The sequence below is a fragment of the Phaethon aethereus genome (assembly GCF_964289735.1).
Source record: "Phaethon aethereus genome assembly, chromosome: 5".
NCBI lineage: Eukaryota > Metazoa > Chordata > Aves > Phaethontiformes > Phaethontidae > Phaethon > Phaethon aethereus.
In genome coordinates, this window is record NC_138579.1 from 5,550,636 (window position 1) to 5,622,074 (window position 71,439).

The window sequence follows — 71,439 nt, forward strand, 5'->3', positions numbered from 1 at the left end:
TGGGAGACAGGATATCCCCACCCTCCAATCTGGACTTCTGACACATCTTGTCTGGAGTGCAGGACTAACACAGTGGCGGTTCAAGGCGGCCACCCTCGAGTCCACAGACCGTCCTGCTCGGTTCCTCTTGCTCTGTTATGGCCTTTTTTAACACTGAGGGGCTGTCTGAATGGTGTCTCTTTGCCTCCAGCCTCTAGGCTGTTTCGGGGTGCCTTACTGGCAGCCTCGTGAGGTGTGATTTTGGCCAGGACAGGGGAAGGAAGTGCCAAGTGAAGGGATGGGTTACGCAAGGCTTACGGCATTTAGCGGACAGCTTCCTTCCCCAGAAGTGCTGCGGAGCTGGGTCCTTCCTGCGAAGATGAAAGATGCGACCTTGCAGAAGCCTCCATCCTGCCCTTGATGTCTCCCAGAAAATAACAGGAGCAACTTCCTGAAGTCAGAACCTGATGGGTTTTATCCATGTGTACAAAAATTAAATTAATTTTAAAGGTTTTTCTTGCAGTTTTCCTGGTGTTCTTTCCAGTTGGTCAGCTGCCGTGGACAAAGAGCAGCCTAGATAAGCCGATAGCTATATTCATGAATAACTTGTGGATATTATGCTGCTTTCTGCAAAAGCTGTGTTTGGGAAGGTCAAGTTGTACGGCATTATCTCATATTTATGAGTGAAAAAATCCACAAGGTTCCTAAAATCAGAAAAAAGGCTGTAATTATCTCATATATTGCAGAAGAATTATCAGTGCTGATTAAGCTGTCGTTCGTTAGCTCATCATGCTTATCAAGTCGCCAACCAGCAACACCTTTGACCCCAGCAGTAATGATAGTGCAGAACATTTGGACCACCTTGGGTCATGATGCACCCATTTTGTCTTTTTTCCTGCTAATATCATGTGTAAATATATGCACAGCTGACCCTGCTAGAGAGTCCCTCGTTCCCTGCAAGAGGCTTCGGTTCCTCTGCTTTTCCTTACACAGTGTAAGTTCCGCCAGATTTGTGGAAAGCAAGAGATTGTGTTTGCGCCTAAATCTTTTTGTAGGATTTTCTTTAAAGGCCTTAATGCCATCGAAAAACAGCAAGAGGCAAATCCTGCTTTTGGTTACACCGAATGGGGAGTAAATCAGCCGAAGGCAGTGAGGGATGCTGCATTTATCCCCACAAAGGCAGAAACAGAGCTCAGTCCCTAGCACTTAGCTATTTTCTGCACCAGCAGTTCTGGCCTTTGAAAAATTAGATGCATTTTTCTCATTCTGACTTGTGAGGAGCACAAAAATACCAGGCCACAGAAAGCAGAAGAGGAGAAGTCTGAGGTTTCTAAATTATAAGCAGTGGCAACATCAGGCCCATTAACATAAAAGCAGACTTTGTAGTGACTACTGGCCACATAACACTGTAGTCACTTGTCCTGGGCTCTTAGATGCAAGACAGAGGAGGAGGCTGTAGAAGCTGCTCCCTTTCAGTTAATGTAACATGAAAGTTTTGAAGGTCTGAAGAACTGCCCTATGTACATATTCTTTTTCTCCACCCTTGAAACAACAGTTTTAGGAAGCAGCATTATATTCTGCAAAGACTTTTGTCTCTTGTATTATGTTAAGTATTTTTTTCATGTGATTGTCAACAGCTGTTTGGTGTTAAAAAGATGCTCAGGGCAAGATCACTCAAATCCAAGATTAGGCAGTGCCAGATTGGAAGTTTTCTGTCTTAATGGCACCAGTCCAACTGTCCCACTTCCCTCCATGGAAGGCCTCATTCACATGACAACTTACTGGGATGCTGCCTTCGGTCCCCCGTTCATTTGCACAGTCTGCAGCCCCTCATCTCAGCCACCTTAGAGACTCCAGCATCTTCTGGCGCTCTTTTTGGTTATGAAAATGATCCCTGATTTATTTCCAAATCACCATCCATCCTAGGCATCAAGTGAGGCATGACCTGTGGAAAAAAAAACAAAACAAAACAAAATCCAGCCATAGGCATTTGGGTAAAGGCTGTTGTAACACTCATTCCCTAGAGGGGTGTCCTGAAGTTCTGTGCTGGTCTTTTCTAACTCTTGAGAGTTTGACATACAGAAACTGGTGTGTCCCTCTGCTTCAGCCTCAGCAGGAAAAGCTCTGACAGCACCTGTGAAGGACATCTAAGTTGTATTTGAATCTAGGCCCATACCCCAGATCACTTTACGGCCATCCTATAAGGTTACCAGCTGATGTTCAGATGCGAGCTTGAAGCAAGTTTTGTGGCACGCCAGGAAAGGAGGCCTGGGTTCAGGTTGTCTTTTAACATGTGCTCAGTTGTGCACACTCTTGTGATGTAGAAAGCTTGGGCAGCATGTTCTTCTCTCATCTGGTCTTCTGCTGTGGGCCATGGTCTCCTCATGATGATATCCCAAAGCTGCAGTCCAGCATATAAATTGAATTTGGGGTTCTTCCTACAACACCTTCCACAAGGCAACTAGCTTTAACATGGAGTGCACATGCAATGCTCTGGCCACATGGGCACTGAGCAACTGGCAATGTGAATGGGCAAGTCAGGTCTGGGTATACGCCAGGATTTAATCTGGATTTAATGTAATCCATTTAATCTGTTTCCTAGCCTGGCCTTCTACAGGAAATGGAGATGGAGCCAACATATCTTGATTCTGTTTTTGTGCTACCTGACCTCTAAGGGGAACAACTGCAGGACCTGTACAGACCTTGAAACAAGTGGATGGAGCACGTTCAGGAGCTTTGCTTGGAAGAGCATGCACAGAGGGCAGAGGTCTGTGTGAGCTGTGGGGATGCTGCTGCCACCCACCGATATGTAGCTGCTGAGCTCGCACATACTCATCTCAGCCACCAGCATACCAAAGGAAACATAGGTGATGTCAGCCAAAAGCCTGTTTTTTGAAGCTACGGACAGTCTCACTGTCCCAGAATGAATTTTATGGGAGACACATACTTAAATGGTTCAGCCATTACTGAGAACATGAGGAGAATTATTGTCTTTTGCTCCTGTATAACAAAAATACCACCTCTAGGAATGCTGTCCACTGCAGCAAGGACTAAGAGGGCCAAGACAGAGATCTGTCCCTAGTCAGCCTAGAAAAAGCAAACCAGTCCACTCAGCCTAACAAACTCAAAATCCTGCCTATGGGCTAACCCTCCAGCCCTCTCTCCTCCAAAATTTGGATTTATTACATTAGAGCTCTCCAGGTAACACAAACTCTCCCAGAAATGGCATGTTCTGCATGCTGACACGCCTCTAACAGACCTCACATCAGCAGGGCTGCTTGTACATGGGGAAAATGAGCATCCCTTGCAAGTCCTTTCTCTTGAAGGTTTAGCAGCATTGTTTCCCCAGAATTCAAAGCTGCAGCAGCTCTAACTTGCAATTTTAGGAGCAGGCAGGGTTATATGCCTCCAGAGACTGGTTATAAGCACAGTCCTGGCTCTGCCTATATATAAGGCTTTTCATTGCCTTCCTCCTAGGAGGCACATGCTCGGCAATGGGACACAAACCTCTTCTTTGTGGAGCAGTCTATTTATGAAAAGAAGGGAATTCTTGGTTGAAGTGCATCTTAGATCACCTTCTCTCCTGCTGTTCTACACTACCTGCTGTTGTTCAGCATCTTCACAAGTTAATTTTGGCCATTTATCAACACATCACAGTCTGGGCCAGTAACCTCATCTCCACAGAATATTTTGGAGGAGAAAAGGTTCCCACTATAACCTTACCATAATGAGACTAATATAACGACCTTATGGGAGAACACAGATTTTTCAACTGACTCTGGAGCTCCATCAGTTTCCAACTAGACTAAAAGACAGCCTGTGGTAGCCTAACCACTGGTAGCAGCATCAGGGATTTGTTCAATCCAAGAACACAATGAAGATATGGCAGGCTCAGGTAAGAAGGCACTGTTAAACCCAGGTAAAGAGAATTATTATGGAGGGTGCAATTCTTGTCCTGCTTGACACTCATCCTTTTCTCAAATTCCCTGAGCATGACCCTCAGCTGATACAATCTGATCACAGCTTAATAAATAGGAATGAAACGGAGAGGACTGGCTGTAACCAGTAACTGGATGCTGCCTTTGGCACTGTCTCCCACAGCATTCTCCTAGAGAAGCTGGCAGCTCATGGCTTAGACAGGTGTACTCTTTGCTGGGTAAAAAAATGGCTGGATGGCCGAGCCCAGAGAGTTGTGGTGAATGGAGCTAAATCCAGTTGGTGGCTGGTCACAAGCGGTGTTCCCTAGGGCTCAGTTTTGGGGATGGTCTTGTTTAATATCAATGATCTGGATGAGGGGATCAAGTGCTCCCTCAGTAAGTTTGCAGATGACACCAAGTTGGGTGGGAGTGTCGATCTGCTGGAGGGTAGAAGGGCTCTGCAGAGGGATCTGGACAGGCTGGATCGATGGGCAGAGGTCAACTGTATGAGGTTCAACAAGGCCAAGTGCCGGGTCCTGCACTTGGGTCACAACAACCCCATGCAATGCTACAGTCTTGGGGAGGAGTGGCTGGAGAGCTGCCTGGTGGAAAAGGACCTGGGGGTGCTGGTTGACAGCTGGCTGAACATGAGCTGGCAGTGTGCCCAGGTGGCCAAGAAGGCCAAGAGCGTCCTGGCCTGGATCAGCAATAGTGTGGCCAGCAGGAGCAGGGCAGGGATCGTGCCCCTGTACTCGGCACTGGTGAGGCCGCACCTCGAATCCTGCGTTCAGTTTTGGGCCCCTCACTACAAGGACATTGAGTTGCTGGAGCGTGTCCAGAGAAGAGCAGAGAAGCTGGTGAGGGGTCTGGAGAACAAGATGAGGAGTGGCTGAGGGAACTGGGATTGTTCACTCTGGAGAAGAGGAGGCTGAGAGGAGACCTTATTGCTCTCTACAACTACCTGAAAGGGGGTAGTGGTGAGGTGGGTGTTGGTCTCTTCTCCCAAGTAACTGGTGATGGAACGAGAGCAAATGGCCTCAAGTTGTGCCAGGGGAGGTTTAGATTGGATATTAGGAAAAATTTCTTTACTGAGAGGGTGGTCAAGCATTGGAACAGGCTGCCCAGGGAAGTGGTGGAGTCACCATCACTGGAGGTGTTCAAAAAACATGTGGACGTGACGCTTGAGGTCATGGTTTAGTGGGCATGGTGGTGTTGGGTTGATGGTTGGACTTGATGATCTTAGAGGTCTTTTCCAACCTTAATGATTCTGTGATTCTATAACGTGAAAAATTCCTGCCTAAATGAGTTACCTGATGAGTTTTACTGGAACTGTGAACACAGGTGAAGAAAGGAGAGTTTGAACCACTGGAGATCCCTGAAGCACTGTCTGCTTTTGCAGGTCTTCAACTACATGCTGTGTTTGGGGACTTTGTGGGCCAGGCTTTGAGTTTAGCCACCAAGGCACAAGATGGCAATTGATGACCTACGTCTGTAATTAAAGAAGGATGAAAAGCATTTAAATATGTTTGGTGGTGGTAAAAGGTGTTCCCTTCTTGCAAATACTAATCACAAAGTAATTCATCGGTCTGGGGATGAAGGGAACAGGGCCCTCATGTGGTGCATCAGCTGCACTGGTGAGAAGACGGTCTCTAACATGTTTTTGGAGTCACTGCAGATCAGACACCAGATCTGAGTCTGCCAGTAAGGCATGCAGATAAAAAAATAATATTAGTTTAAGGAAATCAGGTGGGAAAACATAGAGCTGTTTGTCAGAGTTCTGGGAAAACCAGCTGAGACAAATGGGATCTGTGACTGCTCAGGGTGTCAGAAAATCAGCCGGAAGGCCTCTAAGACTGGTGGAGGCAGGGACTGGAGGTCTTCTGCAAGACAATAAAGTTTGTCTTACAAAGTTGCAAAATTATGGGAAACAAGACTTGCACAGGGAAATTAGTTCAGTCTTTTTTTATTTGGGGAAGAAAATGAAACTGATTTCTGAAATAATGAACAAGTTGTCCTTTGAGTGGTGGAACCAAGTCTGTTGCCCCATGGATCTGAGCCCCCAGATTCTCCCAGCCCTCCAACCACAACCACCGCTGGCTCCCCTTCCCCGCACCAGACGACAGCCGGCAAAATGCTAGCGGCCAGGCTGGGCGGATAGCCTGGCCAGCAGCCGCAGCTACAGACACATTCCTCGGTCCTTAGATGGCCAGGGCGAATACAGGGAGCCACCTCTGCGGCGTATCCAGGCACACAGATCCCCACAGCTCTGGGTGACCAGCCACATCCAAACCTGTCCTCAGTGGCCCACCCTGGGCCATGTTCTCAGCCCGGCTGGGTACAGCCAGAGGCTGCTCACTTCAGCAATACTGAACATGTGCACTTGCAGGATGGGGCAGCGAGAGCCCCATGACCAGGGCCAGAGGGATGTTTGCTGGACCAAGTGTGCTTTTATTCCGTTATTCCACTTGGAAGTTCTAGCTACTGCAGTCATGTTGCTGTAAATGTGGGAAACGAGCCTGGTCTTCCCCCCCAGAAAAAAAACCCACAAAGTCATAAAATGCAGCTTATTCAAGCCACTTAAGAACAAATAAAACTAGCGTAATTTTCCTTTTTGTGCTTTGCAGGCAGACATATATAGTCAGTGGAAATACTGCCAAACTTCTTGTTTAAATATGGAAGTGGTGCTTATTTGTATTGTTAATGGTCCCCACGAGGACCTGTTTTCCTTACACGGGGATATTGTTTATGATGAAGGCCGGGCTGGCTACTTTGCCATTAAAACTCTGCGCCAGCCCAGTGCTGACAATATTGAAGCTTTGCTAAATGTGTATACATGTAAGTTCATTAAATGGATGCTGACTGTTGTTACACAAGTACAGCAGTTGAGTGCTTTCTGTATTAAGCTTATCACCTGATGGGCAAAAGAAAAGGTTTAACTAAAGCTTAGGACTAATTGAAGAGTATTTCACTATTTTCTTATGTAAAACTGGTTCTGGTCTATTGTTTTTATTTATTTGCAATAACTGTGCTCATTCAAGTTTGTAATGACACTGCCATGGGTGAACAGAATTTGCTTTAAGTATTATTCTCCCTTTTCTTATCTCCTGCCTCCTCTAAACTGTGTTTCTCAGGAGAAAATCTGCAACAGAGCCTGGTAAAAAGACAACTCTCCAAGTACACAGACATTTTGGGGAGATACGTTCTCAAGTTGCATTTTTAAATTACTTTAGAAGTTCCTGTTTCTTTTTCTCTGCCTGCCTTGGGTATTTCCTGTCGGGTGGAGCACAGAGCCCGAAGCAGGAGATAGGAGAGAATAAGCCTCTCGTTGAAAGGTGGGAGGCGTCTCATCATCAAGACACTGCACAAACCATGAACACTTTCTTTGCTCAGTTGCCACTAGAGTATGCTCTCGTGCTACAAGTTCCAGGGATTATTTTTTTTTTAATAAATCAATATGTGTAGCACAAGGCTATCTTTCAAATGCTTTCCACTTGCCCTAGTGTGGTTTTTTTTCTAAGCAGTACTTGTTTTTTTTTTTTTTCTTGTTGAGCCCATCCTCAAGGCTTTGAGAAAGCCCGGAAGGTTGCTGTGCATTGATCTGTGGTGAGATGAATCTAAACCTGGGTTTGGACAACTCTCAACTTCCAAAGCACAAATGAAAACAGTTAAAAAATATCTGCCTGGCTCTGACAAAACCAAAACAAGAGGGTCTGCATGTCCTTCTTGTCTTGGTCAGCCCCCTGGGTCATGCCTGGCAAAGAAGGGGGAATCAAATCTCCGGAATTAATACATTTCTGCTTACAGAAGAAAAATGTAAATGCACTCTCCAAAGCATTTGTGCCGACATAAAGTGTGTCTGTAATCCTAGCCTTTGAAATGGTAGCAGTTATTCAGTAAGATAAAGGCTGTTGTGAGCCGGCCCTACCATATTACAGCAAAGTACTTTGTCACCGGCACCCTAAAAGTTCCAGTTTCTGCATGACAAAGATATAAAACAACTTGCAAGACAATTAAAGAATAGTTTGTCCTTACCATATTATTACCAGCCATTCTTCCACATTTCGATATTCGCCTTTGAATTGCTACCCCCCCATCAATATAATTGTAATCAGCCACAGTTAACATTTGTCTTTAGATGCCTTTTCCAAGTTAAATACAAAGAAAGAAAAATACCGCAAAGAAAAAAGCCACACTTCGGATAAAGAGCCTCGCCACCAGCCTGCTTTCACACACAGACTGCACACTTTGCTGCTAAAATTACATTTTAGCAGCCCCAACGGGTGCAGGAACAATGACCCCTCTCATTACCATAGTGACAATGGCTGGCGGAGGATTGCAACATATCTTTTTCTTCTCCCCGATGAACCTCAGCCAATAACGGCAGAAACCTGCCAACGAGTTGAGTATATCGAAGCTCACTTGGTCACCACAGAGCCAAGCGGTTGCCTTCTGGATGGAAGGCAGCCATGCGGGCCCAGCCGTTATTCAGCTGGTGTTTATACCCTCAAATACGAGTTCCTTCAAGCAACCTAACTTCTGAGCAAGTCGCAACTTCAGCTTCTTTTGCTGTTTCTGTAGACACCAGCTGGAGTGTGTAAAAAGAACTTCACTAAATCCCTTAATACCTTTCTTGATTTTGGCTTGTGCCCTTCCAGAGTTTTTGTGGCGGATCTTTCAAAAGGGTCCTTCAGCACCAGCTTCTTCAGTTCCCAGAACATGATGTGCAGTTTTTCAGTCATATCAACCCTTAATCCTGCTCTTTTTTTTTTTTTAAATAAATGCAAACCTAATTTTCTAATGTCTCCACTTAGATCTAATCCATAAGGCTGTTTATTACCCTGGTTACCCTCTTCTACACCTTTTTCATTTGTATTCAGAAGCCTCCCTTTAATCTGTCTCAATTCTCCGGGTATGGCCTCACCGCTCTTTTGTACAATCCCGTAATGATTTCCGTGGATGTGTTTTAGTCTTCTATCGATAGGTCTCATTTGCCTTCCTTAACTACTCCCGCTGCGGCAATCGCTGCTTTTAATATTCTATACGCTGACACCTCCAATCCCTTTCTCTACCAGCATCTCGTCTAACCTCATTCAGGGCATACATCTTTATTATCTGCATACTGTCACGCTTGTATGTGGAGCTGTGAGACACACCTGGCGTGGCGAGGCGGGCCGCGGCCTGCACGCTCGGGCTGGGCCTCACACCCCACCCAGCACCTGCCCTGCTGGCAGCAGCTCCGGCAGCACGAGTGGAGCCGCTCGCCTGGGCCTGCGGTGGCCGAGAGCGGGCAGCAGGCACTGAGCCAGGCTGGGCGCAGGGTATTTAACATACATCTAAAAGCTGGTGTTTCAGGAGGCCTCGGGCCTGGCCCAGGCCCAGCCCACGGCCCACAGGCACCAAGGCACCGTCACCTCCCTTCGCGGCAAACCCCGCCGTGCTCCCTCCTCAACGTGCCCGGACCGAGACAGACAGGGCCGGGGTCCTGCTCGCCCACGAACACCCCCGGGTATCGGGGGGCGGCGGGGCCAGGTCCCGCTGAGGGCACGACGCCACGCAGGCGGAGAAGGCCGTGGCCCGGTGTCGCCCCCTCCCCGCCGCCCCGCGGTGGTTTCGCCCCGCCCCCCCCCGCGCGGTGGTCCCGCCCTGTCGTACGGCCGCGCTCACCGAGGGGCGCGCTCCTCCGCCCCGCCCTCTCCGGCTGCACCAACTCCTCTCGGCGGTGGGGGGGAGAGGAAGAGCGCGAGAGAGCGCTCTGAATCGCCCCACTGGACCCGCGACCCTACCTGTTCCCTATCCGAGCGTCACTGATAACGGGCGCTCCCGGGAGACGGCTCGGGGGGAGCGGGGAGGCGGGAGAGGCGGATCTGCTCCCCCCGCGGGGCGGTGGAGTGGCACGGCCCGTCCGCCCCGCGCGGCCGAACGCGGAAGACGCGGGCGCGGCGGGGCACATGGGTGCGGGGGCCGGGGCCGGTACCGGCACTGGGGCGGGCGGTGCCGCCGGGGCGCTGGGCGCTGCCGTGGCGGCTCTCTACGCGGTCACGCTGCCGCCCGCCCTGCCCGGCGGGGATGCGGGTAACGTACCCAGCGCCGCCAGCCCGCCCGCGAGCCGGGGAGGGGCGGCGGGGCACCCCGTGGGGTCGGGCGTGGGGCCACTCCACCGGGGGGTGGCTCCATTGGGACCCTCGCCTCGTAGGGGCTGGTACATCGCGGTCACCTGTCGCGGGGGGGATGAGCCCTTAGGGGCTGGTGCTTCGCAGTGACCATATAGGGATGCTCATCCTATAGGGGCTGCGGCGTCACTGTCACCCCATAGGGGTGCTCACTCCATAGGGGCTGGTGCATTGCTGTCACCCCATAGGGTTGCTATCACCCCATGGAGTTTCTGCCCCATAGGGGCTGGTGCATCACTGTCACCCCGTAGCGTTGCTCACTCCATAGGGGCTGGTGCGTTGCAGTCACTCTCTGGGGTGCTCACCCCATTGGGGTTGGTGCATTTGAACCTCCCCATAGGGGCACTTACCCCACAGGCTGTTGCATCACAGACACCCTATATTGGAGTGCACACCCCTCGGGGCTGGGGCATTGCTGCCCCCCATGGGGTGCTCGCCCCACCTCAGGGGGCTCGTGGTCACCCTTTGGGGCTGGAGCTCTCTGGCCACCCCATGTCTGATCCTCTCCCCCGCCTGCGTGCGTTGCAGCGAGTGGTTTGCCTCTGTCTGAGCCGTTCAGCAAAGGGTTTAGTCAGGAACCCTGGGGACGGCTGGTGGCATCGGAAGCCAGATGTGCCATCCTGCCAGATGTGCTGTCACTTCCTGGCCTGTGCAGCCGCAGCCAGTGCAGCAGTGAAATCTCTGGGTCTGCCCGTCTGGAAGTGCCACAGTGACAAACTATCCGATGTTTTGTGTTTTGTGCTGCCGATCCTACCGGACGGGTCAAAATTCTCCGGTTTGGTCCTTCTGTGGTTTTGCTGGTTTAATCTGGTCTTGCTTAAAAAATGTCTTCCTTCTGTAGCATGTGATTTGGGTATAGCAGGGCGTGGATTTTCTAGGTGATGCTTTGAATTTTTTTTTTTTATGGAGTAGATACCCAGCATACTTTCCTTCTTTCGTATGCTACAAGAGTGTTGCGTGGGTCTGTTTAACTTTGTGCTTCTTGGCCATCGCTGGCCATCCAAGCAGCGCATAAAATTCCATATAAATAAATGGGCTTTTAGTGGGTGCATATGTTTTACAGCTTCAGTATGTGTGGAGAGAGATACACATGTTTTAACTGCAGTTCTTTAAAATTTGCTGTTAGTTTTTGTTTAGAGGTATATGAAAGACAATGCTACTTGGTAAAAGCAGAATGGTTTTGCGTACCCGGTTTAAGGCAGAGTGTGTTCAGCGTAGCTCTTCAAACACAAACGTGAAGTTGAGCAGTGATTCAAGTGAGGGTTATTTGATTTAAAGATAGCAGGATGGAGCTGTGTTTTCATTACACCAAGTTCGTCCTGCTTAGCTGGCTCTCAGAGCACGGATTTTGGCTTGTAGAAGGATGCTGGTGCAACCTTGTGTTGTCCATTTTCCCTGTTCCCGGGGTTGGATCAGAGGGACCCTGTTGTCAGAGCTGTATTAAAAGAATTTCTTCTTTTTAAATCACTTCTCCATAGTGCTTGCATCCCACGCCCCGGACGAGGTGCGCAAGCGTGCCCTGGTTAGGCTGGCCAGTGTGTATCCTGATGGCTTTGGCTTCTGCTCCTGAATTTGTAAAAGGGCTGGCTTTGCTCCTTCTGGTTGTATCACTTAATAATGATGATTGATAATCATTGATAATTATTGATCAATAATCACTGATCGATGATCAGTGATATTAATAATAATATCACTTAATGATGATGAACACTTAATGTGATGATCGATATATTTACAGTTATTTACATTTATTAAATATTTACATATGTAAATATGTGATTTATATATATGATATATTTACAGTTCTTACCATTTTGTCTTTTAAAGTACTCCCTGATGGGAAATGCGTGTCCACGAACGCGCAGAGTGCCTGTGCTCCGCGCTGTTTGCGCTGCGCCAAGCCTCGGGAACCTGGTTTTTAATTGTAGTTGAGCTTGGGTTTTGCCTCCGGCATGCAAATAGCCATCAGCACCCTTTACAAAGTGGGGTGCCGGTTCTCCCCATGGGGTGGTGCATCGATGCTGGGATTCGTTCCTTGCTGGATGTGAATTATCCCGGCTGATAGAGCGAGCGACCAAGCCGCACAGGTGTGGGTTCACCCCACTTTCCCTGCCTTATCGTAGTTATTTTATCCCGTTTTGGAGGCAGGAGGATGATTGCTCTTCGCCCTAATTTCCGAAGACGTCCTGGTTCTTCCGAGCACAGCAGCTGCATGTACAGAAACGCACGCATATATAGAAACGCGCGCGTATACGTGCAGCGTGCGTCGCTCCTCCGCTAACAACTTTTGTCAGAGGCGTCGAGGACACCAGCTGGGTGCGTGCTGCAAACAGGGGTGCAGCAGAGAGGTGTCCCAGGAGTGGCCAAACTGGGAGGCTGGGGGCTTTAACAGGCTCCCACCAACCCACGTTAGAGGGAATTATGTTAGAAATCTCTCGGCACGGTGTCCCCCGGCTGGCCCCGTGACCTCACTCCCTGTCTCTTGTTATTTTGGGTTTTTTGCGTTTTCTTCTAGACCTCCTGCACCGGTTGTATGTGTTTACTGGAGATGAACGGAGGTGGGCTCGTCCCCGCTGTCCTCTTGTGCCAGTCCCAGCCAGCAGCCACCCCAGCACGGTGTGTTAAGGATTTTTTGGGTTATTCCCCTGGTTTCTCGTGGCTCGAGCAGCCCGTGGGGTGCTTCAGCCCTACGCCTGGCCGGAGTCCCCGGGAAAGTCTCTGCATGGCCCCGCTCGAGGCGATTAACGTGCCCGTGCCCGAGCAGGGAGCTCAAACTTGTGCCATCAAAAGCACCGAAGCTACTTGTGTGAGTAAAGAGCTGCTTAAGGATTTGCTGTATCTGCTCTCAGGCAGGGAGCCTATTATTTTATGTATTTTTTAATGCTATCTATATATTTTTAATTGTTCTTGAAGTTTGCAGTAATCCGAAAATGTAAAAGGCAATAGGTATTTTCACTGGCAGCTTTCTTGTGTTACTTAGTGTTATAATAAAGAAATGAGAGAATGCATTCTAATTCAGAAACATCCACAGATATTAAAACAGCTTAAACTCAAGTTAAAAAAAAAACAAACCACCAAAAAAAAAACCCCAAACCCCTTCTCTCTGATGTTTCAGACGCCAACTCTCAACCTTGCTGGGGATAAATCAATTTTCAGGCAGCGTTGGGCCCGTTGCCTGAACACCTTTACTAGGGAATCAAGCCGGACAGTCAGAAATGTATTTACACCAAGATTATGCAGGAATAAACTCTTCAATTTGAGCCGGCGTCTGAAGATGCTGCAGGTCGTTTTCTCTCATGAGAAATAAATTGAAGCCAAGTTTGTGGATGCTGTAGTCTTCCTCTGTGTGTTTTGCTGCTTAATAATAGTGCCCTGCACTTATATAGCCCATAGAGGCTGTGGGTGGGAGGTGGAGAATTAACCTTCTCTGAAGTGTTAGGTGTTATGTGCTCCTTTTGAATTCCCAGTGGAATTCAACAGGCCTTCAGCCTGGGAGCTTATTTTTACAGGTTTTCTTAGTTTGGGGTTTTTTTTCTCAATTTTTATGAGGCAAGGTTGTGCTGTTGGCTTTCAAAGCTTGGCAATGTCATCCACCCATATTTTACTTTTTTTTTTTTTTTTTGCAGCTTTCTGGTTGTTTTGTGTCTGTATTGCTTTGGGGTTATTCTTGCCCATGGTATGAACCAACATCATGGCAACGTTCATGAACTTAACCTTAACCTTTAGCCATTTTAGGTGCAGGTATTGCTGTATCCCAGAAGGACTTTAATGAAGGTGAAGCCGTGCCTGGCTCGGGAGCAGCATCCCCGGCGATGCGATGGGCATCCACCGTTAGCCGCTGCGCAGAGCGGCACGTGCCGGCATGCTGGGGACCTCCTGCCATGCCAAACTTATGATTTCCTTCATTAGCATCACCTTTTGCTGTGTACAGGGGGATTAGTTGCTTCCTAGTCCTGGAAACATCGGAATTACTGGAAATGAAAAGGGTCAGCTTGGGATGGATGGTTTTCCCGTCGCATCTGTTTTTTCCAGGTTCTCTTGCAGTAGGTTAAAACTTTCCTAAAATAGAGTAGCAATAAAAATAGCCGGTGTCTGCAAGCACGGTAAAATCCATATCTGAGAGGCTTTTGTGCAGAAAGCCGCAGGGCTGTCCCCTGGGCATCGCGCGGGGCGATAGCTGTAATTTTACAGCAGTGAGGGACATCGATAGCGGGATGACTTGCATCTTCCTTTTAAAATATATTGTTTAGTGTATGTCAAGATTTAAAGGTGCCATTTGTACAGTCTTCATCCTTTGCGTTGGGTGATAAGGAAGTAATAGCCTGCAGAAATTTAAAGTATTGCTAATTTAGGATTTAAAGCCAACGGTGCCCTTCGTTTCACATCTTGACCATCTAACGGTGGGATAAAGCTACCGTGACCTTGGCCCTTGCAAAATTAGCAGGACCAGTAAGACCAGGCTGTGCAAAATTGGATCATGAAATTTGACAAAAAGAGGGAAAACCAGCTGTAATTTTCAATTTTTTCGCCCCTTGGTTGTGCCCTTTATCCCTAGATGTGTTGTGCTTATTGGATATATTTAATATACGCCGTTCAGGAGCGTTGCAAAATGCTTCAGTGTCAAGTGCTCTAAAAATGTCGAATATTATTAACTATTATGCTAACGTGGATCTTTTTGTTGGCAGTTATTTGTCCTGCTGTAAAATACAAACGAAATGCAAAATCTAAATGGTGTTTCTAACGGGAGCGGCTGCTGGATGCAGCATCCGCTGACAGCTAAAAGAGTTACTTGCGAAGCAGATGCTGCAAGAACTGCTTTAGCATCAAGGGAGAGCAGCATTCCCGAATACGTGGATGCAGATTTGCACGACCAGTCATTATATTTTCCTTCTTTAAAACTCTAAGGCTGTGAGGTCTTTTAATGAGAAACAACTGGGTTGTTTAAGAGACAGCTTAAGTGTCGCAAACTGTAGTGCTTGAAAGTTACTGAGTCACTTGGTTTTAAATTAAAAATACACAGGCACAAATGTCTGCATTTTTAATATCTCGGGCCGTTCTTTGCCCCAGCCTACCTATACGTTTGCTTATCTGTTCATAAAAGTCTCGCGAAAACACACAAAAGATATTTTGTGCAATGACATCAGAGGGAGAAAATATTTTTAGAAAATTTCATGCTGTTAAATCTCTACAGATTTACAGTTTTATCCAGTCAAATTAATGCAAAACCCCAATGCAAGCATTTGGATTTTGAAAACTTTGGAGGAGTGTCATTTCCTAATAGTAATTATTGGTTTTACATTATTTTTTCACAGGGGAGCTGATCACAGCCGCATATGAGCTTGGAGTAAGTATTAGTTTTATTGTTTAATCAATGCTCTCATTAACAGTTTTAGGAATTAAGGAAGTTTAATTAAGCATGGAGTAAAGTAGATTAATTTATTTTCAAACCACAGTTTTTACTAACTTATAAGTACAGCACGCGACAATTTACTTCAAGTTTTAAATCCAATTAAACTAAATTATAAAGCAAAGGCTTTACTGTATATACAGTAGCTGGCTTATTATCAACCCAAATTTTGTATAAGCTGGGGAGAATAAAATAAATCGGGTTAACAATTTTAATAAGTTTTATTATTTAATAAACTTTATTATGGTGCATGATCCCTTTAGGCAAGACCTTAGGACTGTCAGCGCGGTGGTAATCCGATAGCAGTGTGGTCTTTCAACTTGCTAACCAATAAAATAGTTGAGAAGCTGCTTTTTTTTAAAAAAAAAAAAAAAAAAAAACAGCCTTTTGAATGACCCTAATATACTGTGAACCCAAACAAGGAGCCCTTTAAGGCACGCTAATGAAACGTGGCACCTCCTTTTCTCACCGCCTCGTTCTTACGGGCGAGGCGTGGAGCCAAATCGACTCAGGAAAAAATATTCGCGGAGTTAAAATTGGTACAAAAGGACGGGACGGGGAGAGGCGCCGCCCGGAGACCCCCCGGCTCCTGCCGCCGGCCCCCGGCGTGCCGCTCTCCTTTGGATTTCATTGCGTTTCGCCCCTTTTCAGCCCCGTATCGATCTGTCCGTAGGTCGCCCACCCTCCCGGCTACCCCCTGTTCACGCTGCTGGCCACACTGGCGACGGGGCTGCTGCCCGTCGGCTCCCCCGCCTACCGAGTCAATCTCCTCTGCGGCTTGTTGGGAGCAGCTGCCGCCTCTTTGCTTTTTTACACCGTTTTCAGGTAAAGTCGCCGGGGGTGTTTGCTCGTCGGCGTGATGCTGGCAGGGCGCTTCCCCGTCGGCTCGGGACGTTTCCGAAAGCTCCCTCTGTTCCCCTCTGGCCTTCGGAGTAGCGTTTCCCCCCTCCCTTTCCAGCTGTAATTAGTTCCTCTGATTAACCTAACAGCGGTTTAATCTGAATTTGACCTTCTTTCCTGCACAAAAGGTCCCTCTTTTTTTCTTTTTTCTTTCTGTTAAATAATAATAATAGTAATAATAAAACGTGCGCCCTTTCCCTTACACAGACGTGACAGGTTGTTCAGGCTCATTATCACAAATCACCGCTCGGTTTAACTAACCGGAACTAATGAAGTTTGTCGTTCTCGAAAGATGCAGATGGTCTGTTTAAATTAACAGGATGAGCTTCACCTATCGGGAAACCGTGAACTTGGTTTAATTGCAGCTCCCGGCGGAGGCGGATGGGCAGTTGCCTGCCGGCGGTACCCAAGGACCGGGGCGAGCATCGGTGCCGGCCGCCTTCCCCCGGCATAGGTGCTGCCGTCTGCGGCGGGGGGACGCTGGCCGGAGCCCATCCGTTTTCTCCGGACCTCTAACCTCGGGGAGAAAGGGAACAATCGGGATGCGCACGTGGTCGGGGATTTTGTTAACCCCGCTCGTCTTTGATGTGCAAGTTCTGGCTGCTCTTAACCTCAGCCTGACCCATATTTGAGAGGATTATCGCAACCCGTACAAACAATTTCTGATGTTCTTTTGCAGGGAAAATAGGGCACGTTTCTGGGCTGCAAACGCTGAAACCTGAAATGATATCCGGGCGCTTCGGGACGAGACGGGGTGCTTCCTTACCGAGATTATTTTGCCAAAAGCCCTTTTCTCCCACCCGTTTCCAGAGCCGCGTCGCCCCTCGGGGAAACCTTCCCAGGGAGCGAGAGCAACCTAGAAAGAAAAGCGGGAATAAAGGGGGGGGGCAGATCCTGCACAGCCCGAGAGCCCTGAGCTCTCTTAAACTTCAGTCCCCGGGGTCCGTCTGTCCGGGTGCACCTTCCTCTGCTGAAGAGGAGTTGCTTTTTGCACATCACTTTTCCCATAGCAGTGCATCCGCTCTAAAGCACACCTACTGGAATCGCTTAAGTAATTCCTAAATATTTCTATAGGCATTTGAAACGATTGCTGTTACCGTCAGGTAATACGTGTAATTAAGTCGGCGTTATTTAATTGAATATCCTGTATTTTACAGCCAATTTGGGGAGCTGGAAGTGGCACTGCCCTCCCGTGCACAGTGCCGGGCGCAGCGTCAGACCACGACTCGGTTTGATTATATTAAAAACTCCTGCAAGGACTTGCCAAAGGTTTTGAATATTGAGTTCAGATTTTTGTTTTTAATTATGGTTATTCCCGTTATTACAGCTGCTGTGAAGACCTGCCCCGCTTTTTAGTTTTAACACCAACGTGACGGTTCCTTCCGTGCACATTTTGTGCATTTGAAACGATGCGATCGTCGCGTTAGAGAAATAAGAATACAGGAGAGGAATGACAGGTTAAATTTGGGAATTATTTTTCTAGAGGTTTGATTTTTTTTGTTGTTGTTGTTTAATTGGATTTGGAAAATGTTGCTTCTGTCAAATTTAGAACTTGCACAAAAGAATGGAAAACCTGGAACTGAGAGATGATAGAAACTATTAGGACTTCGAGAAAATTATTTCATAGATATGAGGCACTGACAGGATCACTCTAGCAGCGATTGATTTATTTTTTTTTTTTTAATTGTAAGGTGTTGTGGGTCAGTTTTATTTCCAAATTACAATGTTATATTTTTCCTTTTAAGCAGCTTAAGATTGATTTATTTTTTACAACATTCATTTCACAAAAAAAGTGGTTTTTTTCTTTCTATTGCCATCTACTTTTAAAAAAAATACATCTTTCAGGAAGCGTTTGCTGGCTCCGTCTGCGTGAAAGCCATAACTATTTCAGGGCGGCGTGTTTTGGTTTTACCGGGCTTGTCCGTACTCACAAAGGGTCTAAACTCGTCCATCAAATCCCCCTCCATTTTTGTGTTTTAATTAAGATTTAGCTGATGGGGTGACCTCTGCGAGGTACCAGAGGAAAAATAAGCACCTGCTCCTCTCGCCGCACGAAATGTGGATGTTAATATGAAAATATGTAGATGTTAGGAGTACAAATAATTGATGAAGTACACATCCTTTGGGAGCAACACGGTTCAAGTGGCAAATCTCTCTCCTCAAACAATAGCCACCCTTCAGCGGGGAGGAAGCCATCTCTATGGTAATGGGGCTGACGCTGCCCTATTGATCGAGTGGAAGAAGACATTATACAATGTCAGTTGGGTTGTTACAATTTCATTTGTCGTCTGACCTGAACTTAACCTCTAAAACCTTTCTTTTCTCCTCACCAGCCGGGCAGGGTTGCTGTTTACCCTCGTGGGATTTTTCTGTGCCTCCCGGCATCCCCGTACAGTAAATCTCTCCCTTTTTTTCCCTCATTGATTCTTTTTGTTTAAGGGGCATTTCCCAAGTTTATTCCTTGGCAGGTCGGGACGGTTTCTTCTACTGCTTGAGGAAAGGGTCGCGGTTCCCTCCGCGGCTTGGCGGTGTTTGGGGCAGGATTATGATCGAATTTATTCCCTAAACAGATTTCTCCTCTGCCAGGTGATGGCTGGTGGGATGCTCTGTGCAAGCACTGCCAGGGTCGGTAGCAACCCCAACATCTGGTTTGTATATATATATTATATTATATTATATTATATTATATTATATTATATTATATTATATTATATTATATTATATTATTCATTTTAAATTTTTTTTAAGCCTGGATAGTGCTCCTTGAAACAAAGTTAATGTCGCACCGCGTTGATGCAAAAAGCCCCTTTGTCAGTAATCCCGACCATCGCCGAATGAGCAGTTTACTCCTTTGAATTAGTTCTCAAATATGGCTTTCCCCCCCCGCCCTGCACAGTCTTAATAAATTGCTTGTAATTATCATGAAATGGCATTTACAAAGAGTTTTCTCGGACTGCTTGTAGCTGAGGCAAATAATTCATCTTTGCTTTGAAAGAAGGGGGAGCTGCTTTATGTTTTTAGGACGCAGCAAGTGCGGCTTTAGGATTGTTTCCTTAAACAATTATTTATCTGGTTTACTGTGGGAGGCAAAGCATAGCAAGTTTACAAAGTAAACCAATTATCTTCTTATAATATGATTGCCAAAGTGTCATTTTGTGCACAGATGATGCATTCTTTCCATTCTCTGTTGCAAAGAGAAATGGGATGCTTTCCCCTGCTTTAAGTGCATTTTTTTTTGAGTGTATACCTTTCATAGCTTGTTTCTTTTGCTGTATCTAAATATACAAAGCCAATTTCTTGCAGGGGCAGTGGCAGAGTAGAAGGTGTCGTTGTGTAAGTATGTGTGGTAAGTTTTTGCTGGCTTTATTCTGTCTGAATTGGACATGGGTTTTTGAAAAGGGGGAAAATGTTGCATTAAATTAAGCAGTTTATGTCTCTTCGAGTTTTGTGTTCTGGGTATCATGTTAAGTTTTGGACTAATATATATCTGTTTTTATATATGTGTATATATATCCTCTGCTTCCAAGTGACACACTGTGGATGTATATGAAAACTAGAGCCAAGTCTTCTCCCACTGTCAACAAGAAGGAGTGGTAGGCATGTTGTATGATGAAGTCATCAAAATGATCTGATCATTTTGAAATCATCACGGTGTTTTGGAAATGGCACTTGACCATCCCTGATGGTTCTGAGGTTTCTTGCCCAGTGATGCGTGTCCTGGAGCTCTCGTGGGAAGGACCCTGGGAAGGACCAGGCACGTTAGAGCATCAGGAGGATGGGTCACCTTCGTAGTCCTCCCCAGAGGAACCTCGTGGCTGCTGCTCACTTAAAACTAACAGGTGCTGGGAAAAGTTGTCTGCTGCCTGCGACGGGTGGGGAGGTACTCCGTGTCCGTGGGGTACGCAGGTTTGCTGGAGCAGGAGTTGTCCCCAGACACTTTGAGTCCTTTTTTTAGAGAATAGTTTGGGTTGGAAGGGACCTTTAAAGGCCATCTAGTCCAACCCCCTGCAGTGAGCATCTTCAACTAGAGCAGGTTGCTCAGAGCCCCGTCCAGCCTGACCTGGGATGTTTCCAGGGATGGGGCATCTACCACCTCTCTGGGCGTCCTGGGCCAGGGGTTCACCACCCTCAGTGTGAAAAATTTCTTCCGTAGACCTAGTTGAAATCTGCCCTCTTTTAGTTTAAAACCATCACCCCTTGTCCTATCGCTACAGGCCCTGCTGAAATGTCTGTCCCCATCTTTCCTATAGGCCCCTTTAAGTCCTGTCAGGCTGCAACAAGGTCTCCCCGGAGCCTTCTCTGCTCCAGGCTGAGCCCCCCCAGCTCTCCCAGCCTGTCCTCCCAGCAGAGCTGTTCCAGCCCTCGGAGCATTGCTGGGGTCTCCTCTGGCCCCATTCCAGCAGGTCCATGTCTCTCCTGTGCCGAGGACTCCAGAGCCGGACGCAGCACTGCAGGGGGGACTCCCCAGAGCGGGGCAGAGGGGCAGGATCCCCTCCCTCGCCCCGCTGGCCACGCGGCTTTGGGGGCAGCCCGGGACACGGTTGGCTTCTGGGCTGCGAGCGCACGTTGCCGGCTCGTGCCGAGCGCAGTTTGGGGAAGACGGAGGGGTGAGAGCGGAGTGCTCCTGCCGGCTGTGCTGGTGCCCCCTTGACCATCCCGGGAAATTAAAATATTGGGCTTTGGGGAAGGAGGAATCTGCTTGCAGGGCGTATTTGGATTTTTCCAGGTTACGGATGGTCATAGATTATGACCGTTGTAGCACAGTGCAAAGGTCCTGGCCTTTTCAAAAGCAGCTGTGCTTAGTAACAAGTAGTTACCAAGTTTTAGGAGGGAGAGAAGAAAGCAAGGTGTTAATGTATTAATTTCCTTTTAGAAGAGTATCTACTGTGACCTCTGGCCAATTGATCATATATATTTTGTATTTTCCCCCCCCTTTCGTCGCCATAATAAACTGGCAGCGAGTTCAGTCTGTTTGAAGACATTACCAAATCTGTTCATTTGCATTTTGCTCTAAAGTAGGGACATTAGGCTGCAATAACTCTGCTTCGTTTTGAAGGAGGGGTGGAAAGCAGGGCAAAAAACTCTTTTTTTTAAAAAAAAAAAAAAAAAAAAAAAAGACTGGAGAGTCTTTTCTGACAGCTAGTCAGAGTTAGAATTAGTTCAAGGAAATGTTAATAATGCACTGCCTGGCTTAATCCCTTTGATATCACCAGGTATCCTCCTGTTCATGGGTTAATTGCTTTAAAAGCGGAGGCAATATTCTGAGCGGTGGGCCGCTTCACCTTTTCACAGCTGTTACCATTGAGTGACAACTAAATCCCATGTGTAAGATGAGGAAGAGCTCAATCTCCAATTGGGAGAAAATTTATGTAAACCGCAATCCCTTCAGAATGTGCGGAAGTCACAGACTTTCTTGATTTACTCTGCTTTTCCCAGAAAGCTCCATTGTTCCCTTCCCTAAGTCCCATCAACCCTTTGTAGCAGAATATCACAGCGGCGGCAGATAGCTTGAAATATATAAATGCTATCATAGCTCTGATTAATAGCGGCGCTTATGAGTCAAGTCTGATAACGGAGCAGCTCTCCACTCAATTTCAGATACCGCTAATGGAATCTGTCTCCTGCAATTGTAATGTGAGAAGGGCTAATTTGCCATGGAGCTTGGAGCTGTCACCAGCCGGGGATTGGGGGGTCAGATGGGAGCTGCCAGGTTTTTGCCCTGCAGCTTGTATCTCTCGCTTTGAATAGCGCAGCCCCCCGCCTGCCAGGGAGCTGATAGGCCGCCGGGGGGTTTATGCCATCCGTACAATAGCGAAGGGCTGCACGGGCTGACTCGGTAATTGTGAAGCCGGCTCATTTTTATTTTATTTTATATTTCAGGGTTTTGTTTTTTTTTTCCCCCTTTTTATTTTATTTTTTTTCTCCCCGCAGCTGCATAATTTCTAATAAGGGGTTTTAACAAATGTCGGATTAGGAAAAGTTTCTGCAATTACAAAAAAAAAAAAACAAACCCCAAACCCCAAACTTATAAAACATTTAAATAGCTGAAGTCGGTTCCTACTGAGAGTTGGGGTTTTTTGGCCGCTGGAAGTAGGCACCGGATATTATGCGTGCCCGGGATAACAGCGTACCTATTTTCTAAGGATCGTGAATCAAATAATGCGTTGAACTAATATCCCCTTTCTGCTTGCAAAGGCGCCGGGAGAGAAGTTCTCGTTTGCAATGGCTGGAAGCACAGTTTTTAGAACTCGCTGTTTAGAAGGGTGTGAGTACGGGACGGTATTTATTAAAGCAGTGCAGCTGTATGTGCATTTTGTCAAGCTCTTGTGAGTTGTGCTACTCGCGGAACTGCGCTGGGGTAGCGTGGCACGGACGCGTTGCGTTTAATTACCAAACTTTCTTGGGACGGGGCTGCTGCAGGCAGGCTCCGCGCCGGTGTGGAGCGCGCGAGGTTTGAGGCGGGGAAGTCCCGTTCCTGGCTGGCAGCGGGGCTCTTCCCGTCCCGGGACTCCGGACCCACCAAGGTCCCTGCCACCATCCTGGGGTAGCCCACTGCAGGGGCGGCTTGGTCCTCCCGGCGAGAGGAGCTGAGGTGGCATGGCCCCCGGACCCAAGATGCCTCGTGCACATGCTGGTGATGTTCACGGGCCTGTATTTACCAAGGGGTGGGCAGGGACTCAGTATTACCCTACGGAGGTGATGTCCTTGCTGGACGCGTCCATGGTAGCATCCGTGCTGGACACATCCAGTGCAGGAGGATGTATGCAGGAGGGAGCAAGGACCGGCTCCCCTTAGCCAAAATCCTCGCTAGCTCAGTACTGCTTATCCAGGCTGGAGCATCACCTTTTCAGCTTGTGGTGTTTCGGTAAAAGAATTTTTAAAAAGGGTAAATAAGTGGTGGCAGTCCCTAGCTGGAGGGGAGGCAGTATCGAGCAGAAGTGGCACTGAATGCCTGTGGTGGGTGGTGAGGGTGCTGCGTGCTCGCCTCCACCCCGAGACGTCGCGGCTCCGCGGGAACGCTCGTCGCGTGGTGCTAAGGTCCCATTTGATGCGCATGACAGCAGTTGGTTATAACCAAAGTGCCCGCTTTGGGGTTTTGTTTTTGGTTTTTTTTTTTTTTTTTTTGGTGGCCCTGGCCGTTTGCTTGGTTTCATTGCGACCGTGAAGACTCAACGGGGCTTGGCGAGCCGAGCCGCGCTCTCCTACCTCCTCTTCCGGCGCCGGGAGCGGAGGCTGCGGGCAGGGCTTAAGTGGCTATTCAGCTCCAGGTCCTTGAGGAAGAATAAAATCTGGTTTGCTATTCCCTGTAGTACCTGCACTGGCTCTTCAGCGCTGAGAGCGAGGGAAACCGCCTTTTGTCCGTTGAGTGTTTGTGACTGAGAGGCAGGCAAACCCAGAGGGACTGAGGTTTTTGGGGATAATTATTATTACTTAGGTCCTAAACTTGTGTTTGGGTTTTTATTTGTGTTTTATTTTTAAATAGTTCTTCTATTTCGGCACCGATGCACTAACTTTACTAACTTAAAATATGTCTGTGGAAAGCCTGGTTGTTCGCTCTTCGAAGTGCCATTCTTTTTTAGTCTACATCAAAATAAAAAAGTGGGTTTTTAATAAATCAAACAAGTGAAACCTCTTAGGTTAGGTTTGAAATGTTAAATCTTTAATGCACTAGTTGCTTATGCCGTGAAATAAAAATACTTTGAAGGGATAGGTCCTTGCTACTGCAAAACCAAGTCAAAGCGTTGCAGAGGCCAAAGTTGCTGGTGATGTACCTGGAGCCTATGCAGATGCAGGGAGAGACTGAAATTAAAAAAAAAAAAAAAAAATTAAAAATCCATTAATTAGTTTATTAGGGGAGATTTTAAAAAGTGGGAGAGTTTTTCTTATTCCACTGAATTAAAAAAAAAGATGCAAGACTGAGATCTGCTACCTGTAAAGGTTTGAAGGGAACAGGAGGCAGAAATAATCAGCTGCTTTTACTAGGTGCAGATAGGTGTTTCCAGTGTTTAATATATCAGCTTCAAATAGAAAAGTTCTGATCATTGTACTTTTCTTCATTTTGAATCCAGTGCACTGAAGATGGTATGTACCGAAAACATTATAATTAAATTCCATTTCCCATCCATATACAACTTTATACCAATCATTTAATAAGTTTTTGCTAATTATTAAATACAAAATGTCTGCCATTATTTTCTAAATAAAAAGCAAAAACTCTGATCGAGTTCTTTGTTAAATGCATATAGGTGTAACCTGTGCTTCTTGGCTAACAAAAAGTTTTGCCAAACTTGGAGGAGAGGCTAAATTTTAAATCACAAACTGACATGTTTTAATGATTGCCACCAAATGAGAAGCTAAAAACTATAGTTGCAAAAACAGATTAAAATTTCAGTTTTCCCGATTGTTCCTGCAAACTCTTAATAAAAACCCTGTGGCTAAAATATTCCTGAATACAGCAAGTTTCTACTGCCCGCATCCTTGGAGCTGAGGCCCAGCCGCACGTTCTTTCACTTGGGTGTCTGAAAAGAAAAACAAAATAATATTTTTTTTTTTTTTAGTCTTTTCCTTTTATGTTTAGGGATGCCATGGGAAAATATTTCTCACAAAGGACTGTGTGACCTCTCCTTTGCTGACTGCTTCTGCCCCTTCTGAGTGCATTTTCAGATGATGGGAATTTCTGCCCACGTTCAGAAGGTTATACTTGGTTGACCGATAGGAAGGGAACTTCTTCCCACTTGTTTTGTTTTGATAAAGTGCTCCACGTGCTTTGAGCAGGTCTTGCCCCCCATACGAGTTATTTGGCAAAATCAAAAATACAGGCTGTTCCCTTGGCTTTTCCTCCACGTAAGATAAACCAAGCCTAGAAGGCAGCTTTTATTCAAGCTCGGTGCTTCAATCCTGCTCAAAGTGGGCCTGGCGGTGGTAGAGCTGTAATACCCCTGGGAGAAGTCATGAAGTCTTTCCCACTGTTGCGTTGGCTGCAAATCTCTTCTTCTTTCGTGAGCTGATTTCTGCGTGCTGAGGCTGTTCCTGTGGCAGAATACTACTACTACTCTGAATGCTTTCTTCTAGGGTGACCCAGCCTTCTTCTCCAAGAGAGAGTCCCTACCTAGCCCAAGCCCAGGATGCCCTCTCCACTGGACAGAGCCTTATAGTGGGGTTTTGCCCACATTTTGCTCTTTGTAAAGCCTCTCTTCTTGAGGGAGTCGCTGCAAGGTAGCTTTATGCCTACACGGTGTTGACAGATGAACACCGGATGGTTATTACCATTGCCATGGACTCATTGTTGGCAACCCATTGATCCTCTTGTTCCAGTCATCTGTTCTTTCTCATACTGGTTCCAAAGACTGGGGGAAACATGTTGGCTTTGGGTGAGGAGGAAGCTACCCTCCATCCTCCTCAGAAGCAATGGGATAAAGCCCTCCGAGATGTTGCCTTTGCATGACGCCAGTTGAGGATCCAGCTGTCATGGGTCTTTGCCATGGTTTTTGTAGGACCTCATCTGTATTTGAAAAATGTTTTGTTTGAAGACAGAAGCATGAGTAGAAGTCAAATGAAGATAGATCTCTGCAGCTTTCTGCTCTGGAGCCCTGATGTGCTGTCAAAAGCAGAAACAGTGTTAAGCAACTAAAATTTGTTTTCAGAAAAACAACAACTGTATGGGTTTTGGGGCCGTCTTGGCGGTAAGGCAGGAGAGATACAGCACAGCGTCACTTCATGCAGGAGATGTCCAAGAGGCTGCCAGATGGCAGAGTGCAGTGGTGCATGGAGATCCTCATGTCGATCAAAATGAGCAGTATAACCATGTTAGCCCAGCTGCAAGGCAGGGTGGATTTCATTTGGCCCCAGCATCATGCTGACATAGTTACATGGGATTAATTTCTGCTTGTCCTGCTGGTGCTACTTTGCACCATGAACTGTTGCGTTGCGTAGACCGACTGGACGTGTTGGGTTTTTTTCTGCCAGGTGGTTTTCATCCTTATCTAGAGATACTTGCTGTGATCACTTCCACTTCCACAAGAGTGTTTCCTCCTAAATCAGCAAACTCGCAAATCCATCATTTCCATTGCTCGTAACAGAATCTGCAAAAAATTCTTGGTCTTCAGCTTGTGTTTCCCAAAGCTAATGTCTTGATGTTCTTCAAGAATGCAACTCATTTCCATTTTTTTTATTTTTTTTTTTAGCATCTGGTATACTTGTAGGAGCTTAGTGCTCCATGCATGCAACATGCTTTCACAAAGTAAGCTTAGTAGCTTGGCTGTCCCACAAGTTTCACAGGAAATTAAAGGTAACACCAGCTCTGCTGACAACAGATCTGTGGACCGTGCTCAGTGCTGGATGCTGACCTTGAGCTGGACAGTGAGCAGAGGTGTCCCCTGCCCCACAAAAGTCTTTTAAGCTTTGGGTTGAGTAGCTTTTGCTTAAGCCTTATTTCATAAAACTTGAATCGCAGGTTTGAGATTTTTTTTATCAAGGGGACAGGATTTCTTTCGTCTCATTTGAACTCTAATGATGTGCTCGAGTCTTTTCTAGGAAAGACAAGGAGAATCGGTAAATGGTTGGGATGTTTGCCTAAAATGATGCTTTGCGTCCCAAGGTTTTTGGGAAGGTCGTTCTACGTTTTTTTACCTTATATCCCTGCAAGAATTTCAAAGGCATTTATGAAGTTGTTTATTGCTGAAAGTTTGTGCTTTTTACAGGGTTTAGTCAAAACTTGGGGGTGTTGTGCAGTAGGGTTTGAGTATCGGGGGATCTCTCTGTTTTTAAATACACATGGCCCCGCTGCCTTTCTGGTATTTCTCTGTAGGTTACAGACCACTCCTGACTCAATTGCTGCAAACTTGATTGCATCTCTCCTTTTTTTTTTTTTTTTTTTTTTTTTAATTCGGGTGCCACATCTTTCTAGTGACGGCGATGAGGAGAGCACAACTAGAGCCCTCGAGGCTGAAAACCTTGCCAGATGGTGGTGTGTGTTCCACCTCTTCCTTGGAGGTGACGGACTCAGGGCTGCTGAGTTGGCTCAGTAGCAAAGCTGACAGAGCAATGTTCGTGCCTGTGAAGACCTTTTCTATTTCTATATTGTGTGATTTTGAAACCTTATGTTAATGCAGAGGGCGACAGGTCTTGCCTTGGGGAATTTCATGCCAAATACCTGGACTGTGCTGAACTGCAGTGAAGTTTAGATGTTGGGAGAGTCCACCATGGTGGTATGCATTAGTGAGCACAACAGTAGATACTTCAAAGTTTGCCTGACTTCCTACAGAAGTGTTCCACATCACCCTTCTTCAAAAGCTTTTAGGGTACTTTGCAGACACAGACTTGGTCCAAAACAGTCCCACCTGCTGTCAGTTGGGAATTTTCAGATTCTTTTTGCCCCTTCCGTTGATTTTTCAAGACCCCTTCCTACAATCCTGTTGCTGAACCTGTGTCACCTTGAGCTTGTCTTGCTCTGGCCTCAGACGCTTGAGAGTTGGTTTCTTTTTTCCCCGATATTAACCAAACTGCTTTGCTTCTTGCTCTCTGGCTACCTCCTGCAGCTGCAGATCTGAAAACACTTTACAAAGGAGATAAAAATGACTAGTCCTATTTTGTAGATGCCTGGGGCAACAGCTTGTCCCAGACCACCCAGGATGTCTGGTGTCGGTGGCAGGAGGAGGAATGTCTTGAGACCTGTCAGGATGAGACCTGTCTTCCCAAGGCCTCATCCTAGTCCTCTCCTCCCCATGAACCCTGCTTCCCATTTTTAATAGATTAAAAATTCCCATTCTGACTGCACAAGTCCTTCTTTGACATCTACAGAAATAGGTTGGGTTTTCAGTGTATTGAGGTCATTTTGGGAAGGTGGAAGGAAAGCATAACCAGGGAGAGGAGCCCTTGCTAGAGAATACTGTGCCAGCAGCTCCCTCCTCTGTTCCTAGAGGCTGTAGGTTTTCTTTGCTTGGTCTCCAGTTATCTCAGAGTTACGTGAGGAACCCCATAAGTAAGTCCTACATGGATGTCCACTCTCTGATCTCTGATGGGCAGAACAAACCACCTGGGGACTTTGTACTAGAGGATATGGCCAGTATTTAGGAGCAAATTACACGGATATCTTGATCCTCCTTATAATAATTTTGCTCTAAACCTGCTGGAAATGTTAGGACTAGACAGAAGTGTGTGCACCTTGCATGGGACTAGAAAAAAATGCCTAATTTGTGGTAGAGCCTGTCTTAGTCTCACAGCAGGATAGTGAATTCCTGGAGAGGAGCTTTGACCATAGCTGGAGCTATTTATGTCTTTGAATAAGGCATAATTAAGCTGGCTGTGGTGTCCTACATGGCATCTTTTCAGGGTGACTTCCTGAAGAGGAAACCTTCCAAACAGGCAGAGCTGGAGCTGCCCCCGATGCGACCGAGTGGGAAGAACCGCTATTGCAAAATGGACATAATAGGTTTCCTGGGCTAAATCCCGCCTCGTGGGCTGCCTGTGCCGGCTGCAGCATCCAGCCGCCTTGGGCAAGCGGCTCTGTGGGGAGGGTGTGCCGTAATCCCATCCGGGAGGCGCAGAGGTGCCCGGCTTTCAGGCTCGCAGCCATCCCAACAGCGGGTACTTCTGTTCCTCCGCTCCCTCCCGTCTGCTGGAGCTGACACCCATTTTCCCCGCTCCTGACCCCGGTGGGCACCTCTCCCTGCCGGGACCACAGGCACTGCAATGCTCACCCCCCGAGACACACGGACCTCCCCCCCGGGAAGGCTCTGCTAATGCTGTCCATCATGAATAGCTCTAGTCCACTCTTTATTCGGCGCCTTGATGAATTTAAGGCTGCACCCTCGCTGGCCTCTCTTCCAGCGGAGAGTATCCCATTAGAGGTGTGACTCCCTGGCTTGGTGTACCACGACCCTCTGGGCCATCACTCATCGGGATTTCTGGACCAAATTCAATACTGGAAGTTTTCCCGGAGCTTGCGAGAAGAAGCCGACTCTTTGGTGTTGGGTGGCTTGCAAATAGACGGGCTGGCTAACGCTTGCTCTTCCTAATTGCAATTCTTTGCAAAGAAATTATTAGGAAGATATTAACCATATAATGTTTTGGCAGGGTGCTGGATGGCAGTCATCATTTCTGCTGCTACAGTATGTTTAAAAAAAAATTTAAAAAGAAGGACAATAAAGTAGGCTTTTTTGTTGGAAAAGAAGATTTCATGTTATCTGTGTTTGCAGGCTTTCTGGCTCATATGCTGGAGGAATCCTTGCTGCGGGGGTGTTTTCATTTTCTCGTCTAACATGGCAGTGGTCCATCACAGCAGAGGTTTTTAGCTTAAACAATCTGTTTGTGGGGCTGCTGATGGCTCTCACCGTGCATTTTGAGGAGGCATCCACTGCAAAAGAGAGATCAAAGGTAAAACATCTCAAGCAAAGTGAATAGTTCTTTTTTTTTTTCCAATTAGTTATCACATATCTGTTTAATTTCCTATTCATGTAGTGTTGATTTAGTTTTGTTTAAATAAAGGACAAATTTTGGGACTGGGTTCAGCACCTGTGCTGGGTGGTGTTGATCCTTGCCCTACCTGGGTGTTCAAAAGTATCAAACATTGAAAAACCTGTCCACTTCGCTTAAGGGTTGAGTTGGGATCTGTTGGATGGGTTTGAGGTTGATTTGTTTAATACACACAAGGTGGAAACAGGAAAAGCAAAATCATTTTTATCTGAATGTTTTAGTGCAAAGTTTGGTTTCCTGCATCAAAGTCTCAAACTAGGCTGTGGGTGTTCAATTTTTTGTTTTCAGAAATGGTATTTCTGAAAATAGATCTATTTTACAGAAAACTTCATCTAGTCAGAAACCCAGGTTTCTGTTGAAAAACAGAAATGACCAAATTTTCAATCAGTTCTTCTTTTGAAATTAAATGTGCCCCTAAAATAATGGCATTGTTAAATACAGACACTTCAAATTTCATGCTATATTCTATACTTCATAAACAGATGAGGCAGCTAAATTATATTTTTGCTCGGCTGTCTTGTTCTTTCTACTTCTCTTTGCCTGAACATCTGATCTCTTCTACTCCAGCTGACTTGCCTGCTGTGACTCCTGTAAATTGTGTGAATAAAATGATTTTTTGCCAGGCTAGGCTAGAATTCAGGAGTCCGTGGTGGTAATTTACTCAGCTTCGTGAATTCTCAGGTACCATGTTTTATCAGTGGTTATAGAGACCTTCTTTCACCACTGGATTTTTTTTTTTTCTTTTCTGATGAGTACTGTCCCAAGATTCCTACAACCTGAACTCCACAAAAATGGAGTTGGGCATTTTCCAACCTGCTTCCACATTTCACATGCCCAATTTCCAATGGCATTTTCAGATGAGATTTTCAGAAGCAGTTAAGGAGCTTGTTTCAATGTTTTTGAGGTGTCTGACATCCCATACCTTGAAGGAGCCAGGCTGCCAACAGCAAGCTCACAGTCCTTTTTATATATCAGATAGTCATGCAAACTTCTTCAGGGGTGTGCTTGAAGTTCATCAACATACTTGAAAAAGTACTGAGGTTGTCCTGAGTCCCGCAGGGCAGCTTTGAAGCTCACAAATGTTTTTCTGAAGTTGTGGCAGGTGTTTCCATGGCAAGACAGCATCCAACATTGAATGCTGGGCAGTCAATTAAAAATAACCAGGTGATCCCATCACCACACCAAGGCAAGTGTTTGCATCTCACGAGCCACCTTGACCAGTGACTGAAATACACAGGGGCAATGCTCTGATGATAGGTGGAAGTGCCGTCCTCCTTGGGGATGGCCATGAAGGTGAGCATGAGTTGTTGGCTCCCATCCAGCAATGTCTGTGGGACTCCAGTGGCTTTTTGCCCACCAAGGAGCTGCCCTGGGGCTTGGCTTCAGGTTGTAACATGGACCAAGTGGCCAGTGATGGAGGAGGAGGAGGCAAATTCAGAGGAGAGGCAGTGGCTAGTGGTGTATGTGTCACTGATCCAGGGTTTATCTATGGAGTTGCTCTTGTAGCCTGGTTCTCCCCCCCCGAATGAAGAAGACTCGGCTGTGGTGTGATGGTGTTGGGGTAGAGCAGAACATATGGCAGCATGGGGTGGAGAGAGGCTTTCCTTAGCACCAGCCAGGGATGGCCATGGTACCAGTAACGAACCCATGAATAATCCTTGATGAGTACCAGAAGTACCCTGCACTGTGCTGCATAGTCTGGATACGTTACCTGTTTTACCAGAAAACTTTTTCAAAGATACTTGAAAATGAGCTTTCAGAGTAATGAGGGATATCACATTTAATTCCCTTGCTTAGGAAGTTTGTGTAGCCCTGGCTTTAGCCCTCTGTGCCTGAAGAAGAGGGAAGAATAGTTCCTGTTATATAAAATGAGGTCTCTGCACGTAATGGCATTATTTTAGGGTATGACTTCAGAAGACTTTGCATCATTTGGAGTTAACTGCTGAGCAGTATCCCTTGTGCAGCAGGGGTTGACAGATTGGACCCTGCCGCATCGTTATGACATGATGGTGCTACAGATGACCTCTGTATGCGTGGAGACGTAGCCGTTCAGCCAGATGCTTCTGAAATACATTTTCTGTTGAGCAAATGAAATATCTCCGTAAATAATTTAAAATAGTCCGTGCTCTCTGAGTTACAACTGAGCGGTGCTCACCAATGTATTTGTCTTTCTTCTGTAAGCGTGCTGTGGGCTGCACTGAAGCTCTTTTGGTCTCTGGATGTTTTTGCAGACTGTAAAGAGTAATTGTGAATGTGTTTTTTTTTTTTTCCCTTTCAGATCTCTAAACTTGGTGCCTTTTGCTGTGGGCTCAGTTTGTGCAATCAGCACACGATAGTGCTTTATATCGCTTGTATTGTGCCTTGGGTTCTCTCCCGGCTTTTCAGAAAGACGGTACGTATTTTACTGACCCATACCTCTATTTTTGTAAGGCACTGAGTAATTCTTCTTTCCAAGCACTTGTGCCACTCTTACGTTGATGTACAAACAGGAGCAGTCAGTGGTCTGTCTAAACTAGTCGGTCATAGCCCACTGAAGTTGTGGTCCAGTCTGACACCAGAGTCACCGATCACAGTTTAGGAGCTTTGCTCACGCCAGCAATCTGCGACCAGCTTGTGTCTCCTGGCACAGGAGCGCTCTGCCCCAGCGCCTTGCAAATACCCTGTGAGCAACCACGAGGCCGATACTTGGGGATAAAAACCGCTCAGCGTGTAGGAAATAAGAGCACGTTGAATGACCTACCAGAGAGGAAAGCAGGTAAATATCTGTTGGTGAGAAGTCACAGGCATGTGCAGTCTATGTGCGCTACTTCTCCTGGCTGATGGCACTGGCTTTCTTCAGTCATCTGGAGATGAGTTTCTGTATGCTGGTTCCCTGGTGGTAACAGAGCATCTTGCGACTGCTTTTAATAGTTGAAGGTACGGCCGGAATAAGCAGCATGGCAGGAAGGGTGCAGAGGCGTGTCTCTAGGGTGAAGTCCTCTTCAGCATCTCCTTAGGATGTGCCAGGCTTGGTGGCCTCCAGCTCTGATGCAGCCAAGGCTTGAGAGTCCTGCAAGAGATCAGCTCTCAGGTGAAGAGTGCCTGGCTCATGCCAGCTGGAAAAGACCAAAGGAAGGCAGACCTTTGGTGAAACAGCAAGCCCCCGATCCAGTCAAATATGTCCCTTTCATCTTCTACCAGGGATGTCGTTCTCAAGATGTCCCTCCTTCTACTCCTCTTTATTAAACTTGCTCACTGTGTAAGAAGGTGAAAACACCTTTTTGCATGCCTGGCTTATGAAGGCGATATGCATCCCTCTGGATGAGGTTCCTGGGTGACGTTCAGGGCCCCTGCAAAGCTCTTGTCTTCTGTAGGTAGTCTGTGAGTCAATGCATCAGGCTGGATGGAGCCATGCTGTAGAAACTCTACTTTGCCCGGAAAATGGCTGCACATCTCAATGACACAGATGCTCTGAGTGCCTTGCAAGTGGCCCTGAGAAACCTCCACCTATTCCCCCTGTCTTTATCTTTTGTTGGGCAGGTTTCAGCTGGGCCAACCTTGCCTGTATTTTTCCACCCTCGATCTGATAAATCTGGGTAGTGGCACAGGGTATAACTAAGCTCAGAGTGAAGGCATGAGCTGCAAGAGACAAGACACAACTCCAACGAAGTTGATCCAAAATCTCTTCAGCATCTCCAGCAAACCCCTTTCTGACTATACTTCCTTTAACACAATGAAGACTCACTTCTGCAATATATTTGTGTTCTTTAAACAGCTTTATTTTTTTCTTTTTTTACCTGGGGAGGTCCAGAGACACCTCTGTCATTTCTGGCAAGGACAATCCTGTGCCAATATAATATTCCTGGAAAATACTTTAAACAGCCCGGTAGTGCCTGCTGCAGAAAAGCACCTAATAAGAAGGATATTTGATGGAAAACAGTGCCTTTTTAAGTAAAAAAAGAGACAGCTTTCTTCTGACGGAACTGTGGCCACCACTGTTACCAAGCTACTTTTTCTGCTCTGTAGATCATCACTCTGAATGGTGCCTCTTCCCCATAACCCCAACTGCTGAAGAAGTGCTTTGATTGACAGGGCAGTGGCTAACGATAAAGCAAGCGTGCAATATTCTAGGGTGGGATTTTCCAAAGCACTTAAAGGAGTTAGGCACAGAAGTCCCTTTGAAAGTCTTGTCTTCCTGACCCCTTAGGCAGTCTTGAAAATCCCACCCCAAAAGTTGGCCTATCCAATTTAGCCAGTGTAATCACGATAAAGTAGATGGCAAAACTGACTCCTGGTGATGGTGATGATGTGTGTAGTTGTACTAGAGCAGCTTTTTTTTTTTTTTTTTGCCAGATGGAATACCAGCCAACTCTTAATCGCTGCAAAGTGGGTTATCTCAGCCTTGCAGTGCTTCAGCCATCTATGCATGTCATGCCATGATTTAAATGTGAAAGATGCAATGAGTATGATACTCATGAGTCCTAGCTAATATTATTTGCTTCACTTAAATTTCACCCTGCCATGCAAAGGAGATCAGTTTGATGCAGTTTCCTAGTAATCCACAAAATCATAAGGTTTAACATAGCATTTTGTAGGGACTTACTATAAATTGAGAGATCAGCTCTGTGTAAATATATTTGATGTTTTTTCTTTATCTGTTCTTGAAGTTCCAGTGTGATTAAACTAAAATAAACATTGTTGATGCAATATGACATATTTTGGTGCAGGAATTGTCCCTAGGCCATTTGCTGAAGTTGGGTTTATGCTTCTTGGCTGGTTTGCTGCCTTATCTCTATCTGCCGGCTTCGTCCTACCTCAATCGAGCCCGTTGGACATGGGGAGACCAGACGACTTTTCAAGGATTTTTGACCCACTTTCTCAGGGAAGAATATGGGACATTCAATCTGGTAAATAAGGGTCATTTTCTAAATTACTTTCCTTTAACTTACGCAATAGCAGATTGTCTATTTGTGACAATTAATAGCTTGCAAGGGAAGAAATTGAAAATGTTTTCCTTTTTAAAAATTTATTTCTTATTTTGACCTTCTGATCCGTCAGGTTTTCTGGGAATGGGTCATGTGACTGGGAAAGCAAAGAAATAATTCTCTTTGCCTTTATGGGATGAGCTGTATTATTTACTGGGAGCTGCACAGGTGTCTTGTATTTGTAAGAGCCCAAAGAGCAAACTCTGCTAAAGGGAAATGGTGACATCAATTTTGTGGTTTTCGTCTTTTAAGACAAATAATTGTCTTCTTTTTTTTTAAAGTTTAAACTCAGCTATTTAAAGAGGTCACAAGCAGTTTTCATTGCTGTACCTTTAAAAAAGATTCCTCTTAACTTACTTCTTGCTAATGTTGAATTTAAATGAATGGTATGTTTGGGGGGGTCTCAGAAACCTCTCATTTGAGTTACTGACAGGTCTGTGCTCTTGCCAAGGGAGGGAGGTGTTGCATGGTTGCTTGCAGAGTGTGGGGTTTGCATCTGCCTCCCCCAGCCCTGACATAGATGTTTGGCTCTGGCCACCCAAGGCAAGTGAGCGCCCAGCACACCTTCTGTCCTTCCTGTGTCAGAGATTTCAGTGCAGAAGGCTGGGAAATTGCACCACTGGGGGGAAAAAAGAGAAAAAGGTATGGTTTACATATTGTGTCACTCCTTGGGGTCCTGGACCCACGTCCTCAGAAATTAAGCCCCTGCGTCCAGCCAACGTGACACAGCGAGCATCGTTGCCGTTCCATTACAGCCTTCTCGGAAAGCTGGGTGGCTGTAGGATGTGAGGCAAAAGACTTGATAATTCCTGCTGCTGCCGCTTACTCTTTCCAAAACTCCTGCAGAGATAAGATTCATCCTCTGAAGGACTTCTGAGATTTCCCCTGGTGTCCTATTCCCAGCTGTCTCCTGAGAATGAGACTCCATTGGGCAGAGCAATACCAAGGCATGCAAATCCCTTAACTCCTTTCTCCATCAAATGTGATACATTCAAGTTGATGTTCAGGAGGCTTATGGATGGACTGCGTGTAATCCTACACCACAAATCAAATTTACGACGAACTTGTCTGAATCAGGAGCAATAAATGCAGCAAAATCCAAGCGTTTGGTCCTGATGCCAGCTGGGCTAATGCCAGAGCCCTGCCTGGGTGGACAGACAACCCTTGTGGACAGACAACCCTTGTGTCCCATGGCTCTGTTTTAAGGATAAGGCAGGGCAAAAAAAACCCCCAAAAAACCAAAAAAACCAAACAAAAAAAACCCCACACACAAAGGAGAAAAGACTCAGGAGAGGGTTCCACCTATGAGCCAAGGTCAGAAATGTGATCTCCTGCGAGGGATGTGTCTGGGGACAGAAGCCATCAGCTGCCAGCAAGGTGTGGCTTTGCAAGAAACAGAGAGGTAGCAGTGGTGCTTCAGGAGCTGTGGGCTAGCTCTCCATCCTCTAACACTTTTATTTTTTTAGTTAAATCCTGAATGCGATTAACTCTTCCATTTTTATTGAGATTAAATATTCCTTCCAGACCTCCTGGATCCATTTACCTTTTGTCTAGTAGTCACCACTTTTCCAACAAGCGCCTATGAAGGTAATTCCTCACCTCCACCAAGCATGTCTATGCTAGTATAGCTCATAGAAATCTCGTACAGCTCTGCCTCTGTCAGGGCAGAGGGGACACGGTGAGTCTGGTAAGCGAGGAGGAATTGAGGCCCATGTGCTTGTCTCAGGCTGTGGGGAGATGTCCCAGAAAATAATTTGCACTGCGCAGATACAAGATGAGAGGAAACAGCCTCAAGTTGCACCAGGGGAGGGTTAGATTGGATATTAGGAAAATTTCTTCACCAAAAGGGTTGTCCAGCATTGGAACAGGCTGCCCAGGGAAGTGGTTGAGTCACCATCGCTGGAGGTATTTATAGACGTGGCGCTTAGGACATGGTTCAGTGGAGGAGTTGGCAGCGTTAACTTTGCAGTTGGACTCGATGACCATAAGGGTGTTTTCCAACCTAAGCTATTCTGTGATATAGCAGAGATCATAGCTAAACCGTATGCTGTGCTCAAGTCATGGGATGATGGGTTGGTAGCACTTTGAAAAAATGCTTATCCAGGTGGTAAACCCTGCACAGTGGCATAATGTAAAACAAGAATGTGGGAGAAAATCTTGCAATGAAGGTTTGAGGAGAGTTTGCTGTCTTTTTGTTGTTTAAGCCATTCCTGTTCCCTGTGACCACCTTGGGGTATCACCTGAAGGGGTCTTGAGGAGCCCTGGGTGCTCAGGGCTCTGCAAACAGAAAACAAAAAGGCTTTTCCTTGCCCCACTGATATGGCAATTGGCATGTGGGTTTCTCATGGGTTTTCTTTCTTTTTATTCTAGGCCAAGTCTGAGACAGGATCCTGTATGAGAGAGATGCTGGTGTGAGTAAAATCATGAATGTACTTTTTAGTGGAGAGAAACTTGTTGCTGCTGCTGTCATTTTGGCCAAAGTGGCTCCTGTCCTGCCTTTCCTCGGCTTGGTCCAGAGCTGGGGCTGTGTGTATCCAGCGCAGCGACAGCGTGCATGTCCGTCTGTCTTCCCCATTGTAAGAAAAATGCTGGATCCCCCTCCCCAGTGGTTTTTCATTCAAGAGCCTGACATGTGCACCGAGCTTATTCCCTTTTCTGGTAGGCTTAATCACAGCAGAATGGGAATATGTTGTGTTGTACTTATTCCCTGCTTCTCTTGACACTTTAATTGAGTGCAGGGGACGATTCGGGGATGACACATCCATGCACTAATTTCTCCACAGTTTTCAGCTGGTGCAGATGAAGTCGGAGCTCTCCCTTCCCGTCCTCGCCCTGGCGCTGGTGGCCTGTGTGAGCACAGCACTGCCGTAAGTCGGAGGAGAATATTTGCTCCAACATGCACTTTCTTACTGGCTGCATGGGCAGCTTGCTTTGCCTTCTGCTTGCTGGTGAGAAATTTCAGCAGTTGGCTGTGGTCATCTCTTAATTAAGAGCAAAATATCCCTGTTCCTTGTAACACTGTGGCTTTGTAGAAGGCAAGTGTAAAAATCTTGAAATCCTGATGGTTTTGTACTTTGAAAACAGAAGTTTCATAAATTGCAAAGGTAAAAAAAGGCTCATCAGCTCAGTAAATGCATTTAGGTATGCAGAGAGATAGTTGTTTTCAAGCACGTATAACTTTTGTCTCCTTTTCCATCATGCCACTGGAGTGCTACTTTTTTTTTTTTTTTTTTAATAGGACAAAGCAGAAATCACCCGTGATCTGGCTTTTTGCTGGAATGCTGTGTCTTTATTCCCTTTTCTTCGCTTGGAGAGCAAATTTGGATATTACAAAACCTCTGTTTCTGGGCGTGGTAAGTTGCACTCCAGAAATTGCTTTGGCGTGTTAATTTTTGGAAGGAGCCTTAAAACCACCTAATCAAGAGCAGGTGGTTGTCTTGAAGCTGCCTAAGGTGCAAAAATACAGCTACTTATTCTGTTTTCTTATAGCCGGGGAAACAGAAACAGGGTTTCTGGGGTTTTGTTTCCTAGGTGGAGCGATTCTGGCTGCAGAGCAGTGCCGTGGTGGCTGTGCTGGCGGGGCTGGGGCTGGCCGCGCTCGCCGCGGTCGGAAGCGCCGTGCTGGAGGGCAGCCGGGCGCTGCCGTGCCTGGAGTGGCTTTGCGCTCTCGCTCTCGTCGCTTCTCAAGTTTGGGCAAACTACAGGTAACAAATCCCCCAGGCACGTGTCTTGCTGCAGCCTGGCAGGGCGCGGGGCGCCCTGCGGTCGGGGTGCCCTGCGGTCAGGGTGCTGCTGTAAACCCCCCGCCCCTGCTCCTGGGGTTTCTGTCCTTGGCTTGAAGTGGGAAAGGCACTTTTCACATCCCACCAAAGCTTGCCTGGCCACACCTACAGGACTCCCTTGTTTTATCTCCCTAAAAATTACCAAGCGCCAACTCCAGGCTGTAAGTGGCGATGTCGGGTAGGGTTGAAGGAAGAAAACCGTGTAGATACTTAAACTTCTAATGAAAGAAACTCCTAAATCTGTACTTTATTTCCTAAGAAGGTTTGCAGAATTCACTTGACCCAAACAGTCATCTCCTTCCTTTGCTTTGCTTTAGGAAACCTTGTGTCCTGGGGTTGTTTGGTTTTTTTGTTTGTTTTTTTCCTTTTTGAAGAGTTACATCTGTAGTGTAGGGCTTCCTTATCTCATGACCCCACCAAAGACTCTGCAGTGGCTTGGGTAGGAATCAGTGCAGTAGTAGGGATGTTCAGGTGGAGGTTGACCAATTGGTGAAGTGTAGAACACACAGAACTTCATACTCGGGAGCCTTTCCTTTGCACACATCTTTTCCCAAAGGCTGGTCCGTAGGTGAGCCAGTCGCAGCTTGTGCTCTGAGCCATGTTATGGAGCGTCCTCTTCTTGAGTCCATACCTGGAGTGTGTGCAACATGTGGTTGTGTAACAAAAAGGATCTCACCTCAGGTAATGTAAATCTACTTCTGCCTGATGCTACAAAAATGTGGCTTTTTAGTGCTTAATCAAAAGCACTAAAAGGATGGGCAGGGTTTCAAATGCTTTACAGAACCACCGTTGTACTGGCACTTCCAGCTCCCTCTAGTAAGTATTTAGGTTTAGCCCAAGCAAAAGATCAGAGTTAAGGTGAAGGCATGCAATGAGTCTGTATTTTGGAAAAACTTGTAGTGGCTCATGTCTCTGGTGCTGGTTTCTAGGGGACTGTAGTCTGAATGCTTCATTTCTGTATCTTGGTTTCTCTGTAAATGGAGATGATGCTTTTTCGCAAGATTTAACCAGGACGAAGGACTTCACCTGTCAATGTGTATTGCACAAAATTGTTCTGAATATATGCAAAGCCATGCAAATACCTGTTTTTAAGATACTGTTTTTCATCTGTTCTCTTAAGCGCTTGTGATCAGAGCAACAACTATGTTGTTGATAAGTTTGCAAGGAATCTGCTGTTCTCTATGCCGACGGGTGCAGTGATCTTGCTAAGAGGAGACTTACCCGGGAATGCTCTTCGTTATGTTCATTATTGTGAAGGGATGAGGCCAGATATCACCTTAGTGGACCAGGAGGTAGGTTGAGAAAGTAATATTAAAAGAGGCAACAGGCAGATCTAAAAATAGGAGGAAAAAGTTCAGTTGTTCCTTTCTCTTCTCGAGGGGCTCTCTTTGTTCAAATAAAACATGATGCAGCAATAAAATTGAATTTTTTTTTTTTAAAGGGTTGTGGGTGGCTCTGGGATGGAGCGTGGTGTGCAAGCCCCATTCAAGCCCAAAAAGGCAATGGGTAGGCAGTAGTGGGTAGTGAGAAAGGGAAGCCCAAGTTTTTCATCTTGCAGATATCCAGATGTGGCACAGGGTTGATGTTTGCCTTGCTGAGGAGGCTTTGTCCCTGCTGTTTTCTGTGGTTGCCCTGAAATACAGATGTTGGGGCAGCAGAAGGCTTCTGGGAACAGCATGGAGGGCAGCAGGTCAGCAGTTGCCCTGTGGGCAGTGCGGCTTTGGGGTTTCTCCCAAGGACTTCACCATGCTGAGGCTCATTCCCTGCATCCTCTGTGTTATCTTGATCCCCCAAAGGTGGTTTTTCAGGTTTCTGCCTCTAGTTTTTTATATTAAAACAGAGATGCTGTGTGTCCCTGGGTGGAGTTTGCACTCTTCCTTTCTTTTCCTGAGAAGTAGGAGAAGAAAAATGCCGCTTGCAGATGCGATGCCAACATGTCCACTGCCACATCTGTCCTTGCACTTGGCTTTGCAGCAGGGATTTGTGACTTGTTGAGACCCAACGCCTCATCTTTAACCAGAACCAAAACCTTGTTGTGGCTCTTACCAGCTGTAGTTATTTTGTGTTTCCTTTGCCCCCTCAACAGGGAGGGCTGCATGCTTCTGATCAGAAACCACTGGTGACCTGGTGTGATGGTTGTGGTCCCAGGCAATTGCTGAAACGGGAGGTGACTTTACTGAGCAAATAGAGCTATTCCTCTTGCAGAAAACATTTTCTGCAGCTTCTGGCTGTAAAATGGATGAAAACTTTGTTTCTTGTTTTAATTTTGCTTATATTTTCGGTGATAGATGATGACTTATGAATGGTATTTACCCAAGCTGGCAAAGCATTTACCTGGTGTTTATTTTCCTGGGAACCGGTGGAATCCTGTGGAAGGAATACTACCCGATGGGACGCTTGCTTTTAATCTCCATCGTTTCCTCAAAGTAAATAAACAGTAAGCATCTCTCTCATATGTAACAGCTTCCCTAAAATCTTCGACTATTTTTTCTTGAAATTGTTTATGGAGCAGCTTGGTACTGCATCCAAAAGACAATTTTCTCCACTGACTTCCTCCCCGGTGGTGAGATTATTTTTGTAATTAAAGCAAATATGTATACAGAAGTAACTCCATCTGCATATAATGTTTCTTGTTGTTTTGAGGTTGGTTTGGTTTTTAGGAAGGAAAAAGAAGAAGGTGATCGGCAGAGAGTATTTACTGATTATTTTTGTTGTTGCTGTTGATAGAATTCATCACAAAAAAGGAACATTCCCGTGTACTCAAACTAACAATGGTTGGAGAGCAAATTGCTGCTGCTTCTCCTTCATGAACATTATGGCCAACTGATTAGCATAGAATGAATGTGTTCCAGGAATAATCATCATACAAAAATAGCTTAGTAAGAGTGGAGAAAGGATTAGATACTCACATGAATAAGAATAGCATCTGCATTTAGACTAGCCAGGGTGAGCCTTCTGGGTGTGGGTAGGCAGAAGAGCCTTGCCAGGTGCCGTCGGGAAGAAACGGGCTCCGCCGGCAGCTTCTGGCACATTTTTGAGGTCCAACACAGGGGAGAGGATGTGTCTCCTGTGCTGGCTGCACAAGATGTGCAAAGCCGGGTGGGGTATTCGCTTGCAGCAGGAGAGCCGCTCTGCAGACTGACCCAGAGATGTGCCCTTTCCGATGTGAAACGGTCTGGACGGGCATCCTTGTCGCAGAAAATGTTGTGCTGCTTGAGACCTGTCTGCCGCACTGGTGTGGCGTGTGTGGTTTGCTCAAGCATGCGGGGTGGCCCTGGGTCTTGGGCATGGCTTCATGGTTGCTCTCTCTGTTTTTTTTGGCAGTAAGGAAGTGTTTGTCTGCATAGGTCTTCATGAAGGGGACTCAACGTGGAGGAGGAGCTATTCTCTCTGGCCGTGGGGTACATGTGAAAAATTGGTTCCTTCCGATGTTGTCTTTGACCCAGGAGAGTGGATTCATCTTACAAGAAATCTCTATAACTGGACTGAAGACTACGGCAGGTACGGCAGGTACGAGGCAGAGGCATGACTCTGCTCCTTCCTGCTCATCATACTTCTGCCAGCAGCATAACCACATCCATTGCAGTGTTAGAGAAATTAAACATGAGCCGTAATCATAATATTTTGTGGTTTGGAATATATAATAAATCCACATGTGGTATTTTTATTAGTATTAAAAATAGGAAGATGTTTCTAGTCAAATAGCAGGTCCAATTCCAATCTTAAAACTTGATCAGGAGCCAAAAAACATTGAGGGCTTGGGACATGCAAAGCTTTAAATGTCATAGACTGAACTGTGATGGGTGGTAAAAAGCACCTCTCATTTTGAGGATAGCTAGGATGCTGTGAAACACCTGATATACCGGAGGCTCCTTCTATGGAGAGAGAGGAATAAAGTGTTATGAATGACTGAGGATCAGCTGAACTCTCTGCTGTCAGAGCTATAGGCTTCATGACAAGTTTTCTTCTGCCTGGGAGGTCTGTATCTGCTTGGGTTAGAAGGGTTGATTGTGTGGTGGGTGAAACACAGTGACATGGATCTGATGGCTGAATTTTATTCTCATTCCCATTTAGTTTCAAGCCCTCTTCCTGGGAAGCTGTTGCCAATGAGGAGATGTGGCAAGCCAGGTGATGCTCCTTTGCTCCCTTCCAACAGCCGGTGGGCGACGCCAACTCACTGGTGTGGAAATACACACCAAAGCGGGCAGCTCGACGGCGCATGGCCTTATTGGTTATAAATGTGCCAAGCTTTGGAAGGAAAAAATTGTCAGGATGAGATGAAGGGTGCATGGCCTCCGGCAAATCCTTCAGGAAAGTGATGGTTTTGTTCACCAAAAGGTTCTGCTCAAAGTATCTCAAAGGAGTGGAGGGTGTTTTGGGCATCGGGTGAGAAAATGCATCATGGAGAGAAGTTTCTATCACTGATGACTTAAATGGAGAAGCTGTTGTACTGTCCCATACAGTTAAAAAGCTGTATGGACATATTGAAGATGTTTATAACAATGTGATGTGAGCTGGTTATGTTAAGCAGTTATTATATGGAAGTTGTTCTTCTTTTTCTAGGATGAAAACAGCTTTCTTTATATTTGACCTTGCAGAAACTGCTAGTGTGACTGCAGAAACGAAATCACAACTTTACACCTTTGCATACACGGTAAGTCATATATTTTGGTTACAAATGATCCCTGCAGTCTCCATCCTTTTTTTTCTTTTCTTTTTTTTTTTTTTTTAGGCTTCTTGCTTCCACAGAAATACGGTGTTCCCATATAGGTCAGCAGTCCTGTAATCTGCATTCTCCTTTGTTCATCCAAGCTGAGAGCGTAGCAGATTCAAAGAGATTTGTTCAGGGATTTTATCCATTCCTACTTGCCCCCTCGGTCCTGGAGGATGCCAAAAGCTAACCGGTCAACACCCTGCTTTTGCTATAATTATGTTGTCTGTGCTGGGCTTCAAACCCATGCCAAGAGATTGCTTGTCCTGAAGTCCCCTCTATGCACTTGTCCTCTCTGTCGTTACACAGTCATGCATCTGAGCCAACAACTGTAAAATCTCGCGGTCTCTTTGCTGCAAATTAATTCTGCTGCATTTCACACCAAAGAATAACACCCATAAGTGGATGTAGGTATCTCTGGAAATACTGGACTGCCCAAGACGCCAACAGATGCACAAAATGATCAGTGTGTGTCAGCAGAGGAAGTGTGTTTCATACCCCGGCAAGGAGTCAACAAATAGTTTTCCTTTTAACTCTTGCCCGTTTTGCAGTGATTTTTGCTGTTCTGCAAAGTTCTCGGATGTGTGCCTGCTGTTGAGCTTATGAATATTCCCACTCAAGTCAACTGACTGCTTAAGTCTGTGGAAGAAGTCCTGATCTCCTGAAATACGGAATAAATGTCTTTCCAGGCATGGCAGTTAAATCTTTTTTTCCTCACCTCTCTCGGGGAAGCGCATAATGTGCGGCGGGGTTATCGCGATCATCTGTAACGTTTCTAAACAAACAGCTGCTGTAGGAAGGGAAACCTTTCAACCCCCCTTGGATTTCTGATTCACGCTATTGCACATCGCGTGGCAAACACGGAGTTATAGAAATGCTCCGACTCTGGACTTGGACGTATAAATAGCATCTGTTCCTTTACAGGCAATTTTGAAGCACTGTTAAGAGCTGTTGGTCCCCTTCATTCAATTAATTTGTAATTTGTTGTCTGCCCCCCCCCCCTTTTTTTTTGTCCCTTGAACAGTTATACAAAGAAATTGTCAACTCTCATCCAAATCACCCGGTGAACTGGCACAAAAACTACGCCATCGCCTGCGAGAGGATGTTGCGTCTCCGTCGGGTGGATGTGGATCCCGAAGCGTTGCTCTCCGAAACTGTGAAACATTTCCTTCTGTACACTGAGAAAGCGGAGGACGATCCCCAGCGGCAGGATATTCTGCAGGCTGTGAAGCACCTGAAGAAAGAGCTGCAGGGGCTGAGGAGAATGAAAGAAGATCTGAGGCGGGGAGCTGGTTAGCAGCTGGTCCTCCGCCCACCTGCTGGAGTGCTGAAATTTTGAAGTCAGGACTTAAAATCTGAATTAGTCCTTGACAACATGAGAATGGTTTTAAAAGGTGACAGAAATGGCAGCAGAGAGGAAATCATGTGTGATTGCCTCGGCAGGAACATACTGTTGTTTGGTCTTTAATTGCTGTTGCCAAATGAACTGTTTGTGTTGTTTTGTGCGGAGTGGGGGGGGAAGCTTGTCACTAAATAAAATACTGGGCTTTGCAAAGGAAAGTTTTCTTTTAAAAGAAACCTGTGAATCTGTTGTGCCGTGAAGATTTTTTTTTTTAATGAATGCAGCATCCTTCATAGATGCAAAAATGTATTTAGCCTTTAAACGTTTCTTCTGTTACTGAGCCGTGAGGTTTTTTACAGCCGTTTTTCTTTAGCTGTGCTGTGTCTGGTTTTGTGGTCATGGGGCAGCATGGTTGGGTGGGTTTCCGTCAGGTCGAGCATGTGGGACGGTGCCCTTCTGGGGAGCGTGACTGTTCGCTGTTCCTGGGCTGCGCCTGTGCCCGGGGGTGCTGCCGACACGATGTTCTCCTGGCGTGGGATGGCAGGTACAGACCAGCTTAGCTCTTTCTGCTTCCCTTGCCTTGCAGGGGTGGTTATTTCCATTACAGTGGCATTTTATGCTGGGACAGACCTCATTGCACTAGTTCTCCAATGTCCAGCGAGCAGCTTGTTCATTTTCCCTTGCAGAGGACCGTGACCACAGGCAGCGGCGCAGCATCTCCGGCGCTGGCTGACCTGGAGCAGAGGGACCGTGGTGCTGAGACCCTGCACAGGGGCACGAGAGCAGCTCCCCTGGGACACTGCTCTCCCCGTGGCTCGCGGCATCTGTGCTGTGGCCTCTTTCCACGCGAGCCCATAACGCTCTTCTACTCTGCCACGTCCTCGCAGGTACTGGGAGTGCCAGAACTGCAATTTTAGAGATGCCAAGAGCTTTAACCAGAAGTATAGAGTGTGAGTCCATCCTGCTTTTCAGTCTACCCAAAGGCCAAGCGACTCACTGAACAAGAGCTCAGCCATGTGTTTTCCAAAAAAAGAAAGATGTAAAATAGAATGTCTTTCAAAATGATGTCAGTTTGACATGTCCTTCTGCTTGACCTGTCTGCTTAAAACAGACCCAGAACTCTGGTATTGTTAGTGGAAAGTTGTGTTTGTCAAAATTTTTGTACTTTGTTCCGTGGTTCTGTAAGAACTCAGCGCAGTGTTTTTATAGGAGAGAAATTGCTGCCAGTCTAGGATTTCATCTGGGCTAATAAAATTTTCAGAGAAGAAGGAATTATCTTCTGTAAAGATCATGTTATCACAAGTGGCACCTCTGGAAGCTTCCCAGTGGCTTGGAGGAGCAGATCGGGATGTGCGTGGGAGCGAGGGGTGTTGTGTGTGGGTGCTCTGTTGGTCTGTGGCTTGAGGTGCGTGTAGGTGCAGATTAAGGCTCGCGTGGCTACTAATCCTAATAGATCCCTTTAAAAGTATAGAATACTTTTTCATTGTTCTCTGCCAGTGCTGAATTTTCCCAGGTTGACTCTCATTGAATGCTGCTTGTATAAAAATCAAGCTGCTGTCTAGAAATCTCTAACTCCAATTGCAAAATAACATCCTTTATTTTTCTCCCTCTTGCTCTGATTTATTTGTATAGTATGATTCCCATAGCAATTCCCCCGTTACTTCTATAAACAATTCCCATACAAACAGAGCTACATAGACCAGATGAGAAATGAGCAATAAAAAGAAATAAAACTACACTTTCTGGGTTGCAAAGCCACAAAGCAGAGGGGAGAGGGGGAAGAGGAGCGGTTCAGGGATGTCATTTTAACTCTTTGTGTTGTAATTGACTACATTTCAGGTCGACCGTGCCTCACTTAAATCTCTTCCTTTCTCTCAATCACTGCAGAAGTGTTTGTACAGGGTGGGGGAATATCATGCATTCCTCCGTGCAGCTTTCTCAGGGCTGGCTTTCTTCTCCCTTCTCAAAATCAGTCCTTCAGCCTAGCAGAAAAGCATTAGGAATCCAATTTTTGAATGCTTTTGTTACCTGCATTATTGAAAATCCATTCAAGCAAATATACGGAGCTGAGGGTTTTCTTTATCTTGATTAGACGCCCCTCCTTAGCTGTATAGTCTTGAAATAATTGGAAGCTTTTGTGGATTCCACTATCTACTTGGGAGAAAAGAGGGGCTGGACAAAGATATCCCAGCCCGCAGCCCATGTCGAGTAACGTATTGTCATTTATTATAATCGGCAGCGATGCAAACTACGGGAAGAACTTTCCCACCGGCAAAGGCCTTCCCAGGTGTGAGCAGCAGCGGAAACGTGATGCTTTTTTGGGGAGCGGAGCAGGACCGGTTGCAAGCGCGCCGCTCATGCGCGCCTCGTCCGTATGGATCGTGTGCACGTGCGATACGGGTGTCCGCGCGGGGTGTTCAGCTCGAAGATGTCCCTGGTGGCACATCGCAAAAGTGAAAATATTTTAATAGAGACAGAAGGTACAAAATTCCTCCCCCGGAATCTGTTCAAATGGGATTTGCTGGTGCTTGTAGATGAAGCAGTTGTGTGGATGTTTTTGAGCCTGATCGCTAAAAGGCAGTGCTGAGGGATGCTGGCAGAAGTTTAATTTTTATCAGCTCCTCTTAGGTGGCACCCTTAAGTTTATCAAACAAGCAAAGCTGATTTGCTCTTCGTTAGTCTCAGTTGCATGAATTGGTTGCCAAGTAAACAGGATTTTGCATTTTCCTAATTACTTTCATATTTGTGTTTTACCTCTATTTGTTCTCTTGCAAAACTGGTCCTAATAATTAGTCAGACTCCTGCTGCCTAGACCTTAAAAAAAATAAAGGGAGGGAGGAAAAAAAAGACTTCTGAGGGGTTTTTCTCCCTTATAAATTCATTTTTGTTACAAGCATCTTTTATACATATTACTAAAGGGAGCCCACTAAGAAATGCAAATAATAGTTCTTTATTTTATTATGACAGTTAATTAATAGCAACCTGTTTTAATGAATAAAGTCACTCAGAGTCCTTCAGCACTTCCTAAGTAGAGGCCAGAATCTGTAGGGATTCTTTTTTCCCCCCGCATTGTATAGCTCCGAGACTCCGCGCGCTATATAGGGCCTGTATAGAAATGCTCGCTAATGAAGAGGGAGGGTGAGGAACTTGTCTGCATTCAAAGATCACTGGTGAGTCATTCAGCGAGAAAAGGCCCCTTGCTAGGAATAGTCACAGTTCCGCGGCATTGTGCTAGCAAAAGGGTTTGATCAAAGGTCTCCTGCCGAGCTTGCATGGTTTCCTTTCATACGACGACCATAATTAAAACCACTAATTCTCTTTTAAAATGCTGCAGGATGCCATGTAGGCATCTGTCTGGAGTGTCCTTTGTGCTGTCGGGAGCTGTTAAGGACCAGCGCCGAGGGCTTTTCAGCGACATGCCAGTCAGGAAGGTGATTCGACATAAGGGTGCCTCTGAAGGCTTGACAGGGCCTTGACTACACAATTCCAGCTGAATTTGCCCCTTGTCAGCTGCCAGTAAATAAATCTCAAAGAAGGCAGGCGGGGAGAAAGCTGAAGTTTCATTACCTGATCCCCGGGGCTTTGTTGGTTTTGGCATCGCCCAGGGGGAAGCCCTCGCCCCTCGGGGCCGGGGAGCTGGGGATGGCCATTGGAGACCCCGGCGCCCAGGCCGTTTGAAGACCGTCAATACTTGTAACAGTTCAGCTGTTAGGAAGACAAATAAATGGAAGAGCCCATTAATCCCCTTTGGGTACTCGGTGCCTTTTGCCCTTTTATCGCAGCCTTATTAGGTTCCTACTCATCTTGAACCAGGAGGGATGAATTGAAGTTGTTGAGCGCTAATTGGCAAAGACTTTTCATCGCGGGCCAAGAACTTTCACTGACTTGAAAGTAACTTCACCATGGGGAGGATCAGCAAATTCTTGCCTCGCCATTAAAACAAAACCCCAAAGTCCCATTGGGATTCAATGCGGTGTTTAAAAAAAAAATAGACAAAAAAGAGAGAGGCAACTGATAAATTGTTGGGCTTGTCCTTCATGAGGATGTTGGCAGCTTATATTTGCTCTTTAGAAGAAAGTCACAGAGCCAGACGCGGCACGGGGCGATCCATCCTGAAATGCTTTTGAAATCCACATGTTTTACATGTGTATGCATGCGTTACCAAAACCTGCTCACTTCCCAAACACAGCCTGGGAGATGATCTATAAGGTGGCACCATTGTTCTTGACAGTTTGCAACGGCTCAGAGGTTGAGCAGAGCGGTGCTAATGTTTACATATGCCCAGGGATGATTCTGGCTGCCCTCGAGTCATCTCTGGGTCTGGTGATGGGATTTATAGATGGGATATACGTCATCGTGGAGGCACGTGGATGTTCTTACGCGAGTTGTTTTTTAATGTTGATTTTGGTAAATGCTGCATTAATTTGAACGTACCTATTGCCCTCTCTCTCCATGTCCCCTATTGCATATTTTAAATAAAGAATAAAACTTTTACCAGGTTGCGAAAGCATCTTCTACACAATGAGTGACAACGTCATGGGCCACCTCAGCCTGGAAGACATCGAGCTGGGGGGTTTATAGCACAAAATCCTATTGATGTGTTCCCCAGCCTCTGCATTTGGGGGACTCGTGAAACAAGGTGCCCACATTAAAGGATGGCATCTCCCCCTGGGATGCCAATGTACGTATCCTGGCGAAGCCCACCCATGCTGGAGTTGGAAGTGCCTTTCCAGGGACTTCCAGGGCCAGGAGCTTGGCACGGCGCTACGTGAGCAAACAGGCAGCTAAAGCTCCTGCTCCGCTCACAGTAGGGAATGAAGACATCATTGTCAGTACCTTTGGAAAGGCTGTTTGGTTTGGATCTGCCCGACGGAGCCAGAATGAGGGCTCACAGCGTTGCCCCTGCCAGGTGGCTGTGAGATGCTGCCCAACTCCATGGCCACAAAGGACCACGCAGCAAGGATGAAGGGCACTGGTGGCACCACGTCCTCCACGCATTGTCCTTTCTAGGGGAGTGTTTGAGTGCTCTTGGCTATTTTAGAGTTACAGTGCATCACTGCCGGTCAGGTACAGCAGCAGCTTGCTGAACTTTGGGGAAAAAAACACATAAGAGGAGCATGGTTTGGGGGCATTTGATTTAGCAGCAAAGCCACTTAAAAAAATGGCACCTGAAGAACTCCACCATCCCCAGGGAGGATCTGCTACCTGTTTCAGGCCAGAAGAAGGACTTGTGTGCCCAAATCCTTGCTGTTTTTTCCCTAAAGTTTAGTATTTCTCCCTTGCTGCGTCTTGACACTCCTGTTATATTCAAACTTGACATTGCAATAAAGGCTTGTTCAAAATAGAGTGAAAGCAATGAATGGGTATAAATTGGAGTAACTTTATTCAGATGAGTGGTGCTGGGGGAGTTTGTGCCGGTGGAGGGCAGGTTGGAGACGGTGTGCTGTGATCGACAGCCTCCATCCATCCACTGTTCCTTCGCAATGTCCTTTAACAAATTTGAGATTTTGCCTTTTGTCAGGTTGAACAAACCCAATGCAAACACACTAGTTCTCAGTGAATTTCTGTTCATAAATCCTTGTTGGTCAAACTGCAGCAAAAGTGGGTTTTGCCAGTGAGTGAGGAAGACACACAATGGCCTTGAGGAAGATGACGGTCAGCCTGGATACTTGGTGTACATGAGTGTTGTCATGCTGGTTAAAATATGAGGGGGATAAGGTACTTCTCAAGAGAAGTTCTCTGTAAGTGCTTATTTCCTGCCAACATTTGTGAAAGAAAAAGTAAGAATTTGCTGCTTGATTGCAATCTGTGGTTTGGCATTGAGAAAACTGGATTTTTTAAAAAATCACAATCATAATTTTGATTCTTAAACTTAATTGAACTAAATCAATTAGACCGTGCCAGTCTTGCATTTGACTGAAGACTGCAGTTTGGTTTTCTAGAAGGTGAGAGTGAACCATGAATAATTCTGCCTGTATATGAAAGAGGATTTTTCTCTCTTGTGGGGCCTAGGAGGGAGGTCAGAGCCTCCTTTGGCATGGTGTATCACACTGCCCCGAAGCGCTACGGTATTTTTTGCACAACTTATTGGTCAATACACCCTGCTCCTCCATCACATTGACTCTCCTCCAAACCTACTGAGTCCTATCTTCCATCAGGTAAAAATTAGAGTCGATGACATGACATGAGGAGGATCCAGCTTCTTCACTTGCTGTTTTATTTAGGACCACTGGGGTAAGTGTCACCTTCAAATGAACTTAATTACAGAAAACATGAGAAATGCGGGCAATATGGTCCAGGTGTTCCATCCTCTGTTTCTGAAGGTCGTGTCCTATTGAGGTCCTCAGCACATGGGTGACCTCAAATATCATTGAAAATATTGGGGTTTATTGTGTTTTTAAATTCAGTGATGTCATTTATAATATTTTAATCCTTCTTGTTGTCCCTGGTCTTAAAAATGACTAGTTTTAAGAAACCCTGGTGACCCCTAAATACCCTTTTTTTCTCCCAACTGGGATCTAGCTTTTCACCATTTCCTTCATGTTTGCAGCTAGAAATGCAGCTTAAGTGGCATTATGCTAAGTAATTATTCTTACAGGATGTGAAATGAAACAAATTTTGCACAGCATGAAATTATTCCTGCCACGTATGGCGTTCGGTGGCAGATTTTTTCGTTTGGACCGTAAACAAGGCTCGGTGGCAGCGAAACAACACGGAGCAGAGGAGGGGGGAGCGGGGAGGAAAACACTACCAAAGGTAAGTCCTTGTAGCAAAAATATTTTTGGCTGGATCAAATATTAAACCTGCTACTACAAATTTCACGCTTTGCATTCCTAAAGCAGATGCCAAGTGATGATGCCAAAAATTAATTGGAAATAATATTGCTTGCCTTGTGTGCTCTATCCAGCAGAGGGCACAACGGATAAATGATGTGTGCGTTGCTGAATTCACCGCCACTGATAAGGCTGTTTGTAATTATTTCTGTAAAAATATGTAGCAACATGCTTGTGTGCTTATTTACATTTGGGGATATGGTCTGGAATGGAGGGTTTAGATTTATAACTATTCCTCCCCGCCCCATCAATACATTGGAGACTTTCATGGTTTGCCCGCTTTATGTTTCCTTGAATTGCTGGGTTTGCTCGTTGAAGTACAGTGAATTGGTTCAGTGTTTGGATGATATTTTGAATTAAAAATTCAAATCTTGACTGCTAAAACAGGGAGGCGATGCATCTTGTAGCGTGTTCTTCCAGCAGCATTTTTACATGGCTTTCTGTGGGTAAAAAAAAAGGTCTTTAGAGAGTAGGGGAAAAAAAGGTTGAAGATAATGCTAAGAAGGGGAATATTTTCCCTATTTATGGAAAAATGTGAGTTGCTTATTTCTATCTAACAAATAGGGAGGAGAAAGTTTCCCATTAGTTTCACATATAGTTTCACTATAGCATAAAGAATCTATGATTGCATTAGGCGGGAGAGAGATGGGGAAAAGGTGTAAGAGAAGTCTAAAACAACAAAAATTTTTAAAAATCCACTTTTATTTGCATTCAAGGAATTATGCAATTAGCAAAATGGACCAGAACGCTGGTGCACAGCATTGCTTTTGTAAGTGCAAAATGGGTAGGTAGTTTTCTTAAGTATAGTCCTTTGTATTCATCAAACACATCAACCAGGAACAAGCATAACCCTTAAATCATCTGTTTGATTAGGGAAAAATATTTTTCAGAAATAATATAGGTCAGAAAAAAATATTAACATGTGCTTTCCACCCAAACTTCGTTCGGAAAGCCTGGTACTTCAAATTATTCCCACTGCTTCCATCTCCCTTTGCACAAGTACAGATGAAGTGGGCAGGAAGGGGAGGAAAACGTGCTAGAACAAATGCAACAGTGCAGTTTTTCTCCAACGACTGAAAAATATATTTCACGCTGCTTCCTTCCAGTTTCACAACGTATAAATAGATGCTGCCTTGGAACAAGTCAACATTTGATGCAAACAACCTCAGAGCTCAATTTGTGCAGGGGCAAAAAAACCAAAAGTCTGTTTCATGTTCTAGTCTCTCCCTATCTTTTTTCAGGGTTATTGTTTAAATCAACTCTTTCCAACTGCGTAGATTTTAGCTGGAGGTTTTTTTGCTTGCTTGTTTGTTTTGGAGAGGAGGGGGTTGTAATTTCCCAACGTATGGGAGATAAATGAGATGTTTAAAGCGCCTCAGTGGAGTGGCATAAAAGCTGGGAAATCAGAGAGATTGTAAATCTATGTTTGTTTTAGAAATAAAATAAAATAAAACAAACTAAGCAAGAGCAGGTTAGAGCTGCTAATACTGAGCTGATTAAGAGCAGCAGTTACATAAAAAGCAGCTAGAGTCCGTAGTGTAAGTACTATTGCAGCCATGAGAAATGCAGCTCCAAAGCTTTTAAGGGCTGGTATGGTGCTTTTTTTTTTTTTTTTTTTTTTGTGAATTAAGTGCTGATGAAAGGTATGGGATTGACAGCTTTGCAAACTCAGTGCTGCTGTTTAATCGCATAACCTGTGGTAATGCCTACAAGACCTTCAGGAGCAAGCTGTCCTGGACCTCTGTTGACTCTGTTTATCGGGACAGAGATCACCGAGTCCCCCAATCCAGGTTGGTAGGGTTCAAGATCTACTTGTAGATCTCTACAAGGAGAAAGCAGCCAAGAACTCTTGCAATCCCAAGCCATTGTGCAATCGTTGTTGGGTTGGCAAGGCTGTCCTTCAGACCCCAAATGCCTCCCACACCTTCTACCAAGCTTGAGACCAGTGAGAAGTGGAAACCCACAGCTCTAATGAGGCAGGAAAGCAATGGGTGCTGCTATTCTGTTATGACCGACCTGAGACCCCTAAAATTGGAGGTGCAGGGTCTGAGGAGGAGGGAAGGCTGCTCTTGCCCTTCTCTTTGGTGGAGTTTCATGCAAGATGATGGAAATTTGCAGCAGTGCCTTCCCTGTAAGCCCACTGGCAGGTAGTTCCTTTTCCCCTGAGAGGAAGTAAAAGCTGTGGAGATTGACTGAACCCATGACAAGGGTTCCCTTGGTAAGAAGAGGTTGTTTTCCCTCCACCAGCTCATGGCACTAGGGTCCTTGCTCTGGCAAAGCTCTCTCATTTGCCTGTCCACATCCTTCGTCAGAGGCCTTCTTTCTGCAGCTCTTGCTCTGGCATTAGCCAAGGTGAATGTCCCAGTGTCTGGGGCTGTCCATCTCCCACCGAGGTATCCAGCTCAGGTTGATGGTAGTGTGTATTTCTGCCACTCACATGGCAATGGCAAGGAGGAATTCCCACTGGGAATTCTGGAAATTATTGGGTTTGGAGGGCAGTCAGTTTAGATTAGACTAGGTCATCTTTTCTGTTGTTGAAACATCTCCTTGTGATGCTCTATTCAGCCAGCAGTGAAATGGTTTGTCTCATTTGGAGGATTATTTGAGCCTTTTGGTTTCACAACCTTCTTTTTTATACGTCCATTTTTAAATGGAAATTGTTTGTGTTCAAAATGAGAATTCATACATTTTTATTTTAAAAAAAATCCCTGAATTTTCAGACCTAAATTCTGAAAATATAAAATCATCATAATTACATGTTTGTTTGCTTTTTTTTTTTTTTGGTACATTTCTAATGCATTTCTTATGGCTGAACTATACTGAAACCAACCTGGTTACAGCAACGGTTTTGGTGTCTCAGGACTATTTTTGATTTAACTAGTGGGTATTCAAAATATCTTATGTACCTTTACCTACCAGTGCACTCAAGATTTGAGGTCCTTGTTGGGGCAGGTAGATGTATTTCCCAGTCCTTTATTATTAGAGCAGAGAAAAACAAAAATACAGGAAGAATAAAAATGAGTTTACTTGCCTCATGGTCTTCTCCAGGGTCACAAGCACGATGCTGGGAGAGGGTGGAGAGGATGAGGATTTTGCTAACAGGGATTGTTTCTGAGCTGTCATTGCTGGCCCGCACTCCCCCAAATTGCCTTACTGCTCCTGTCTGCTGGGAACCCTCCATGTCGCTGCTCTCCCGCTCCTGCCCTGACCCGGAGGTACAGGATGGAAACCCTTCCATGGTTTCCAGTCATGTCCAGCTGAGGTTGGAAGGTGACTCTGGAAGGTCAGCACACCCCTGCAATAGTAAATTCACATCTCTGCAGGTTTCCCTTGAATTTCCTATGCTTGCCTCTGTTTCCTCAGCTTTAGTGATGTCTCATGGAAAACAGGACATATCCTGACCCAGCTCCTGACTGGCTCTCCAGGATGGGAGCAGCAGGGCATGAAAGCACCTCTCCAAATCCCCCCTCACAGGATCCCCTTGGCAGCTCAGCCTTCTTCCCAGCAGCCCAGGGAAGCCTCTCCTGGAAAGGGACCAGGCTGCATCCCAGCCGGCACGGCACGGTGTCATTCATTGCACCCAAGGCAGCGATCCCAGGGAGACCAGGGGCATCGTGTGGTCGGGGGTCCCCTTCTCTCTGTCAGCGCTGGAGGGAGCCCAGGTTGCCAGCTCAGGCATGGGCATCTGCAGTGTAGGAGATCCCACACGAGGTGGCAAACCCTTCTGCAGCTGCAATTTGCATTTTCTGACCAGAAGCAAATAACACTGCTCAGCGCTCTTGGCTTACAAGGTTGTGGAAAACCAGGCCTTACACAAGTCGTGTATAAGCTAAATATTGAAATATGACTGAAACACATTTTAGAGCTCAGGCCTGCTGGTAGATTCCACTCAAAGCAAACGTGCAGCATCAATTGGCAGCTGCCTAGAAGAAAAGATATGAATAGAGACAGCAGAAATGAGTTGCAGTGGACCAACTGAGCTGTTTTTAAGAGGAGAAAATAAACACAATTGCTGATTTCTTTGGCCTTATTCTCAACTGCTCTGTGCCATGGCAAAGCCTTGTGCTAACTTTGCATGGGCCTAGCTGCTACACAAGGCAAAAAAAGAATCTTCCTCTTTGTTATTTTGTTCTAGTGGCACCAAGAAACTATCTTTGCCCGTGCAAGTTGGTGCCCAAGAGTAGAAGAAAGAGGAGGATGCCTGCCCTGAGCACTGCGACAAGCGGCCAGAGCAGAGACCGAGCAGGAGGGAGCAATGCACAGAGAGTCCAGGGAAGGAGAGTCTTAGCTAATGCGTAAGGACAGTAAGAGGCCTGTGGTCAGTGATGAGGCAAAGGCAATTTTTTTGAGTTCCTCCTGTCCCACATGACTGCCTCACAGTCCCTCTGAGGAAGGCTTGGTGTGCCGAGAGCTGCCCAGGTTTACGGTGAAGGTGTGTGCCGAACAGGCAGCTGCACAACCCAGCTCAGAATACCTGGGAGAAACGAGTGGCGTGTCCTGATTCATTCTGGTGGCCAACAAGCAGAGAGGAAACTCAGGAGTGCGTGAATAAATGCTCCTCTGGAGCTCAGGTTTCACCAGGTGACAGGAAACATTTTCCAAAATAGCACGTTGCTTCCTGTTGAGGAGTGTTGCCGTAGCATTAGCCTGGAGGAAATTCATCAGCTATCCCTGCAGGTGCGGAGGTGTGTCCAAGGGTGGAGGGGTGCAGCAGAGCTTTGTGCCTGTGAGTGGTACCCACGCAGTGGGTGTCACCCATGAGTGCCGAAAGGTGTGCGAGGATAAGCCACACCAAGAGCCACACTGGGAGGTCTGCCTTTGCCTTTGTGCAGGCGGGCATCCTTGCCCACGCGTTGCTCGCGCAGGCGCATGTACAGCATGCTCCCGTGGCTGGTCTCACTCGCTGCAGGCAGTGCTCGTGGTGAGAGTCTCCTTGGCCTCTTTGGTGCTTGTATGTCTCCGAGTTGACATGTCCACAGATGTCAGAAATGACATGGACCCAAACCATAGAGGAGGTGGTCTTAAACGCAAAAGCCTGGCTCAAGGCATCTCTGAAGCACTAATTGCTGGAAGCTGAGGGACATGGCTGGGATAGATTGCTCTCTGCTTCTTCCTTCACCTCATTTACAAAGTATGGTTGGTGTTGGAGGTGGGACAGCACACTGGCTGGACCCAAGACCTGATCCAGCACAGACCTGACCCTGTTCTTACAGCCAGTGTTACCTTCTTTTGGTCTAGGCTTCAGGGTCAGCAATTCCCTGTGGGTCTGCCTGTCCCTTGTTGTTTGACCTGTGGCAAGGGAGAAATCCCCACCTTTCCCCCAAGCAGATGAGTGGACAGTGAGGTTCTGTCTTCCACGAGGTCCAACCACCACATCTCTTTTCCCTTCAATTTCAAACAGGACTGGACCAGACCGCAAGAGCTGTAAGCACACCCATGTCTCTCATATCTTTTTGGCCAAGTCCGAGCCCGTTTGGAAACCTCAGAGCAAGGAGACGCCCATTATCCTTACTTTGACATGACCAATGCTCTTGTGGGATGAGAGGAAGGGCTGGGAATGGGCAAAAAGCATGCACCAGCACTGCACACTGTTCTTCCGCTCCTGCCTTTAAGTCCCTGACACATAATCTGGGTCCTGATTTGGTCTCCACCTCATCTGGCTTGTGTAAGCTGCTTCCCGTGACCTTTCCTCGGCAAAGGGAAGAAGGGGGAGGAATGGGGGGCATGTTAATAGAGCCAGACCCTCCTGCCAGCGGGCAGAGGGTGCTCTTGCCTAGCATATCCCGCTCCCTCTGGATAGCCAAGGCTGTTCCCCTATAAACCAGCCCTTCCCACACGCTCGGGCCCAGGGATGCCCGAGCATCCCTGCTGGCCCAGCATGCCGGCGACGGATCTGCTTCATTAATATTCCTGCTCTGGTAGGTGGGTGGAGGGAGCGCGGCGTCTAACCTACTTTATTCAAATAGAAAATGTGTGTGGTGGAGTGAGAGGGAGATACAGGCTCTGCCATAATTCCAGATTTAATTGGAAATTTAGTAAATCTGCTAAAATATTTAGTGGTTTCAATTTTTTCCCCTCTTCTGTAAGAAACAAAGGATCCTGGTTTATCGTGTGTCTTTCAACAACTTTAATTTCATTTGTAGATTAAGGATGGAAGTAGCATTTCCACTCGATTGCATACTGGGCATTAAGAAGACAAAAACGTTCATTGTTTGCCTGAAGTCGAAGGGGTTTTTTTGCAGACATTAAGCTGTAGGTGGCATTCTTTATACCTGACATCAGGATGCTTTTGTCAGACACTCAGTTGACAGGGTTTTCTGCTGACTCGTCAGAGGTGTGTGAAGCGGTGAAAACAACCAAACCGTTTCTGCCAGGTGATGGGGACCCAGGCAGGAGTGGGACAGTCTCATCCCAACCCACTGGGCAGTGGCTGCTTGCAAAATTGGTAAATCACAGAGGTTTTGAGAGAGTGTCTGAGGCATTAAAGACCAAAGATTTGGTGGCCTATTGCACAAGATACTCAAAAGCAGCCCATGCCCAAAAAGTGGTTGATGGGACAGGTTTTTTTCCCCAACTCGTGAATATCTCATGAGTTTTTGAATGCCAAAGGGCATCTAAAGGGTTTCATGCTCACTTCTGCCTCCTTTGGTGGTGTTGGGGACAGAGGTGAGGCTGGAGGATGGGATTCTGAGTCCAGACTTTGGATGGGGCAACCCTAGAGAGCCACTAGGTTGTGGTTAAAACAAGCATCAGGCCCATTTCAGCATGATGTTTTGTACCTATGCAGGACAGGTAGTGACTATGCAGATAACAGAAGTTGCACTTCCATGTATGATTATACAAATAAGCTCCTGTTTTGCTCCTTAAATGTCCACCTTGGCTTTCAAAGTCCACTACGCATGGAAGCAGTCTCCTACTCAACAGCCCAGAGGATTTTTTTGGGCTCCCTTGCAAGGTTTGCTGTTTTTTTCCCAGCACCAGCCAAATGGTTCCCATGAAAGTTAATGGGAGTTTGCCCCTCGGCTCAGATCGGAGCAGGGCTGGACAGGGTGCCTGTGTGAATCCCATCTCCTCGGTTTTATTTTTATTTTTAAAAATAATCCTTTGTTTGTATTTTCTCTCAAAACTCAGCCCAGCCTCTTCTGAAGCCGTATTTCTATAATTCTCTTAACTACTGTAATGCAAACTCACAGCAGAAGCTCCTCAAGAAATCGAGGCTGTTGTGAATGCCAGACGAAAGGAGGAAAATTGTCACCTAACCTTTCAGCCATCCTCATTTTCAAGGGCGCAAGGGACAATGTCTGGAGACACAGGGTTTTTTTATCTGTGGCAGTTAAATCAGATTTATTAACATGCCGTGTTATGAAGGTGGGAAGTAACATTTGTTTTCCTGGGTCTTTAGGGAATTTATCCTGCCATCATTAAACTGGATTTTAAACCACCATTTAATGTTTTGTTATGTTTTAGGGTGTTTTTTTAGCATCCAGTGTTAATCCTGCAATTGGAAACCACAGTGGATAAAAGTACTGTGTAACTTGCTTCCAGAACAAATAAGGTACAGCAGCTAATTTTAGTTTTAGGTTTCAAGGAGGGAGAGAGGAAGGGGGCAAGGCAGCACCTTCCCTTTATACTGCGAGACAGCCTTCAAGTGCGAAAGCAAAAATTCCCAAGCTGAGATCTAGTGAATGTAGAAAAGGTTCATTTTCAAAATTGCAACAGCCTGTATTTAGGTGATATTAGAAGACACCATGACAGCAAAGTAGTTTTATGCATAGCGGCTTAGCTAACATTTTGAGAACTAGTTTAGTGAAGCTATCAGGTTTAAAAATACCAAGTCACAAAGTTTTAATGAAACTATGCCTGGATCAAAGTACCATAAAGAGCATCCAAGAACTGCTTAAAAGATCCTTGAGTGGAAATTAGAATGGATCTTCAGGATTTATTCTGTAAAGCCTGTCTATTTTGACCTTTTTTCAGTCTCATATTAAGGCTGCTGAAAGTGTGTTTTGTTTGGCTAATGCTTGGGACTTGCTCTAGCTATTAGGGCTGTTAAACTGAGGCTGCCACTAAAGTTTTAGTATGCATTAATTGACTGATAAGGACTCGGGAATCAAATGGCTGAAGGAAAGGGCTATCACAGATTTTTTTTCCTTTGCTTTATTTCTCTTTGCACTTCATTTACATCCGGAGCCCTATTGGTGATCCAGATTTGAATAAAGCCACAGCTTAAGCAGCGATTAGATCTCAGTAGCTTGGATTTTCAATGAAATTGTGGCATCGTTTTTTACCATGCGTATTTAGTAAGAGGTGTGAAAATTGACACCTGGTGCAACTTTATCTTTTAAAACACTGCTTCATTTTATGCATATACGTACACACATGCACAAAACATTTGCAGATGCGCCTAGATACATGTATATATAAAATCCTCCTGAAATTAGGGTATTACTTGATAGGCCTTTGACTCTGTCAATGTCAGGGGTTAGTGGGAAACAAAGACAAGGCTAAGCAAAGCTTTGCAAGAATGGAAAGAGATAAGAAGACCTCCCCCTTCTTCAGGTTAATTTTTTAAGCATGTCATCCAAACATTCAAAGCAATGATCCTGTAAACGCTATTAGAAGAAGAAAGCCGCCAAGAATATATAATGCAGTAAGGTTTTTTTTCATTCTGGTGTTATTATCATTACTGTTATTATTATTATTTGGAAGCAATATGTTTAAAGTTCACCTGCTAATCCTTAAGCTGTTGATATGACAATGTCAAAAATGATGGGATTTGGTGATTCTCATTATTGTTATGTATTGTTCTTTACTAGCGTCCCATATTAATATTTATAAATGACAGGAAAAGTAGTCTTTTTGTAGACATGAGAGCTCCCAAACACCATTTTTATTTTCTTTTTAACAAATAAATATTGTATCCATAGATGATTACATTTTGAAACAAAAATTATTTCCCAAGCAATGCCCTTAATGCTGATTGTAGGGTTTTTTTAAACTTATTTTGCTGTGAGCAAGATGACAACGTGTAGATGTGATCTTTCCTTACCACCAGTCACAACAATGCATGTTCAGATTCAAATAAATACTGATTGCAATGAGTGTGATCAAACCAACATGAATACTAAATGGGTTTGAAGTTCCTGCAAAAGGTGCTTCAAGTAGCAGTGAAATAAAGCCAATGACTAGGAAGGAATTTGGTGATTCTTGGTCACCTTCTTAATTTGAAGCCCTGCATTTCTAGGGATCCCATTTTTCTCCTGTGTGAATTGTCCCAAGGATGAAGCCCTGAGGACCAGCTCCCTCCAGCTGGGTAGTTTGGCTGATGGACCATTGGCACATCTGTCACAGAGGAGGAAGGTGCTTAGGATGGCCTTCTAGCTCTTGGAAAGCCCATCCTGATTCCTAGACTCTATCCCAAATTCCTCTCTAACCTTGGGAACTCATCTGGGGGGCTCAAGGTGTTCACCAGGGTTAGCATCCACCTAAGGAGACTAATTATTCTATGACTGCTGTTAGTCAAAGGACAGTGAGGAATGAGATCGTCTGCTAGGAGAGACATGGGCCCTGATGGCAAGTTCCCACCTTGAGTCCCCTATCCCAGGGGTGCCTCACTCCTAAGACACCCAAGAGTGCACAGCATAGCTCTGCCTGCCTGTGTGCTGCCCTAGCTACACCCAGTGCTGAGTGGTACCACGGGGTGGCTCGAGCCAGTGGGCTGACCATAAAATGCATGCACTTTGGTGAACACTTTTTGGATAAAGCATGCTAGAGGCTGGAAGTGCTGAGTGAGGGACATTGACTTCCTGCAGTGGGTTTACATAGTTATTTTTAACCGGTGCCTCCAGTACTACAATAAAAGAGGAGGAGAGAAAAAAAGAAGAAACAGAAATTCCTGCTGACCTGCACAGCTGGCTTATCTGGGGCTTTGTATCAAGCGGAAAAAAATGTGTGTCCCAATTACCAGGCACAAACCCAGATCCAGACTGCTTGTGAAACTCATTTCCAAAACATTCGCAATGAGAGCAGCAATCACCTGGCCCAGCTTAAGAGAGTTTCCCAAAATTACCTATACTGTGTGAAGCAGAAACATTCTGCGAAGGATGAACAGCTTCAAGGTTGTATTTGGCTGGTGTCACCATCCCAATGTCTGGATGCTTCATGGACATCTGTCCACCCAACTTCATCTCTGCAGTGAAAGACACAATCTCCTTTTTGCAGTGCTCTCTGCTTTTTCAGATAGATCTTTGCATGAGCTCCGTTGGTGCACCGTCTGGGTTTGAGACTGGGGACATCAAATGGGAACAGAAGCAGGGGACTGTTTTGAACTTGGGGCAGGAGTGAGAGAGGACATGGGCACGGCCAGGATGATTCATCCTGGCTTGATGCGTGCCGAAGGGAACGCAGCTGCTGGTTGTGCATAGACTGATTGTGGGAGGCGCGAGACTGCCTGGCTTTAATGGACCGTGTTGCTGCAAATACAGAGAGACATGAACTGATGAAGAATATATTCAGGCTGGATATCAGAAGAGAGTTTGAGACTCTCAGACAACAGAGATTTGGGAATGGCCTTGGGGCAAATGCTCCAGCTCATTTGAAGCTGATGCTTGTTCAGCCTGTGAAATGGGATTGTATGACTTGGTTGCCGGGGAGTGTGATGGGAAGGACTTGGTGATTAAAGGGGGCCCTTCTTGTCCTCAAAGGGGTTTTAGGATGTTTTAGTTTCCTGTTTGGTGCTGGAGGTGCTTCACAGAAAGTCCTGGAGCTGCTGTCATGTTTTGATGACCATGGCAATTTACACTGCTTTTCAGCCTTTTGGCATATTCTGGCAAACACGGATGAAGTGTGTGTGCCCTAGTTGGAGTGTGCGCCCTGGAAGTGTTGTCATATTCCAGTTGTGAGATGAAGGGCTGTGGTTTTGGTATCAAATCAAATCAAATGTTCTGTCGTGACCTTTTGGTGGCCTGCACTGCATTCCTATCCTGGACACACACAAAACTGGCAACCATTCATTTGAGCCCCTTCCTTGAACTGTGGTCTCTAATGTAACAGCACATACACTGCAAAATACCATTTTTAGCACTTTCAGCATTTCAATTTTTGTGTTTGATGTTGGGATCATTCTGCATGGCTCAACCTTAAGGAGAAGGAGCTGTGCAGAGTGATCCCAACAGTTTGAAGTAGCCGGTCCAATAGCTGACTGTTATACTTTCTGTAATACAAACCGGCACCTTGGCACTTGGTTTGAAGTAAGGGACCATATGACATAACTGCAAACAGGAGTTTGGATTTGATAATTCAAAAGATACACACACACACACTGCCTCCTGATGCTTGTTTTCTGCTGCAGGCTTGTAGGAAGATAGTCTTTCCTTTTTCCTATGCCCTTCAGCTTCTTGGCTCCTCCTAAGCCACTCACTTGTGGGAGTCTTGCAGACCTTGTGCTTCCTAAAGACTTTGGGTTTTCCCAGAGCCTTATATCCTACTATATACAGACACATATATACCCTGTACCTGGGAGATTTGTTTCTTAACCGGTTTCCCTGTTTATTAGATACCTGTAACATCAGCGTGTTGTGCACACAGCCATCAGTAGAAGAAATAATGCATCAGTCAATGCTGGGCACTTAAAAGCACACATCATACTACTAATACCTTATGGACCAGTCAGTATGGTAGAAGCATTCAGGTTCCAGATGCTGCTTGCTTGTTAATAGGTTTGTTGAAGAGGAGGACTGAGGAAGAACTCCTCTGTACCCATAGGTTTAAGCAGATGTCAGCATAGCTGTAAAACCAGCAGATGCTTGAGCATATTCAGTTACAGTGCATGGAAGACTTGAACAAAGTGGAACTGACCTTTGAAATGGTGCTGCTGTCTGTGTGCAATGAAAACTCGGGGTTGAAAGCATCTTTGAAATGGCGAAACCCTCTCCGAGAACCCATGCAAATGTATTTGTCCTCTGCATATTAGTAAGTAAGTACGCTCTTGGGAACAAAAAGGATGCTCCACACCCCAAGCACACAGCTCAGCCAAGGGACGCATTGTTGGCAGCCACTGCAGGATCAGACAGCCTCTGCCCCTCTTTGCAACCAGCATCAGCTCCACTCTGTGACAGGGACCCCTTTGCACCCCGAAGCTTTGAGTGTCCTTAGGAGCAATTTTCCATGTGTTACTGGTGGCAAATGCAGCCAACTGTCACTGAAAACCAACAGCAGCACCAGGTGATTCACGTCCCTAAGGGAGGACAGCAAAATTCCTTTCGTTGTAGGGGATCCATTTTGCCACCTCATTTCCAGCAAGGGCAGTCTTTAACTCCCTCCAGCCTGCGACGAGAGCTTGCTCTCCAGTGCAGCCAGGAGCTTTGTGGCAGATAGATACTGCCCAAACCCTGCTTTTCTTCTCTGCTCTGATGTTTGGAAAGGGTGCTTTGTAGCACAGAGAAGACATCACAAGCTCACATGTATTTCTCAGAAAAGAATCTGAGGATCTCCTGCTGATGCTTTTCTTCCAAAGAACACTTCTGCCACTGCTCTGCTAACGGAGGAGTTTTGGAAGCCAGCCCAACTGCCTTGTCATTGCTCACAGCCTCTGTTGCAAGGCTGGAAGGGAGGACGTACATGTAATGGAAGGGGGAAAGACAGTTGCGTGAGTGGAGAGATGGAGGAAGCTGATGTGCAGGTTGCTCAGCAGAAGACTGACTCTCATCCAAGCAGGGCAGAGGGGAAGGGGAGGACGAGGAAAGCCTTTCCCTTGAGGGAAACTGATGCCCCATTTGGACAACTTTTCTTCTTGCTTTCTGTGCTTATCATTTGTTCCGCCTATTCACAGGAGAGACTCAAGCAAAACAGAGGGCTTTGTGTTCCTCTCGGCCTGCCTTAACAAGGAGGGAGTTTTGGGGCTGGCAGCGGGGAGTGTGCGCTCACACACCGTGGAGAAGAGACATGCACCACCAGGCTGCAACATCAGGGCCCAGCTACCCACCGGGCTGGGGACAGCTGGGAAAATGAGGACAAAAACAAAAAGAGAATTTTGTGGCCAACCTGTGTTGTCTAAAATGGGAGCTTCTTAAAGACGATACTGGGAAATACTTTCTGCTTGTGAATTTGTTGAAACCCTGAGCCAGCCCTAAAGGCCCATGGATTCCACTTTCATTAGAGGTTCTGTGCAACATCTCCCAGGGATGCTCTAGACACATTTGTGCCTCTGGTTACTCCCCTTCAATCCTACTTCTTTATGGCCAGTATGCCCATAAATCCCAAAGGCACAGATTGCCAGAGGCTGGAGGGTTATTCTCAAGAATCACAATCACATATTTATTCTCTTCTTGTTCTAAATACTGTCCAAAGTCGTTGGTTTGACTGTCAGTCGTCTGACCCAGAATAGTTATTATTAAATAGTTAAGACCATCAATCCTAGCAAATTTGGAGTCAGAATCTCTATGGGTGTAGGTAGACCTGACAGTTCATTCTATAGCAGGGCATCTTCAATGTGTCCTGCTAGAAGACCAATGTTGTTTTTCTGCCAGTGGTTCAGACTTGTGTAGGTTGGATGGTTGCCTCACACTCGTTTTGCTCCTGCTGCTGACAATGGACATTTCAGAGAAAACAATGACAATTTCTTGGAATAAAATTTGCTTGTAAAAAAAAAAATCTCAGAGTCATTTGTGGAGCTTTTATCATCACACTTGGGAGTAGAAAGGAAATTGGCCATATGCTGCCTGTGAACAAAGTGCTTTTCACGCTCTTCTTGAAATCCACCCATGTTTGGCCAAGTGACAGTAGTGTGCACATTCTTTAGAGGTTTGTTGAAATTTGGCTGCTTCATTTCTCTGAAGGCATGGTCTGCACAGTGCCTGCTCTTGCCCAAGGCTGTTGAATGTGAGAGGAACTTTTTTTTCCCCCAGAACATGCCCTACTTAACTCCCTTGCATTGATAGATCACATCTAAGGTTAGCCAGTGAGTGAGCCACCAAAGGGCTCAACAGCTTTTTTCTGTGTGAACAAACTGCTCTTTGGTTTTTGCTCCCAAGTTTCTTTCTTTGGTAATATATAGAAAAGCAGTATCTTGGATAAAATCTGTCTGATTACAAATCCAGGTTAGGAACAAACTTAAAATGACTGTTAAAGTTGCAATATTGAGCACCCAGTACCTGAGGAGCTCTCAGAACACATGCTGTTTTTGCAGGCTTAATTTGCCTCCCTACTGCCTATGGCTTGTGATAATTTTTAATTACCCAATCACACAATATCTTTTCCCAGAGGATACTTGCTCCTTTGCCACACAGGATGGGCCAAGATCTCTTAACAGGTACGCAGTTAGTTTTTCTTTTCATGCTTATCCACCACATTATGCAAAGCCAGAAAAAACTATGGATCTATTAATTTAAAGATAGATTTTAAATGGTAAAACAATTGCACTTCTGATTTATACCATATTGTAAGGGGGCCCACCATGAGAACAAGGAAGAGAGAAGGCAGCTGTAAAATCTGACTTTGACTAGAGTCTTAGCAACCATTTCTACTGAGATGGCCTTGACACTGTTTGCCTTTAATCATTTAACTTTTATAAAACTGAAATGACAATATACCACTATCTGTCTGGAAAAAGTCAACCTCTTTATTGCTCGAGAATTGTTGCAATACAGCTGTGATGGGGTCCTGTATAAACCAAGATAGGCAGCCAAACTCTGTATTTAATACATGCCCAGCACACAAATAAAATGTGAAAAATGTTTCATTTTGGTCTTTAAGTAACAGAGGGAGTTGAGGAGGAGGTAGCAGGAAGCTTAGAATTGGAGAGTGATAGCTTTGGCAATGCAGTGCAATGATTGAAAATGACATCTTCCGTACACCCAATTAAAATTCATACCTTTTAACCTTCGCAGCCATCTGAGATCTGTATCATTAAGACTGATTCAACAAGATGCCTTGATATTCTAAATTATTTGTATGCCTGGTATTCCAAATAAACATTTGTGAAATTCATTTCAAAAGATGTTAACACTCGTGAAACCCATGTGCCCCAGAGGGATTATATAAATTTCCATGTCAAATATTTGAAGCAAAGCACTTGTACAGAAACAGTGTTTTTTGTGTTTTGATGCCTTTCATTTCCATAAACTAGATTACTTTCTGAAATTACTTTCACACAGAGAACAGTTTCTATTGAATTCCAGTCAGTGAGCTCCTTGGAGTGTGATGTGAATAAAATATTACTGGGTTATGTAGCTTCCAGGATGCATATGCATCTGTGCCGTATAAGCAAGGCAAACCAAGTTTGGATTTTATCTTGAAGTGGGTTCACACACAGAGATTTACTGTCTTAGAGTAATTGCTAAACAACTATTTCATTTACAGCCTAACAAGGAAGTGCTCTAGATTTCTGTCTCCAGCCCCTCTACCTGGCTAACAATGACATGATCTCCCTTGGTAAGTAGAGATTTGCTGGCAGGCAGCAATTCCTGGCTCTCAGTGGTTCTTGAACAGAAAAGTTTTATCTGCTTCTTGCAAACACTGATTCTGCCAAAAATTCACACGCACATATACACACAAAAATAGATCTGAGTAAACATTGCCTCCATTGTGCTTGTTTTGCCAATGCTGTGAAATGATCAAATACCAGGTATTTAAATGGGAGATGGAAGGAAAATTTTTCCGAGGGTGTATGGGAGGGAAGCAGCTGTGAGATTAAATGTTTTTACATAAACTACACACACAATCTCCATTGTTATATAATATCCTCCATGCGGGTGTCTTAGGTCAGCTTCTGGACGTGCTTCTAGAAAAGAGGGTGAGATGCTAAATTTGGTGAAAAATTCAGGGTTCAGCCCTGGATCCTGTAGCTCTCTGAGTACTCCTTGGTAAGAGCATTGCTAAAGCTGGGTGGGCTCTCCAAGAACCCAGGAGAAACACCTTACTGCTTGGATTTATACTGTGTTTTGCAGTTGTTCAGTATACGGAGCTCCCTCATTTACATCAGTAGAAATTTCACATGTGGAAATTCAGGAGCCAGGTCATTGCAGCCAAGACTGAATGCTGGGTCTGAGCTGTTCTCTCCTGCTGTGGCAGCTGTCCCTCTGCCTAAAAAACAGATGCACGCCCTGGTTTGGGGTATGTAAAGATTCATTTGCAGGCCAGTTAGCATTTGGTTTGCTTGCCTCATGGTAATCCTGGGGTCATATCCTCTAACCAGCAGCAAGCAGCAGATTCCCCTACTTTAGCCTGGAAGTGCAGAATTGTTGTGGGTGGCTATTACGGGTGCAGAAGAGGAGTTAGCTTGTGCATGCAGGGCTGGGTTTTGCAAATGCCGTGGCTGAAATAAGCCTGCTGCTTTGAGCTAGGATGGACGTGGGCTTGTGAGAAAGGAAATTTGCTTTCAGCTGGTGAGAGAGGCATGAGGTTTTTAATGTTTTCCTGTGGAGCTCAAACCAGTACAGTCCAGAGCGGCAAGTGAAGGAGGAGTGAGTTACGGGACAGACAGAGATGTGCTGCTATGAGCCCCTGATTGAACCAGTCAGAGCTCTGACGAAGCTGTGATTCTCTTGTATGAAAAGCCTGACTATTGTTTTTTTCCTCTTTTGACTTTGTAACAAAACAGAAACCTCCTGGTCTCCTTGAGAAAGCCAAATTAGGGGGAGAAGGTCTTTCTCTGTCCTTTAATGACTTATCCTTCTTTCTATTGCCTCACTGTTCAGGGACATGGACTCCAGGACAGCAGCATCTTATTTCCCCACTTATCATCTGCTATTTTATGTTCCCCTGTTGTCTGTGTTCAGACAAATCCTTGATAAGGAGAACAGAGGTTGGTACATCTCACAACTGAGGTCGGCAGAATACAACGTTCCTGCTTTTAGGATGTTTTACAAATTTTGTTAAACATGGCTTCTGTGTAGTTAAAAAAAACAGTGAAATGTTGAAGGAAAAGGAAAGTAAAAGGGAAAGGCTGAAAGCAGCAATGCTGAAACCAGTAATGCTGAAAAGCAGAGCTTCATAGAGATGTCCCAAGAGACTTTAAGCTTAATTCCCCTCTGAAGTGGCTGCATGTATGTTTAAAGCAGTGCTGAGAATGCCCAAGGCCTGCTCCAGGCACAAGCCAAGTGGGTGGTTGCACCCACAGAGGGGAACAAGATGTCCATGGCTCTGCTGTCTGTTTGGCTTGGGCAGGGGCTGTGGAGGGAGGGTGAGAACAGAGAAAGGGAGCAGGAAATCCATCTCTCAGGTGTCTCCTGGCTCTGCTCCTCCTCCTGCTCCTCCCCGTGGCTGCAGTCTTTTGGCTCTGGTAGCAAAACCTGTTTTGCCTGAGTGCCATGAAGCCCATATTGCTCAAAAGAAACATCTGCCAGAATGTGGCTGACAGCTCCCATGCCATAACTGGGTGAGAGCAGGTGGAGGGATGCACCACTGCACCACATTTCCCTTGTGGAGGCCAGGAGAATGGTCCCCGGTTTACATGTAGCCCCCAGGGCATTCTGCAGCCACCTGGGTTCCATTCATTTCAGGTTGCAAGACTTTCTTACCTCCTCTTCCTTTTCCAGCAAGGACATCTGACTTGATCATGGCAAGATGCAGCTCTGCTCTCGCTCAGACATCAGTCCAGAAAGTCCCCACTAACCATTCCTCATTACACAAGGGTGACAATGCAGGGACCAGAGCATAGGAATATTAATGTGGAAATACATTAAATACAGCCTTACCTACCCTTTCAGAGATCCACCAGTTCCCACTGACACAGCTCACCTGAAGGAGCTGCAGAGAGAATTTTTTTCACTGGTTAGTGAAAGATAAAAAGCTGATTCCCAGCAATTGCCAAAGAACATCAAGCTAAGAACTAAATAAGGTGAAAAGAAATGGGCTGCAATATATGATCAGTCTTTGGTGCATTTCTTTAATGCCAGTCTTTAGGGGCAGACTTTGCAAAAATCCCCAATTATTTTAGCTGGTTAATCTGGTCCAAAGTAGGCTGTTGGCCAGCCTGTATGCTCTACGTATGATCTGGCTTAGCTAATCTGATAAATTCCAGTTTATTCTCTGGGTAGGTCCTGCAAATCCAGGACTATTTTAATTAGAGAAGCTGGGCAGTGACAGTTTATTGGGCAGTGGAGGTAAATTCACAAGTCCTTGGGTCAGCGCTCACCAGAGAGGCAGGTCATTTGGGTTAATGAGTTGCCACTGCCCTAAATGATGGCTTTTCCTTCATGTCGCTGCTGTTAGGCTGTTTTTAGCCTGTTTTTACACATGAACATGCCTGAGAATATTACCGACCTAAGTCTCGGTCTGTCATTCTAGCATAAAGCGTATTTTTCTCAGTCCTTTCTATTTTCCAGCGTTGGTTATGCTGGTGTCTGCACCTCTTTGAACCTAAATACAAAATGAGCATTGATTTCTAAGAGAGAGGATTTGGTTCTTTAGTTTTCCTCATGTTATTTCTTTTGCAGTGGAGCCTGCTGAGATAAAGCTTCCAGCCTGTAGGTACTGTATGCCCATCGTAGGTGAGAGCTTGGGCCATGAAGATCTGTGGTCAGGTGAGACAGGACAGATAGAAGAAACCTACAGGCCATGGTTGCTTGAGGAGAAAGGTGGCTGCAGAGCCACCGAGTGCCTGGCACAAGGCAGTAGAGCTGGGATGCTCTGCCTTCAGCCACCCTCTCTTCTTCATCACAGAGCAGGCAGCTTCTGTTGCACACAGTATAGCTCCATTTTTATTGGCAAGGGCCAACCATACAAAATAAGGTCTCTTCAAGCCCATTTGCCATTCTTTCTATCTGATGAACTTCATATCATTAAAATTGAGGATGTGGTACACCAAACTTGCCAATTTCCAGTGCAGATCATTTGTCAGAAAAGAAAAGCTTCTGTTCTTTTTCTTCAGAAGGATACGTGAAATGTGCCTATAGTGGGACAAGAGAGCATAAATAAAGCTGAAATAATGGGAGATCACTCAAAAATTCTCCATGCTTTGGAAATATTTCCACTCACATCTGTAACGCTGAAAAAGGTAGAGTTTTATGTACAAAACAGGCTGTAGAATAAGGACATTCATGTCCTAGTCCTACCTCTGCCCTAAACTTCCTGAAAAAAAACCCCTTCCAGACTGGTCTCTCTTTCTTCTCCTGTGAAATTAAATCCCTTGTCCTTCTTTCCAGCAGAGCTACTTGTGAAAAGTTTTGATCTGTGTGTGCAAGGTGCTGCTGCAGGCGTAAAAGAGCAGGCAGGGAAATGCTGGAACAGGCTTCCCAAAGAAAGTGGAGCAAAATACAGCCCAGAGCTCTGGGAGTCGTGATTCCCTGGGTACAGAGATGGTGGTGTTATGTGAAGGATGCGGGGGAGCATCTCAGGCGCCATTGCCACCCCTGAGGTGGGAGCACAGAGCCAGGGCCTGATCCTCAGCACATGCCTCAAACCACATTTTAAGGACAGTGGAGAGGGAGCCCTGCTGGGGTTTGTTTTTTCTCTCCTGACTTTGTCCCAGTGCTGGGGTATTTTGCTGATGTGGTGGAGGATGCTAACACCTTGATAGGCCCCATCTGTTCCAGTGAAGAGAGTACAGCTGAATGCTTCAAGGGTGCCCGGGTGCAGCTTGGGAACGCTCCTTGCCTTATCCATGGTGAAGCAGTTGGCATCAGCCTAGCTCCCTGGCACCCGGAGGGGGGAAATCCTGAGGTAAATTCGAGTAGACGTGATGTTAGAAAAGAACTAACCGTTAGGGCAAGTCGGGGTCGCCAGGTCTCCCAGCAGGGACAGGTGCCTGCCACTCTGTGCTTGGCCGGCAGCCAAGGACTTAGTGGTGGGACTCATGCCAGTCACGCATGAAGAGCAGACACAAGACTGGATCCGCTGCGACTCCGCTCCACCACAGACAATAAGTAGTTTCCTTTGCTCTCCCTGCCTCTCTCGTATGTGCGTGTTTGTGTGCAAACGCAGGGCGGCTGGTGCCCAGGTTGCTATGTGGCATCTCCAGGGCG

At 45.8% G+C, this 71,439-nt stretch overlaps 1 protein-coding gene across 1 annotated transcript; it reads left to right on the forward strand.

Annotated features, from left to right (window-relative positions):
• Positions 1 to 9,575: 9,575 nt before the first annotated feature.
• Positions 9,576 to 44,600, forward strand: TMEM260 (transmembrane protein 260; the record flags this gene model as incomplete). Its single annotated transcript, XM_082000658.1, has 16 exons — positions 9,576 to 9,968; positions 15,379 to 15,410; positions 16,147 to 16,298; positions 29,570 to 29,747; positions 32,125 to 32,238; positions 34,553 to 34,732; positions 37,181 to 37,221; positions 37,594 to 37,677; positions 38,049 to 38,163; positions 38,342 to 38,514; positions 39,713 to 39,884; positions 40,881 to 41,029; positions 41,917 to 42,093; positions 42,667 to 42,720; positions 43,156 to 43,246; positions 44,328 to 44,600. Exons 1-16 carry the CDS (start codon positions 9,845 to 9,847, stop codon positions 44,598 to 44,600), a joined length of 2,109 nt encoding a protein of 702 aa, XP_081856784.1. The 5' UTR covers positions 9,576 to 9,844.
• Between the last annotated feature and the right edge of the window lie 26,839 nt (positions 44,601 to 71,439).